We start from the raw sequence: 72,089 nt of genomic DNA on the forward strand, positions 1-72,089 counted from the left end.
TACAGGAGACATGGGACTGGGGCATATATATCACAGGAGGAGACATGGGGCTGCAGATTATACATCACAGGAGGAGACATGTGGCTGCAAATCATACATCACAGGAGGAGACATGGGGCTGCGAATTATACATCACAGGGGGAGTCCTGGGGCTGTGGATTATACATCACAGGAGGCGACACGGAGGCTGCCGCTGTGGTCTTCCGTGGTTTTGCACTAACTCCACCCACAAAGTAGGTTCTGAAGCTGACACACGCCAGGATGTATTCTTTAATTGTACCTGCTGTAGCGTTCAATAGTGTGCTCGTGCTCGGAGAGCAAGAACAAACTAAAGGGCCGGCTGCCATCAAAATGCAGCTGCTGACCCGAACACTACGGTCCCTGGGAATCTGACCGGGGGCTGGAGAGAAGGTCATCAAGGGCCGTAAATGGCCCTTGGGCCTGAGGTTCCCCACCACTGCTGTACAGACTAGAAAGACTCTAGCCGCACAACTCAAAAACACCACCTCTGTCCTGGCTCCCTAAAGGGCCATCCAGGGGTTTCTCGTACCTACAAAGGAACCAGCGAGGAGGCCGAAACACATTGCCAACAAGAGGAAAGGAAAATGTGTAGGAAGATATGAAAACTCAGGGTAAGAAAATGAAAACACATTCATATAAGGTAGAGAGGGAGAGCTAAGGAGAGTCAAAAATAAACGGAATAAGAATATCCTAAAGAGGTGAAAGGAAGAAGAACTGGAAAGGAAAACAAACCGACTTACTGCAGGAATTCAACTGGTGTTTACCATGCAACCTAAGAAGGGGGAACAAAGACAATTGGAAACATCAGCATTTGGACAGGGAGGAAAAATCCAATAGCTTAGCAAACAGAGGAACCGACCACAGAGCAACAGGTCAGCGAATCAAATCCCAAAACCAAGCCATGACAGAGAGCGCCATAAGGGAAGGCTCGTGAGGGACTGTTTGGATGTGAGGTCCTCAGTCCAAGACTTGAACCAAAGGACTTGAAGGATCGCTACAATGTTACTTGAAGTTTGAGCAGAACAGTTGGTTGCTTCATGGGAGACAGAGCAAAGATATTTACTTGCGTGGGCAATTCGATCTACAAGGTCTGCCATCTTGGACATTGGATATGATGCCTCAGTGCTGGTAATTTTCCAATAACTGCCTTGGCAACCCCGGTAGCAGTGTAAACTAGACACAAGGCCAAGCCCATTGCTTTAAATGCAGACTTGGCCATCGATTCCATTTGTCTGTCCTTGGGGTCCTTTAGAAAGGCTGTGTCAAAGAATGGTAGGGCCATGGTTCTTCATAATCTATACACCAGAGAGTCCACTGAGGGAGAGGAGTACCAAAAAGATCCGCTTGAAAAGGATGCAAAACCTTTCAGCTTGCACCCACTCCTTGTCTAGTACCTTGTTGAATTCGGAGTAGCTAGAAAAACATTTGGAGGCACGTCTGATCCTCCTGAAGGACATGGAGTTTGCAGGGGGCGAGAGAACCGCTTCCTTCACATTGAGTGATTACTTCACAACACAAACAAGACTGTCAACCATGTCTTTCAGCTTTAGAGCCTGATCAGAATCCCGATCGGTGTCTGAATAATCAGAATTGTGGTAAGATACCTGAGGTGACCGATCCTCCAGGGAGGAGGAGCAGGATGGTAAGTGTTGTCTAAAGCTATGTGCACACTGTGCGTTTTTGGTGCGTTTTTTTCTGTGCGGAAATGGGCCAAAAACACTTGGGAATCCTTGTGCCAGCTAATGCAATGACAATCCTAAAGTGAGGTGCACAAGATCAGGGATTTTCCTATCAGGATTGTCATTGCGTTTAAATCTGCAGCATGTCAATTCTTTGTGCGTTTTTCACCCATTGACTTCAATTGAGTCAGTCAAATCCGCAGCAAAAACGCAGGTATAAAAATATTTGCGGATGTGCTGCAGATTTTTGCTGCGGATTTGCCTGACTCAATTCAAGTCAATGAGTCAAAAACGCGGCAAAAACACACAATGAATTGCCAACGGGAGATTACTCCTCCCATCATCCTACGACAGTTCCCGCTGATAACAGAGGGAGCAGGTGCTGCTGACAGTAGAAGAAGTCTCTTCAGCCAGTGCCTGTGCTCTGTGTAAAAAAAAAAAAACGTTAAAATAAATTGCTATTAAAATAAAAAACACTTCATACTCACCTATCGCCATCATCATGAGTGTCCCACGGTGATCCGATCTCCTGGCAGCACTCTATACATTGACAGGAGCGCGATCGCTTCCGGCAGTGTATAGCACTGAGCTGTCGGGACGGAGGTCACTGGAGTTCAATCAGCTGATGATCAGCTGGGAGCTCCGGTGACCTCACCTACGGCACCAGTGCTGCGTGAGAACTTATGTGACCTCCATTCCGGCAGCTCAGTGCTATACACTGCTGGGAGTGATTACACTCCTGTCAGTGTATACAGTGCTGTCCTCTACAACAGTCACACCAGTGTTGCTGGTGTGGCTGCTGTAGAAGTGACCCAGATCGTCGTTGGACACTGGATTCTGTCATCACGGCAGACAGGTGAGGGATATGGTTGTTTTTTTGTTTTTTTTACAGGTGACAATGGCTTCAGCGGAATGGGCGTTAGGTGAGTATACAGTGCTTTTTATTTTTAAATAAATTATTAAAACCATGTGGAATTTTATTTAAAATAAAATACTTTATTCTGGCCGTATCTTTATTTCAAAAACTTTACTACGGTGTTAGTAATTGGGGCGTCTTATAGACGCCCTCCATTACTAACCTGGGCTTCATTTTAGCTGCCAATACAAGGCTGACATGAACCCCAACCCTATTACTCCTCTTCCCACCACACCAGGACAAGTGGGAAGAGCAAAGGCTAAGCGCCAGATTTGGCGCATCTTATGGATGCGCCGTTTCTGGGGCAGCTTATTATTAGCCTCAGATGGGGCCAGGATCCATAGCCCCTTTCCTGGCTATTAATATCAGCCTGCAGCTGTGTGCCTAGCCTTTGCTGGTTAGATTCTCTAAGGGTACCCTATGTCAATTGTTTTCTGGGGTCCCCCAGTAATCTAGCCAGTAGAGGCTAAGCAAACAGCTGTAGGTTATTATCAATAACCAGGGAACATTTTTTGCTAATGGCCCCTTCTAGTAATATCAGCCCCCAATGGTTGGCTTTTGCTCTGCTGGTTAAATGAAAATGATGTGCGAGCCCACACCTTTTTTTAAAATTTTAGGCTATGTGCCCACGATCCGGACGTAGCAGCGCTTTGGACACAGCATATTTTTACTGCGTCCAAAACGCTGTGTTCTATTAAATGCAGGTAAATCCGCATGTGTTCCCTGAACCATGGGGAGTGACCACATTCAATACATTCTAGTGGTCAAATTTCTGTTGCGGAGACTAGCGACTCCGCAAGAGAATTTGACATGCTGCGGTCCTGAAAGAGGTGCCGCATATCAGTGTCCATGGGTGATTTGCAGCCTCTGATGCACGCATAGTGGACATGAGATTTCTAGAAATCCCATCCACTATGCTGTAACATCTGGCTGCTGTGGGTTTGACGCTGCATAAAAATGTAGTGCCAAACTTGCAGGATTTCCTGATCGTGGGCACGTACCCAAGCTCACCCACAGCATGTCAATTTCTGACCAATTGACATGTCATTACATGCGGTGGATCTGCATGTACTGACAACACAAGTGCGGCATTAGGAGTAATGGGATTAGGCTTAATGGGATTAGGTGTCACTGACACCTAACCCTAGCTTTAGTAATGAAGAGGGGTCAGCCAGACACCCTCATTACTAAGTAAAGAGTTAAATAATCACACATACTTAGAATAAAACACTTTTTTTTAAATAAAACAGACACATTCTTTAATCAATTAAATTAACCAATATACTCACCACAGGTCCGACGGTAATCCAAGGGTTAAAGCGATGTTCCACGTTTCTTTTTTCAAATATCTTTATTTACAGGCCCGATGTCAGCACCTGGCACACCCGGGGGGCCCCGCTCGCCGTCGGGCACTCCGGCGCGCTATGGAACCTGTGAGCGGAGGAGAGCGGTGCCAGCGCCCGCGCCCCCCACCCCTCCCCCCTGCTTGCTCAGGGCCCCGGCACAATACTTACCTCTCCCAGTGCCTCCGTAGCAGGTCCTGTATCTTCCGCGGCTGCTGCACTGTGACGTCTCAGGTCAGAGGGCGTGATGACGTCTGCTGAGCAGTCACAGTGCAGAGCGGGAAGACGGCAGCGCGACTGAGGAGTCCAGAGCAGCGGCAGCAGGTGAGGAGAGGTGAGTATTTGATTTTTTTTATGTATGGAGGCATGGGGCATTATATGGGGCACCAGCATGGGGCATTATATGGGGCATTATATGGGGGCCCAGGAGGCATGGGGCATTATATGGGGCACCTGCATGGGGCATTATATGGGAGTCCAGGAGGCATGGGGCATTATATGGGGCACCGGCATGGGGCATTATATGGGGGCCCAGGAGGCATGGGGCATTATATGGAACTCCAGGAGGCATGGGGCATTATATGAGGGCCCAGGAGGTATGGGGCATTATATGTGGGCCCAGTCTGCATGGGGCATTATATGGGGCCCAGCCTGAATGGGGCATTACATGGGGGCCCAGTAAGCATTATATGGGGGCCAATATTCTGTATGGAGCATTATATGGGGGGCAGTATTCTGTATGGTACATTATATGGGGGCCCGTATTCTGTATGGAGCATTATATGGGGTCCATTATTCTGTATGGAGTGTTATATGGGGGCCATAATACTGTATGGAGGACTATGTGGTGCCCATAATACTGTATGGAGGAATTAGTGGTGCCCATCATACTGTATGGAGGACTATATTGTCCGGTCTGCACTGTGCGCTGCAAGGATTTGCTGGTTTCTGGACTATTGTAGAATTTACAATACATATCACTCATGTAATGTAAGAAGTGAAATCTTTGGCATTGTACTATATACAGTACAGACCAAATGTTTGGACACACTTTCTCATTTAAAGATTTTTCTGTATTTTCATGACTTTGAAAATTGTACATTCACACTGAAGGCATCAAAACTATGAATTAACACATGTGGAATTATATACTTAACAAAAAAGTGTGAAACAACTGAAAATATGTCTTATATTCTAGGTTCTTCAAAGTAGCCACCTTTTGCTTTGATGACTGCTTTGCACACTCTTGGCATTCTCTTGATGAGCTTCAAGAGGTAGTCACCGGAAATGGTTTTCACTTCACAGGTGTGCCCTGTCAGGTTTAATAAGTGGGATTTCTTGCCTTATAAATGGGGTTGGGACCATCAGTTGTGTTGTGCAGAAGTCTGGTGGATACACAGCTGATAGTCCTACTGAATAGACTGTTAGAATTTGTATTATGGCAAGAAAAAAGCAGCTAAGTAAAGAAAAACGAGTGGACATCATTACTTTAAGAAATGAAGGTCAGTCAGTGCGAAAAATTGGGCAAACTTTGAATGTGTCCCCAAGTGCAGTTGCAAAAATCATCAAGTGCTACAAAGAAACTGGCTCACATGAGGACCGCCCCAGGAAAGGAAAACCAAGAGTCACCTCTGCTTCTGAGGAGAAGTTTATCGGAGTCACTAGCCTCAGAAATCGCAGGTTAACAGCAGCTCAGATTAGAGACCAGGTCAATGTCACACAGAGTTCTAGCAGCAGACACATCTCTACAACAACTGTTAAGAGGAGACTTTGTGCAACAGGCCTTCATGGTAAAATAGCTGCTAGGAAACCACTGCTAAGGACAGGCAACAAGCAGAAGAGACTTGTTTGGGCTAAAGAACACAAGGAATGGACATTAGACCAGTGGAAATCTGTGCTTTGGTCTGATGAGTCCAAATTTGAGATCTCTGGTTCCAACCACCGTGTCTTTGTGCGACGCAGAAAAGGTGAACGGATGGACTCTACATGCCTGGTTCCCACCGTGAAGCATGGAGGAGGAGGTGTGATGGTGTGGGGGTGCTTTGCTGGTGACACTGTTGGGGATTTATTCAAAATTGAAGGCATACTGAACCAGCATGGCTACCACAGCATCTTGCAGCAGCATGCTATTCCATCCGGTTTGCGTTTAGTTGGACCATCATTTATTTTTCAACAGGACAATGACCCCAAACACACCTCCAGGCTGTGTAAGGGCTATTTGACCAAGAAGGAGAGTGATGGGGTGCTACGCCAGATGACCTGGCCTCCACAGTCCCCAGACCTGAACCCAATTGAGATGGTTTGGGGTGAGCTGGACCGCAGAGTGAAGGCAAAAGGGCCAACAAGTGCTAAGCATCTCCGGGAACTCCTTCAAGATTGTTGGAAGACCATTTCCGGTGACTACCTCTTGAAGTTCATCAAGAGAATGCCAAGAGTGTGCAAAGCAGTCATCAAAGCAAAAGGTGGCTACTTTGAAGAACCTAGAATATAAGACATATTTTCAGTTGTTTCACACTTTTTTGTTAAGTATATAATTCCACATGTGTTAATTCATAGTTTTGATGCCTTCAGTGTGAATGTACAATTTTCAAAGTCATAAAAATACAGAAAAATCTTTAAATGAGAAGGTGTGTCCAAACTTTTGGTCTGTACTGTATATATTTCTCTGCGGTATCTCTGCATCATGAATCGTGATATGTGTTAAAGGGGCCCACTGAGACTTTTTCGCCCATGGCAACAAAAACCTGGAGCCGACCCTGTTTATTTAGCTGCAAAAAGCATTCATTGCTGCACAAAAACGCATTAAAAAATGCAACAGAAAAATGCATCAAAAACACACCAAAATGTGCATTTTTGCTGCCAAGAGATGCAGAAACTTTGCAGAAATTTCTGTGATCAAATACTGAACGTGCGCACATAGCCTAAGGGTCATGGAGAGAGAAGGAGACCAAGGTGATAAACTCACAGCTAAGGCTGTGTGCCCACGAAGCATTTTCCAAGCGTTTATGCTGCGGAATTTACGCAGCGTAAACGCTTGGGAAACGCTTGGTTATCCGTCCCCCATGGTCCCCAATGACAAGCCGCAATGTCAATGCCCATGCTGCGGATTTTTCCGAACGGTATCAGTAAAAAGTTGTCTTGCCCCACAAAAAATAAACCGTCACACATCGACCAAGAAATAAAAACATTACGGGTCTCGGAAAAATTGTGACACAATCCAAATTTTTTTTCAAAATTCTGATTTTTTTTTACCACAAAAATAATAATAAAACTGGATGTTTGGTATCACCGTACTCGCACCGATGAGGAGAATCATGACACCAGCTCATTGTTACCACACAATCAACGCCGTAAAAACGACCAAAAAATGTGATTTTTACAGACTTTTTTTTAAAAAAAAATTCACCATTACAAAATATAAAAACAAATCTACACAAACTTGGTATCGCCATAGTTGTCCTGACGCGAAGAATCGCGTCTCCGGGTCATTCTTACCGCAGTGTGAACGCCGTAAAAACAAAATAAAAAAAAAACAATGGCGGAATTGCATCTCTTTCACCATTTGGATTTTTTTTTTCATGTTTTTCAGAAAAATGAACGGCGTCATTCAAAATGACAACAATTACAACAACAAAAAACAAGCCCTGGTATGGCGATGTCGACAGAAAAAATAAAACAACGGATGGCTTGTGGAAGAAAAGAATGCAAACAGAAAAAGGAAACTAGCGGCATCTTTAAGAGGTGGAAGCCAGTGTTTTATCACCAGAATTGGCGCGCGTTTATTCCGTTTTCTCCTCATAATAACGGACACAAGAACCGCATGAAAAGCGCCGCAGCAGAAGTCTCCTCAGAGCAGAGCGCCCCCTCGTGGACGGACACGCACACCGCTCGGGAACTACCCAATTACCATAGCACCGCCTCCGCTCCGTTGCCAGGAGACGCAGGCGTGGCCTGTTTATTGCGTAGTATGACGTGCAGACGCGCCGCTCGGGGTGAGAGGTCACGTGGCGTCCGTCGCTGTGTTTTTTTTTGTTTTTTTTTTTTATGCTGGACGTGCTCTGTGCTGCTCTCGGTTCCTCCTCCCGTTATATGAGATATCTTCCGGCTGCCCGGGCCTTCTCCATGCGGGCGCGGGAGCTGTGCGGGCGAGAGCATGACCCGAAGAGCAGCTAGCAGGAAGAGGAGAGCGGCGCCGGGAGCAGGCCCCGGGGAACAGGTAGGTGAGCGGCCAGCGGGAGCAGGAGGCCGGACGGAAGGGGGTGTCCGGTATAGAACCGAGGGGAGAGCAAGGACGAACGGAGACCTGGCGGGGCGGAGTATAGGTGATCGCTCACTATGGAGGCGGCACTGCTGTCACTACGGGCATACAGCATGTGTGCACAGACACCGAGCCTGCGGTATACCCCGGAGCTGCACTCACTATTCTGCTGGTGGTGTCACTGTGTACAAACATTACATTACTGATCCTGAGTTACATCCTGTATTATACCCCAGAGCTGAACTCACTATTCTGCTGGTGCAGTCACTGTGTACATGCATTACATTACTGATCCTGTACTGATCCTGAGTTACATCCTGTATTATACCCCAGAGCTGCACTCACTATTCTGCTGGTGGAGTCACTGTGTACATACATTACATTACTGATCCTGTACTGATCCTGAGTTACATCCTGTATTATACTCCAGAGCTGCACTCACTATTCTGCTGGTGCAGTCACTATATACATACATTACATTACTGATCCTGTACTGATCCTGAGTTACATCCTGTATTATACCCCAGAGCTGAACTCACTATTCTGATGGTGGAGTCACTGTGTACATGCATTACATTACTTATCCTGTACTGATCCCGAGTTACATCCTGTATTATACTCCAGAGCTGCACTCACTATTCTGCTGGTGCAGTCACTGTGTACATACATTACATTACTGATCCTGTACTGATCCTGAGTTACATCCTGTATTATACTCCAGAGCTGCACTCACTATTCTGCTGGTGCAGTCACTATATACATACATTACATTACTGATCCTGTACTGATCCTGAGTTACATCCTGTATTATACCCCAGAGCTGAACTCACTATTCTGATGGTGGAGTCACTGTGTACATGCATTACATTACTTATCCTGTACTGATCCCGAGTTACATCCTGTATTATACCCCAGAGCTGCACTCACTATTCTGCTGATGCAGTCACTGTGTACATACATTACTTATCCTGTTCTGATCCTGAGTTACATCCTGTATTATACTCCAGAGCTGCACTCACTATTCTGCTGGTGCAGTCACTATATACATACATTACATTACTGATCCTGTACTGATCCTGAGTTACATCCTGTATTATACCCCAGAGCTGCACTCACTATTCTGCTGGTGCAGTCACTGTGTACATACATTACATTACTTATCCTGTAGTGATCCAGAGTTACATCCTGTATTATACTCCAGAGCTGCACTCACTATTCTGCTGGTGCAGTCACTATATACATACATTACATTACTGATCCTGAGTTACATCCTGTATTATACTCCAGAGCTGCACTCACTATTCTGCTGGTGCAGTCACTGTGTACTACATTACATTACTTATCCTGTAGTGATCCTGAGTTACATCCTGTATTATACTCCAGAGCTGCACTCACTATTCTGCTGGTGGAGTCACTGTGTACATACATTACATTACTTATCCTGTAGTGATCCTGAGTTACATCCTGTATTATACTCCAGAGCTGCACTCACTATTCTGCTGGTGCAGTCACTGTGTACATACATTACATAACTGATCCTGAGTTACATCCTGTATTATACTCCAGAGCTGCACTCACTATTCTGCTGGTGCAGTCACTGTGTACATACATTACATTACTTATCCTGTAGTGATCCTGAATTACATCCTGTATTATACTCCAGAGCTGCACTCACTATTCTGCTGGTGCAGTCACTATATACATACATTACATTACTGATCCTGAGTTACATCCTGTATTATACCCCAGAGCTGCACTCACTATTCTGATGGTGCAGTCACTGTGTACATGCATTACATTACTGATCCTGACTTACATCCTGTGTTTTACCCCAGAGCTGCACTCACTATTCTGCTGGTGCACAGTCACTGTGTACATACATTACATTACTGATCTGTACTGATCCTGAGTTACATCCTGTATTATACTCCAGAGCTACACTCACTATTCTGCTGGTGCAGACACTGTGTACATAAATTACTTATCCTGTACTGATCCTGAGTTACATCCTGTATTATACTCCAGAGCTGCACTCACTATTATGCTGGTGGAGTCACTGTGTACATACATTACTTATACTGTGCTGATCCTGAGTTACATCATGTACAGTTATATGAAAAAGTTTGGGCACCCCTATTAATCTTAAGCTTAATGTTTTATAAAAATTGGTGTTTTTGCAACAGCTATTTCAGTTTGATATATGTAATAACTGTTGGACACGGTAATGTTTCTGCCTTGAAATGAGGTTTATTGTACTAACAGAAAATGTGCAATCTGCATTCAAACAAAATTTGACAGGTGCATAAGTATGGGCACCTCACCAGAAAAGTGACATTAATATTTAGTAGATCCTCCTTTTGCGATAACAGCCTCTAGTCGCTTCCTGTAGCTTTTAATGAGTTCCTGGATCCTGGATGAAGGTATTTTTGACCATTCCTCTTTACAAAACAATTCCAGTTCAGTTAAGTGTGATGGTCGCCGAGCATGGACAGCCCTCTTCAAATGATCCCACAGATGTTCAATGATATTCAGGTCTGGGGACTGGGATGGCCATTCCAGAACATTGTAATTGTTCCTCTGCATGAATGCCTGAGTAGATTTGGAGCGGTGTTTTGGATCATTGTCTTGCTGAAAGATCCATCCCCTGCATAACTTCAACTTTATCACTGATTCTTGAACATTATTGTCCAGCATCTGCTGATACTGAGTGGAATCCATGCGTCCCTCAACTTTAACAAGATTCCCTGTGCCGGCATTGGCCACACAGCCCCAAAGCATGATGGAACCTCCACCAAATTTTACTGTGGGTAGCAAGTGTTTTTCTTGGAATGCTGTGTTTTTTTGCCGCCATGCATAACGCCTTTTTGTATGACCAAACAACTCAATCTTGGTTTCATCAGTCCACAGGACCTTCTTCCAAAAAGAAATTGGCTTCTCCAAATGTGCTTTTGCATACCTCAGCCGACTCTGTTTGTGGCGTGCTTGCAGAAACGGCTTCTTTCGCATCACTCTCCCATACAGCTTCTCCTTGTGCAAAGTGCGTTGTATAGTTGACCGATGCACAGTGACACCATCTGCAGCAAGTTGATGCTGCAGCTCTCTGGAGGTGGTCTGAGGATTGTCCTTGACTGATCTCACCATTCTTCTTCTCTGCCTTTCTGATGTTTTTCTTGGCCTGCCACTTCTGGCCTTAACAAGAACTGTCCCTGTGTTCTTCCATTTCCTTACTATGTTCCTCACAGTGGAAACTGACAGGTTAAATCTCTGAGACAGCTTTTTGTATCCTTCCCCTGAACAACTATGTTGAATAATCCTTGTTTTCAGATCATTTGACAGTTGTTTTGAGGAGCCCATGATGCCACTCTTCAGAGGAGATTCAAACAGGAGAACAACTTGCAAGTGGCCACTTTAAGTAGCTTTTCTCATGATTGAATACACCTGGCTATGAAGTTCAAAGCTCAATGAGGTTACAAAACCAAAAAAGTGCTTTAGTAAGTCAGTAAAAAGTAGGTAGGAGTATTTAAAACAAGAAAATAAGGGTGCCCATACTTATGCACCTGTCAAATTTTGTTTAAGATTAATAGGGGTGCCCAAACTTTTTCATATAACTGTATTATACCCCAGAGCTGCACTCGCTATTCTGCTGGTGGAGTCACTGTGTACGTACATTACATTACTGATCCTGACTTACATAGTTTACATAGTTTATAAATCTATCTATGTATAGTTTACATCCTGTATTATACCCCAGAGCTGCACTCACTATTCTGCTGGTGCAGTCATTGTGTCCATACATTACATTACGGATCCTGTGTTATACCCCAGAGCTGCACTCACTATTCTGCTTGTGGAGTCACTGTGTACCATACATTACATTACTTATCCTGTACTGATCCTGAGTTATATTCTGTATTATACTCCAGAGCTGCACTCACTATTCTGCTGGTGGAGTCACTGTGTACATACATTACATTACTGATCCTGTACTGATCCTGAGTTACATCCTGTATTATACTCCAGAGCTGCACTCACTATTCTGCTGGTGCAGTCACTGTGTACATACATTACTTATCCTGCACTGATCTCGAGTTACATCCTGTATTATACTCCGGGGCTGCACTCCCTATCCTGCTGGTACAGTCACTGTGTACCTGTGTTACTTTTTGCTCTGATGCACAGTGGCTCCCTGTATACTACACTGTGGCTCTGCTCCCTTTAATGGCAGTGAGTTGATACGGCTCATGTCAATCTTCATTAAAGAAACTTCTGGCTCGTCTCCCTCCCACCTATGAATCTCTAGGTGGCTATAAATATAATGAAAGGGATTTTCCTTTTTCGAAATGTAATGCTGCAAATGCTGTACTCCATTGAAAAAAACAAACAAAAAGCAATCGTTACTTACCTGCTGCCTCTCCACTGCTGCCATGACGCTGATGTCACGAGTACAGAGCAATTACATTAGCCAGTGACTGTACTTGCAGCCTCGTGCACGACCACGAAGCCCATTGATTGTCTGCAGCAGTCACATGCTGTATTTGTGATGTCACTTCTGCAGCTGCATAAACAAAGATGGTCTGAGAGCGATGGAAAGGCCTTACTGCAAATAATGATCTTTTATTTTCATTGGGATCAAGGATTTGGGGTATTTGAAAACACAACACCCCCTTTAAGAACATGCAGTAAGATTTGCCCCTGTGCATTACTTGCAGCTTTATCAGAGATGATACTGCAGCTGAGATAATGACCTCCACCTTTGCTCTATAAAGGCCCTATTGAAAAGCAGAACTTGATACTGAACTTGATCGATGATAACCTCCAGATGCAGACTTTGGCCAGCAATTAGTCATTTTATAGGTTGTCAATAAGTGATTCATTTTTCTTTTAGTTTTTAATTTCAAGTTGAAGGATAACCAGTATGGTTGACCTCTTTAAAGGGCTAGTCCGTTAAAGTAATATGGTTTTATAGTAGGGGGTATGGTTTATCATCTGTTCCCGTCATACAGTTTGGTCTACGTGTGTTACAGTGCTGCCCTGTGACCCCAGTGGTGTCGAGCATTGCTGGGTCTTTCCTGCATTACCGTACTTATGGTGACACAGCTTTCCTTGATGATAACAGCCTTTCTCTGGGGTTTAGCCAAAAGTACCTTGATCAAGGTGGGCTTCCTTTAGAGGGGTTATCCAGGACTAAATTATTATTTTGTTTTTTTCTACAAGCCAGAAAAATCTTAACAGGCAGATAGTTGCTAACTAGATATTGACCTGGATAAGTGCTACCAGACTCCTCTGCTGGAGAGAAACTACAGGATCTTGTGTTTTAATTCAGTATCCCTGACATCTTCAGTTAGAGTATGTTAGATTGACAGCTGGTCCTATCTGAATTGGCATGTTTGGAAGACTTTTTTATTTTGCTCTATTTATGTTATTATCTGTGTGAGGATGCAAAGTTTTAGTATTCCAAGAAAAATAATTTCAGAACTTGTCCCACAATTTAATTTCACCCATAATCTGTACGATTCAATTGATAAACTAAAATCATTTTGAGGGGGTAGATAAAAATAATAAAACTAAAATAATGTGTTTTGCATCCACACAATCAGGGATGTGGTTGTGTTCATTTACATTCATGTTACATAGTAGGGAGTACACGGCTGCCATTGTTTACAGTGATTCTGATTGACCCCATGTAAAGTTTTACTACTCTAGGAGGACTTTCCTGACATTTCTTAGTTGCATTTTACAGTAAAAGCCATGGTTCATAAACAGCTGACAACACAGCAAAGGGATCTCTTTGTTGAACGTGATCAGTCAGGAGGAGGGTACAAAAAATGCATTAGCTATACCGTGGAACACTGTGAAGACCTCATCAAGAAGTAGGTTAAATTTGCTACAACAGAGACATTATCTAGAACTGAACATCTCTCAAAAATTGATGACAAGACACGAATAAAATTGGTGCTGGAGGCTACCAAGAGGTCTACAATAACATTAAAGGAGCTGCAGGAATATCTGTCAAGTGTACTGCATGTGACAACAATCTCCCGTATTCTCCATATGTCTGGCCTGTGGGGTAGGGTAGAAAGACTGAAGCCTTTTCTTACAAAGAAAAACATCCAAGCTCGGCTGTGTTTAGCCAAAATGTACATCCAGTCTGCCAAAAACGTGTGGAAAAACTTTATTATGGTCTGGTTCCAAAAGGTATGTTTGGCACAAAACCAACACACTGCATCACCGAAAGAATACCATACACACAGTGATGCAAGGTGGAGGCAGCATTATATTTTGGGGCTGTTTTACGGCAGCTGGGGCTTTAGTCAGGTTTGAGGGAATTATGAACTGTTTGAAATGTCAGTCAATTTTTGCAACAAAACCTCCAAGTCTGTTAAGAAGATTAAGATAAAGAAGAATTTCAGCAATAACCCTAAGCATACCTCCAAATCAAGCAAAGGATGGTTTCTCCAGAAGGTCAGTTTTGGAATGGCTCAGCCTTGAAGAGGGCGCTGTACACAGGAGATGCCTCCACAGTCTGACAGATGTGGAGCTACTGCAAGGAAGAGAAGCCAAAGATTGCTAATTTTAGGTGCCATGCTGCCACACTCCTACCCACAAAAATGAATGCTGTCAAAGAGGACTTAATCAAAGTATTAATTTAAGGGTATGTATATTTATGCAACCACATTTCAGTTTGTTCTTTTTCTATCCAAAAAGATTTTAGTTTTTCTCAATGGTTTTGTACAAAATATGGGTGACAATAAAGGTGGAAAAAGTTCTGAAATCATTCTTCAAGTTCGGATTTTTTATTTTTTTTTTCTACATGACAAACCTAGAATTTTATCAGGGGTGTGTAAACTTCTTATATCCACTGCAGAGACAGCTGCAAACAGCTCCCAATATTTTTAGCTTCTTGTGCTTCACTATTTTGCAGGCTAATTGGGATCATGTTGCTCAGAAGCGCAGGCGGCTTCCTCCAGAGAAGAAGTCTATGGTGTTTTATCTGAAAACGAGGGAGTTGAAGGCCCAGGATGACCCCAGTTACCACCGCCTGTTGCGTGGCTGCGCGGCTCAAGCACTACCTGGCATCCTGAAGGAGAGGGAGTTCCAGCTTGGAACCCTCAATAAAGTGTTTGCGTCGCAGTGGCTGAACCATCGTCAGGTCGTCTGCGGTACCAAATGCAACACAGTAAGTTTATTGAATTTTTGTTTTGTTTGCCTCATTGTATTATATGTTCAGTGGAGGCTGGAGTATAAGGTGCTGCTACCTTCTTTTGCAAAAAAAAATTTCTTCGCGGGTGTAAAATTTGAAAAATTCCTTTTGTGCAATAGATCATGTAGTAGGTAAATGGTCACTATCGTAAAAATTGCTCAAAGGCTATGTTCACACACAGGCTAACAGTATAGCAAAGCCAAGTGGCTAGTAATGCAGCAGTGAAGGTAAGTACTCAGATGCAATTAGAGGCCCAGTGACTTTTTTTTTTTAACCTTACTGAATGCGAGACCTACAGCATTTTACGAAATTTGCAGCATGTCAATTCTTTCAGAGTTTTTGCAGTATTTTTCACCCATAGAAAGCGATGAGAGGGCAAGAAAGGCAGCAAGCTGGTTGTTTTTTGAAATAATGCTGCAAAAAAAAACAAAGCACAGGAAACGAGAGCAAGTTTTGGCAGCAGAAATCTAAGGGTACGTTCACACGTGGCTTTTTTGCTGTGTATTTTCTTTTCATGAAGAAAAGAAGTTCGGTTTTACAGTACCAGCAAAAGCTAGATTTCAGAAATCTCATGCACACGCTTGTAAGTCCTCTTTTTCCCCAATTAATTTGAGCACTGCATCATTATTTTTTAAATCTGCAGAATGTCAATTTTTTGCACCATCTTTGTTGTGTGTGTGTGTGTTTTTTTTGGGGGGGGGGGTGAATAAAACTAGATTTAAATGTACTGTAGACAAATCACACATGTAATTTGCAGCAAAAAATGCATTTTTACTATGAAGAGAGCAGGTTTGCAGGAAAAAAAAATGCATGAGAACATAGCCTAAAGTTATGACTACTAGGTGTTGGAGCAGCTGTAAGTGCGCTCCAACACTTTGACAGCTGCCACTGATGCACTACAGATCTGGCTGTTAGTCAAAATGCTTGGGGCGTGCTTATAGCCACCACTCTCACTAGTGTAGGCATGCCTGTATGACTGCAAGCCGGCGGCTCCCTGGAGAGATCAAGTTAATTTTCTCCTAGGTGCTTCACTTTCGGTATGGTGATCGGGCACCTTCCTAACACTATTAACCTGTAAGGTAAGTTTAGATATAATGGTGTCTAGACACATCGCTCTGGTGTGCCAGCTTGATGCCATGCAGGGACATCTCAGTTGGTATCTGCTGCTGGGGCCATGAGTCGGGGGGCACAATTGCTCTGTATGCTGCTCATGACATCTGACTGTGCGCTGCTTCCATGGTGTGGACCTAAATCCAGAGGCATGCACCTCCTGATGTCATTGATAAATTGCGCTGACAATTTCATATATATTTTATAGGAGCTGATGAGATATATTGCTTTTATTGTTTGGAGTAATGAATTGTGCTAATCTTTTGTGTTAGAACACTGTTATGAATTGCAGCCATGCTGTAAATGAGGATTGTGTTTAGTACATCCTTATGTCTATTCCGTTATACATTGCATTTTTACATTTGGCTTGTGACATGGGGATGCTACTCATTGTATGAGGGTATAACAAGGGCTGTGACTTATTTGTTCACTAGTTCTTTTTAGTGCCCTTGACATATGTTATTTTGTAGGTTTTGTTACCAATAGACTATCTTTTATCGCACAATTGTTTATTAGTTGAGGTCATGGTTTGATATCTGGGTATGAGGGGAGTGGATTGTGTTTGTATTGATCTTTTCAGAAAATAAGTCTTCTGATCAATCTGCATATGTGCATTATTTTCCAAACTTTATTCCCCCTGCTTTTTTGTTTTGTTCTTTTTCCCGTTAGTTATTTGTGGTGGATGTACAGACGGGACAGATTACGAAGATCCCCATCTTAAAAGATCGTGAACCGGTCAATACGACACCTCAGAGCTGTGGGATCCATGCCATCGAGATCAACCCTTCACGGACGCTGCTGGCTACCGGGGGAGATAACCCCAACAGTCTGGCCGTGTATCGACTGCCGACCCTGGATCCCGTCTGTGTGGGAGATGTGAGCTTTCCTTTTTACTTTGCCCCCAGATATAAATAATGTGGGTTCACCACCAGTCTCCCCCAGTTCTTGTGCATTGTCATCTTGTACTCCCCGGACATGATCAGGACCCATGTTTTGGAGAAGCCCACAAAGGAGCAATGTTTGACACTGGACAGCATGACCCTTCCACATTTTGAGTGCTCAGTTATTTACTGGCTTGCTGGATTTTAAGAACTAATTTTTATTGTTGTTGCTACATTCAAGAAAAACAAACAGGTAGAATAGTTTGGAAAATAATGAGGGCATCCAGTATGGCATTGTGGCGAGGAAGGGTGGTAAAATTACTATAGCAGTTCCTTTTTTTTTCTTTTTTTTTTTTTTTTTAAATTATAAAATTCTAGCTTCCTACCGTCACCACTAGAGGGCAGCCACTGCACACTGTTGTATACATTGACAGCAATAATAGTAGAGCTTCATCTAGTGAGGGCAGCAGACAAATGAGTTTATATAGAGTAATTGAATGTGAACCTGACAGCTGATACATGTTGCCGGTGAATCGGCCACTGGCTGTATGTTTGACTCTGAAACGCTGCGACGTCTCAGAGAAAAAAAAAACATACTTTAAAAGCCGCCGAGCCGTGATGGAGACTAGTTGGGCAGGTGGGTACCCGGTGGCTTCTCGCTGCCCTGGAGTAACGGTTCTCCTCCTATACGCTCCTGTAGGGAGAGTCATTTTTCTATTAATCCTATAGTTTTGTTTTATAAAAAGAGATTCCAAGTGTTTTTATGTAAAGTGTGAGCTCTGTTGTTAACGGAGTCTGTCACCCTCCCACCCACCCCCACATTAGTGATTTTTAGAAATACTCTGTGCTGCTTAGGTCCTACTATCAGAAGCATCTATACTTCTTGTCTGTCCTGCCCTAATTATATATTTTTTTCTTTACAGCAAGGTCACAATGACTGGATCTTCTCTATTGCATGGATTAGTGACACCTTGGTTGTGTCAGGTAAGTTGTTATGCGGACAAGAGTTTCCAATTAGTTTTGTACATTTAGGCCCTGATTGATTAAGACTAGGGTTGAGCGAGTATGTTCTGTCCGAGTGTGCTCGGGCCGAGCTCCGAGTATTTACAGCTGCTCGGTGATATGGTTAAATCGCTCCCGTGTGCATGATTTGCAACTGTTTGACAGCTTTATTACATGTGAGGAATGTGTAAGAAATAGACATTCCTCACATGTAATAAAACTGTCAAACAGTTGCAAATCATGCACACGGGAGCGATTTAACCATATCACCGAGCAGCTGTAAATACTCGGAGCTCAGCCCGAGCATACTCGGCGAAAGGGTTAATAGAACATACTCGCTCAACACTAATTAAGACCAATGGTTTGTACTCCAGTCTTACTGAATGAAGCATTGGCGTATGAGGCGTGCTCCTCTTAATTAATGCCTCTGTCAGAAGTGAGAGATCTGGGGTTAATTTCTGGCATAATTCATGCCACTTTTGTAGCGTAAAATATGATGAATTTGTTGGACAGCCTTTGTCCCATCTTGCCCCAGCTCCAGACACTTTTAATTGAGCTGGTGTAAAAATCAACCATGAGTTGCAAAAGTAGATGCACAAAATTTGGCCACTTTTGAAGCAGTATTTTGACGGAATTTTAGTTGAAAACCTCAGGGTTTTAGTTCTCTGGATTAACAGATATATATTTGAATTTTTATCCTGTATATATCCAGTTATTTCAATTTTTGACCATATTGTGTATAAGTTAATGTTCCCATTCATCAGTATGAGGCCAAAAAGATGCCGTCTGTACCATTTAGTTAACTTTACAGAAAACTGCAGGAGATGCAGCAAAAGAAAAGATAATGTATCCCATGCAGGAGTGCGGACATTTCTTGGCATTCTTTTCTTGCATTATTTACACTGGAGTCTCTCATCAGAGACTGAACAGGGATTGTAGAGAAAACATAAATGCTCCCTTCTTTATAGCAGTATGTGTATAGCTACAAGCTTGCTGACTGTTTCCAGTAGTGATCAGCAGAATTGTGACTGAAGCTCTGGACTGATGACTACACAACTTAAAGGGGTTGTCCCCTTTCAGAAACAGTTACCCTACAGGCACACATCGTTATAAAACAACAAAGTGCTTTATTAATCCTCCTTGTGTCCAGTGCTATGTCTCTGCCGCTGCCCCATCCTCTGGTGTTTGGCTGCAGCAGTGACATCACGTCATCATCGCTGCAGTCAATCATGAGCTCAGCTGCTTTGCCTGTGTAGATGGCAGGAGCCACTGAGCTAATGATTGGCTGCAGTGATCTCAACATGACTTCACTGATGCAGCCAAAGGGGTATAAACGTTTTTTTTTTTCTTATTACAGAAAAAAATAACCTTTTATCCAGACTGTCCTGTGTTGGTCTGAACTCCCTCTTTCTTGTTTCAGGCTCCCGGGATGGATCAATGGCTCTCTGGGAGATTAATGACGAGGTGCTGAATAAATGCAACTTCCAGCACAGCCACTCCCGGGTGCCAGTCTATGCTCATATTTACCACAAAGCATTGAAGGACATCCCCAAAGAGAGCAGCAACTCCTCAAACTGCAAGGTCCGCGCCTTGGCCTTCAACAGCAGGAAGAAGGTAACGTGTGCCCGTACCTTGTCTGTTGCTCTGCTGATGCTGAGCTCCTGTCTTGTGCAGAAAATTCCAGGAAACATTCCCCTCGAAGCTGGACAGTTCTTCTGATTCGCTATGTCGCTTACCCCACGTGCAGGGCATTGCAGTAGCTTAATGCTCCATGGATACGACTACTCATATAGTGAGTTAGTGGTCGTATCCATGGATACCTAAGCTACTGCAATGCCTTGCACATGGGGTAAGCAACATAGCGAATCAGAAGAACTATACTGCATTTCTAATTGGAGGGATTTTCTACTATTATTATAAGTTGGGATATGATCTTGGAGATGGGAATACCCCTTTAACCCTCTACTTTTGGCTTTACAAGTAAAATAATTCTGGCTGAGGCAAAGAAAAGTTATAGAAGCAATAATAAGCAATTTTTCCGCTCAGATTTAAGAAAACCTGATGCCAGCAAAATGAATGAGAAACCTGAAGTGTCATGCACATGTTGCCCTTTTTTGACCAGATTTGGTTTTGTCTGAGGGTTTTTTCCCATTGAATTCAATGAAAAAGCACAGGCAAAAAACGCTTGTTTCCAGTACATACCTCAGGACAGCACACCAGGAGGTAGTCCTTCCTTGACCTATGACGGGACAGGATCACAGAGAGGTTAAAAGGCCTCTCCCATCTCCACCCTCCAGTGTTTTTTCCTGTCCCTTGCAAGACAGACGCAGGAGAGGAATGCGCATCAGCGTGAAGATTACCTGGGAGCTCAGGGGGATCAGAGGGGATCGATCTCTTCCCTTCCCTCTGTGAAGAGGCTCCGGGCTGATACCTCACTGGATGGGGGTCCCTCAGTCAGGTCAAGGGTGGAGGGCTCTCTGCATCAAGCTGCATGCTTTCCAAGGTGGAGCTTCATTTTACGGACACTGGGGTGGGGTGGGGGGGTGTCTCGGCCTTCCCTTCCCTCTGTCAAGCAGTCCGGGGCTGACACCTCTCTGGGCAGAGATCCAGCAGCCAGCCTGTGCAGCAGTCCAGGTGTGGCGCCGCTTCCCTCCATGATGGGCTCTCGGCATTACCCGCTCCCCCTGTTGTTCTAATGGGTGTGGAGCCAGCACAGGTAAGTGCCCGGGGCTAGACCTCTGGGCGATAACTAGCCTCATGTCTCATGCCACAGCTGGGCCTAGAGCCTCGTGTGCTAAAGTTTGACTTCAGTTTGCCGCATATCATGGCTGCACAGGGCCACATGATTGGGCTTCACAGTTTGACTTATGCCAAGCATGTTTGTCTCTCTGTATGGTGGAATAAACACATGGCTTCAATGTTGTCTGCAGACCAGTATCAGTCTAAAGGACATACGGTGTTAATTCAGCACATTATCTCTATGAAGTGTGCCCTCCAGCTGCGCCTCATTAAAGTGTCTCCTTCAGGTGGGGCTAGTCTGACAATTGAGGTGTACTACTCGCATAGGAGGTTTATTCTGGGTTCAGATTAATTACTCTCCTGACTGAAAGTCTAGTCTCTTATCTAGCGCCTTCAAACACTGCTCTAGTGTATGCTTTGTAGTGCATCGGTGCTTAATGGTAAAATCCTAGTGCCTCATTATGTTTTATGGTACAGTCATAATGATTCATTCTTACTCTGTGCCTCTGCCTCGGTGTGCCTTATGGTGTCTCATAGCACCTTAGGGTGCCTTTGTGCCTCTATGTACTTTATAGTGCCTCTGGACCCCATAGTGGCTCATTGTACTTTATAGTGCCTCTGGCTCTCATAGTACCTCATTGTACTTCATAGTTTCTCATAGTGCCTGTGGCCTTGTGCCCCTGTGGATTTGTGGCTTTGTGCCTGTGGTTCTGTGCCTACGGCTTATGCCTTGGGACGCTGGCATCGTGCCTCGTACCTTGTGTCTCCAGCCTACCTTTTCACACTTTGTCTTGATTCTGGTTATAGAATCTTCGTATTTCTGGATCCAGATCTAGGTTCCTTTGCCTCAATCTGTGCATCTGGGCTTAGCCAGAGAAACAACTAGGCTCTGATTGGCCTAGTATTCTGTTTAGGAACAGGGATCTCAATTCAGCTACTGCCTTTAAGTTCTAGGGGTTGAGGTTGAAGGGAGACACATGTCTATTGAGTTCATCCTATAACATAACATACTACTGTTCCGGGGGTAGATAAACCCATGAGATAGATGCTAATCATGTTGGGGGAAAGAATCCTTCCCGACTCCACATACGGCGATTGGTCTAGTTTCCTCGATCATTCTCCTGTTAAAAATTCTAGTCCCATAGTCTGTAATATTCTATTTATCAAGGAGGGTATCTTGACCCTCTTTGTACTTTTGTTGTGAATCAACAGTACAGCATGATATGGCAGAAGGCCCCGTACTCTCACTACTATTACAGCAGTTAGGGCGCCTACAATAAGGAATTTAAGAACCCATAGTCCCACTGCCTCACAGTAGATACTTTCTGCCCATCGCTGAGGGAGATTATCATTCCTCTAGCTATAGAGGAGGATCCCTGTCATGGGCGCAGTCCAGGGGTACAAATATCACTGAGGAGATCTCATCTTGTTCCCACATTTATTTTGGACATGGTAGTGGAATCGCCTTTTAGGCCTTTATTTTCTCCAGGCCGAGCTCAAGTTTGGTAACTGGTCCTGAATATATTAAAAATACAATTATATATAATACAAAGGTCGACATGAAATGTCTGGGCTAGTTACTTGTATAGAGGCAGTTTCTAAAGTATTCTTTCTTGTGGGAAGGGGTTCTTACCAGTCCCCGGAGTTTTACCAATGTCCTAGATTATGAGCTAGATGTGAATATGACAAATCAGTTCTTGATTTATTCGTACTCCCATGACAGCACCACAAGAGAGAGGATCCGCCCATCAAGGACAGGAACCCTACAGGTTAAAAATGGTGGCACCTCTCTCTCGCCTCAGTTTAGGTTTCCTGTCCATGATGGGAGACCTCTCAGGTTACCTGTAGGATGAAGATGGTCTCTTGCCCCAGATGGAGTCGACAGGGTGTTTGGAGTAATGAAGTCTTCCACCCTGGGTCGGTCCTGGACCTCTGGGGACGCCACGGCAGGGCTCATTGGGGCGCCTCCGTGTGCGTTGTGGCGGGCGCAACATCCCCTCACTGGAGTTAGATGTCCGCCATGTGTGGAGCCGCATGTGGGCCTCCACCCCCCCCCCCCCTATGCAATGCAAGCCGGCCGGCGGGGAACGTGACAGACGCGGCCCTGTGACGTGTTTCCGGTGTTTCGGAGACTCCACCAGAAGTGGGGGCGGAGCTCGAGCGCGCAACCCGGAAGCCACGTGCAAGCATGAAGACGCCGGGAGTACAGGGCGCTGAAGCTGCTAACAGCGGCGGTTAGCCCACCGGGGGGAGGGGGGTGGGGGTGTAACCTCCTTCCTGAGCCCCCCCCCCCCCCAAAAAAAAAAAACAGCAAAAAAAACAAACAAAACACACAGGTACCAGGTATGGGCAGTATAAAAGGTTCCTGGAAACATACCGAGGTGCTTCCCAGCCCATTGTTTTTGCCTTGGTAAACATGGGAGATACACAGGAGCAGCCATCACCTCAGCAAGAACAACTGCTGCAGGAGCAGCCCTCTGGGGAGCCCTCACAACTGGCGGTCTGGGTCCAATCGTTCGGATAGAAAGTTCACCGCAAAAAGCAGAAAAGAAGGTCCGGTTGTTCGGCGTGATCCTCCGCCGGTTAAGATGAATTCTTCTGCTTCTACGAGCAAGAAATGTTCATTTAAGTCTAAACATAAGGAATGTGCCCTATGCAGCAGTCCGCTCCCTGATGCATATGTTAAGAACTTATGCCAGCCTTGTATTGACAAATAGTGACGGAAGAAACCCCGGGATTTTCCTTGGGCCTAAAGTCTTTAATTAGAGAAGAAATAGGTAAGGCTCTGCAGGGGAAATCTGAGTCCAGTCATGTTCCTAGGGACCCTCAGCCGGGCTCAGATTCTGATATTTCAGACGTTTCTTCTTCCTCTCTCTCCTCCTCTGATGGTGAGTCGGATAGACAGTGTTTTCCTCTGCAAGAGGTTGATGCCTTGGTGAAAGCTGTCCGGACTAGCATGGGCATTATAGACACGAGGCCAGAAAAATCTGTAGAGGATGTTATGTTTGGGGGATTAGGTCAGAAGAAGAAAAGATGCTTCCCCGTAAATACGCGAGTCAAAGATCTCATTGACAGAGAGTGGCAAAAACCAGACAGGAAGGGCAGCGTTCCTCCCTCTTTTAAAAGGAGGTATCCATTTGATGATGCCTCATGTACCTCTTGGTCAAAAGCACCAAGGTTGGATGTCGCCATCGCTAAGCCATCAAAGAAGTCATCTCTCCCATTTGACGACATGGGAGCATTAAGAGACCCCCTGGACAGACGAGCCGATACCTTCCTGAAAAGTGCGTGGGAGACAGCTGCAGGACTCTGAAACCAGCAGTAGCAGCCACCTGCACATCGAGAGCCCTAATGGTTTGGCTAGAACAGTTAGACAATCTGCTGAAGGAGGGTGTCTCTAGGAAGGAGATTTTCTTCCCTTCCCCGGATCCAGGGTGCTGCTGCCTTTCTTGCTGATGCGTCTGCGGATTCGGTTAGATTGGCAGCAAAATCATCAGCTCTGTCAAATGCTGCTCGACGAGCCCTATGGATTAAATGCTGACCTGGAGATATACAGACGAAGTCTAGACTTTGTACAATCCATTGCGAAGGAGAATATCTTTTCGGCCAGACCATGGACGAACTGTTGGAAAAAGCCGGAGATCCTAAGAAGGGATTTCCATCTGTACCTCTACCCTCTTTTAAGAAATCGTTTCAGAAAAATAAATTTATCCGAAGGAGATTTTTCAGAGAACAAGAAAAATTCGAAGAAAGAGGTCGCAAAGGTAGAGGCCTACTCTTTGGTTCTTCTTCCAAAAACGAACAGAAACCAGGGAAATCACAATCTGCCCAGGTGGGAGGGAGATTGTCGTTATTCCTCCCAGCTTGGGAACGAATTTCACATAGTAATTGGATTTTGAGCCTAATTAAATTTGGTCTTAAATTTCAATTTCAAGCTCTTCCTTACAGAAGATTCTTGATTGTTCCCTCTAGTTCCTCCCCAGAACGGCAGACTGCCCTCTTATCGGAAGTTCAAATCCTAATAAAGAAAAATGTCCTGATTGAGGTTCCGGATTCAGAAGAGGGTCACGGATTCTACTCCCCGCTCTTCCTGGTCCCCAAACCAGATGGGTGTTTCAGGGCAATCATAAATTTAAGATCTTTAAATAGCTTCCTTAAAATTGACACCTTTAAAATGGAATCCTTAAAAACGATAATAAAATTGCTTTTTCCCCACTGTTATATGGTAGTTCTGGATCTTAAAGATGCTTATTACCATGTTCCCATTCATAAGGACTATCAAAAGTATCTGAGGGTGGCCATTGAAATAGGTGGAGTGGTTAAACACTTTCAGTATACTGCACTTCCCTTTGGTTTACCTATAGCACCGCAAATTTTTTCCAAGCTAGTGGCAGAGGTTATGGCCCATATAAGAGAAAGAGACATCTTAATAATCGCTTACCTTGATGATTTCCTGATAGTGGGGAACGCCTTTGTTCAATGCGAGGCCCACCTTCAGGTAACTATTTCTGTTCTGGAAGGACTAGGTTGGTTTTTAAATCTGGAAAAATCTAGATTGACTCCATATAAAGCTCAACAGTTTCTGGGGGTCATTTTAGATTCTGAAAGACAATTATGCTATTTATCAGAAGAAAAGATTGCAAAAATCCAGGGCTTGGTAAGACATTGTATGGATAGACCCTCTATGACACTCCGTAAGGCCATGTCATTATTAGGGACCTTGACCTCAAGTTTTTCCGCGGTGCGTTGGTCCCAACTTCATTCAAGGGCACTTCAATGGGAGATATTGTATAACGATTTGATCCTAGGTGGACATCTAGACCGGGAGTTTACCTTGGCACCTCGGTCCTTATAATCTCTTCGTTGGTGGTTAGTACACACTAATCTTTCTAGGGGGGTCCCTTGGGAATTTAAGCCTACTGCAGTCTTGACTACAGATGCAAGTGCTACAGGTTGGGGAGCTCATTTTGAAGGTAACTTAATTCAGGGGACCTGGTCAGAAAATGAGGTGCGGTTTTCCTCAAATGTTAAGGAACTTTTGGCGGTTGATTATGCGTTCAAAAAGTTCCTTGTATATTTACAGGGCCAGGATGTCCGTATACTCTCGGACAATAAAGTCTCAGTAGCTTATATAAATCACCAAGGGGGAACCCGTTCAAGAGACTTAATGAGAATAGCGGACAGACTTCTTCAGAATGCAGAGGATCATTGTCTCTCCCTTTCTGCTGTTCATCTAAGAGGGAAAGAAAACGTCACAGCAGATTTTCTCAGCCGTACTTCCATAAAAGGAGAATGGTTCTTGAACCCTCAGATATTCTCCAGGATTGTGGCAATGTGAGGTCTTCCAACAGTGGACTTATTTGCAACAAAATCCAATCGGAAGGTGACAACATTTTGTTCCCTAAACCCCAGGGAAAATCCCCTGGCAGTGGACGCATTCATGGTTCCCTGGGAATTCCCTCTGGCGTATGCATTTCCTCCCTTGATCCTGCTCCCATCAGTTATAAGAAAGATCAGGGCAGACAAAGCCAGAATAATTCTCATATGCCCCTTTTGGCCCAAAAGACCGTGGTTCCCTTGTCTCCGGAGAATGTCCATAACAGACCCCTGGGTTCTTCCAGAGATTCCGGGCCTTCTCACTCAGGGTCCAGTTTCCCATCCTCCAGCCTCAAATCTCCATTTAACGGCATGGAATTTGAAAGGGAGCTGTTAACCAGCAAAGGTTTTTCCACAGATGTAGTGAATATTCTCCTATGTAGCAGAAAACCCGTTACTACCCGCATTTATGCTAGGACCTGGAGAAAGTTTCTGTCCTTTTCAAAATTTAAACCAGAGGATGGGCCCCCTATTGGGAAAATACTAGAGTTTCTGCAGCGGGGTTTAGAACAGGGCCTTACCACTAGTACATTGAAGGTACAAGTTTCGGCCTTGGGAGCTTTGTTTTATTCCGATATAGCGGCTAATTATTGGGTAGCACGGTTTATAAAAGCTTCCTTTAGGTGTAGACCTATTATTAAATCTAAATCCTCTCCCTGGGATTTAAATCTAGTCCTAAATGCTTTGACTAACCCTCCCTTCGAGCCCCTGGATTTAGCCTCCCATAAAATTATTCTTCTCAAAACAGCCCTGTTAGTTGCCCTGACTTCAGCGAGGAGAGTAAGTGACATACAGGCTCTTTCTATATCCCCACCGTTTACTCAAATTCTGGATGATAGAATTATATTAAAACCTGACCCAGCCTTTCTTCTAAAGGTAGTCTCTCGGTTCCATAGGACTCAGGAGATTAGTCTTCCAACTTTTTGTTTTCCCCCTAAAAATCAAAAAGAGGAGAAACTACACACTGTGGATGTTAGGAGGTGCGTGCTTAAATACCTGGAGGTTTCACACAGTTTTAGGAAAGATAGTTCCCTATTCATATGCCATCAGGGGGCTAGGAAAGGTTATAAAGCCTCAAAATCTACAATTGCGAGATGGATTATCGCCCTCGCCTACTCTTCAGGGGATAAGGAAGTACCGGAAGGGTTGAGAGCTCATTCCACCAGAGCAGTAGCAACCTCCTGGACGGAGAAGACGGGTTTCCATTGAAGACATATGTAAGGCTGCCACCTGGTCTTCTCCCTCCACCTTCTATAGGCATTATAGATTGGATTTGGGTGTCTCTTCTGATCTCACCTTTGGGAGAAGAGTGCTTCAAGCTGTGGTCCCTCCCTAGTCTCCTTTCGTCTCTGTAATTCTCTCGTGGTGCTGTCATGGGAGTACGAATAAAGCCTAAGGCTATGTGCCCACGATGCAGAAATGAAGCAGAAAATTTCTGCAGCATTTCTGCATCTCCCTGGCAGAAAAAACGCATGCAGATTGTGCATGCGTTTTTCCTGCAGAATACATGCGGATTCACATGCATTAACGCATGTGTTTCCGCATGCGGACTGACAAGCACTTTCCAGGCAATAGCATCACTTGGAAAGTGCTTGACAACTAGGTCACACTGTATAAATCCATGCAAACGGCATGGATTTATACAGTGTGACCGTAAAAATAAAGCTATACTTACCTCCGATGCCCCGCCGCGTGAGCTGTCGCGCTCCTTCCTGGCTTGCCGGCATCTCGCGAGACAGCCTGCGGTCACATGACCGCGACGTCATCTCAGGTCCTGGAAGGAGAAGCGCTGCAGGGACCGCCGGACAGGTGAATATAAACTTTATTTATTATTTTATTCTTTTTTTTTTTTACAGGTACAATGGTACCCAGGTCTGGATGAGTCTCCTCTCCTCCAGAACTGGGTACCATCCGCACATAGAGACGCATATAATCCGCGTGTACAAATGTACAGACACGGATTATATGCGTCTCAATGCAAGTCAATGGCGGCGCTTCCGCAAAATTAATGAACATGCTGCGGATTTGAGCGCTGCAGAAACGCTGCGGAAAAATCCGCAGCATGTGCATTGACATTGCGGAATGCCATTGGGGACCATGGGGTGCGGATTACCATGCTTTTTTGATGCGTTTCCGCTGCGAAAATGCATGAAAAAACGCATCGTGTGCACGCAGCCTTAGTTACTTACCGGTAACGGGATTTTTCGGAGCCCATGACAGCACCCTTATATTCCCTCCCTGCACTGGTGTTTTCACACTCCTGTAGAATTAATTTCCTTTTTTGCACCCTCAAGGGAGGTTAGTTAAAGTATTGGTTTAAAATGAATTTGTTTTGTTGTAATTAACCTTGGCGGTCCTCTCATGCTCTGTTAACTAAACTGAGGCGAGAGAGAGGTGCCGCCCTTTTTAACCTGTAGGTTTCCTGTCCTTGATGGGCGGATCCTCTCTCTCGTGGTGCTGTCATGGGCTCCGAAAAATCCCTTTACCGGTAAGTAACTAAGGCTTTTCTTCGTGTGTGTGTGTGTGTATGTATGTATGTATGTATAGATAGATATGGCAGAACCAACAGTAAGGGCATTTATTTAAGCCACTTTCATTAATTTCAAAGCCCAGACTCCCTGTGTTGTTAACATCGACACGCTTTCCTATCAGGGGTTCTGATGAGGAGCCCAGCATTGTTAACAGCAAGGGATGTTACCTGCCAGTCTGCATGTTCATTGGTTTCAATAATATCTAGCCCCTTACTTGAGGCCTAGAGATCTAGAGAGCCAGAATAGACGTCCGTGGGCTCCTGGATGAGTAATGTATAAACATCCCAATGCTCTGCCTATCTCTCCATATAATAACTGTTATTGGTTTGATCTTCCAGCAATCCAGGGCCTCGGTCCTGCAGGACTCATCGGGCTATGGTAAGCCGGTCTGTAACCAGGGTTTAGTCGGAGCCCAGGAGGACCGGTGAAGGAACAGCCCCGTGTTATTAAGCACATGCAAGTTTATTATTTGTCTACAACAGTCCTCATTGGGTTTGTGGCAGAGGCTACCACCATACTTTTGCGGGGCTAAAAGAGATGTTTAAGATCTATTCTATGGCTGCGGTGTTATAAGTACAATCTTTCTAACAATCACAGCGGTTCATTATTGGTGTTGGGGTTCAACATGGGAGTCTCTCTGTCTCTCTCTCCTTTTGTTTCTGCCGCATAATTCATCACATTTATACTGAATGTTTGCATTATACACATATATCAGACTCTTGTTATGGTGATTTATCTTTGTAGATCTCTTTACTTGTCTATATTTCTTCTGATCGTACAGATCTTTTCTATATCTGGCCTGGTTCTTGCCCAGGACTTTGGTCCCTGGAGGCTTCTGTACCCACCCTGGTGCTATTTATTTGGTATTTCTCCATATGTGCTGTCCCGGGGGATGTACTGGAAAAAGGGAATTAGACCTACCGGTAATTCTGTTTCCAGGTAGTCCCTCAGGGCAGCACCCTTATTTCCTTCCCTTATTTTTATCTTTGGGCTTTCGCGAAATCGGTCTTCCCGCAGGTCATTCTGGTTGCCCTGGCTCTAGGTTGAGCTGAAGCTCTTAAATTTGGTTCTTGTATAGGAGTTTCTAATAGCTCGTATAGACCATTTACATCCATCCTTCGGTGGTAATTGGAAAAACACTGGAGGGTGGAGGTGGGAGAGGCCTTTTAACCTCTGTGATCCTGTCCCGTCATAGGTCAGTGAAGGACTACCTCCATGTGTGCTGTCCTGAGGGACTACCTGGAAACAGAATTACCGGTAGGTCTAATTCCCTTTTTTTTGAGGCTGCATTTTCCTGCCAAGAGAAGCAGAAATTTCTGCACACAAAGTACTCACCGTGTGAAATGCCCAACTATTTTTTCTTTTTGGAATGAGGTTATTTCACTACTATCTTCCCTAATATGTATTCCAATTCCCCATGACACATTAATTTGCTTATTTTGTGTTCTGGAGGAAGAGTGGTTGTGACATCATACTAAAATTTTCCTAAGGGAAACCCTCTTCTTAGGTTATGTGCCCACAATGCAGAAATGCTCTGGATTTTTTCGTGAGCGTTTCTGCATTTCCCTGGCAGAAAAAACGCATGCGGATTGTACATGCGTTTTTCCTGCCAGGGACATGCGGAAGTGAAGCTTTCTTCACATGTATTTCTGCATGCGGGTTGTCAAGCGCTTTCCAAGCGATTTTAGCATCACTTGGAAAGTGCTTGTCAACTTGGTCACACTATATAAATCCATGCAACCAGCATGGATTTATATAGTGTGACCGTAAAAGAATGTTAAAAAATAAATCTATACTTGCCTTCTGATGGCCCCCGCAGTCTTTATTCGCTCCGTCCTGGCTTGCCGGCAGCTCGCGGTACACCGAAGGACCTGCTGACGTCAGCGGTCGCGTGACCTGTCACATGACTAAATGACATCAGTGCAGGTCCTTCAGTCACCCACGATCTGCCGACAAGCGAAGACGAGCACACCGGGGGCCATCAGAAGGTAAGTATAATATTTATATTTTATTTTATTCTTTTTCTCACAGGTTCTATGGTACCCGGGTCCGGAGGAGAGTCTCCTGTCCTCCACACCCGGGTACCATCCGCACATTGAAACGCATGGAATGCGCATGTACAGATCCAGTGATGCAGAATCCATGCGTTCCGATGCAAGTCAATGCAGCGCTTCCGCAAAATAATTGGCAGTGCTGTGTTTTTTTCCGCAATGATAATCCGCAGCGGAAATTTCCGCAGCATGTGCACAGCACATGCTGATTATCATTGGGGAACATGGCAGGCCTTCTACCCTGCGTTTTTTAAGCGTTTCTGCGTTATGGATGCGCCATTTCTGGGACGGCTGGTGTTTCTAGCCTGGGAGGGGGCCAATATTCATGGCACCCATCCTGGGCTATTAATATCAGCCCCCAGCTGTCTGCCTAGCCTTTGCTAGCTATTAAAATAGGGGGGACCCCACGTAATTTTTTTTTGGGGGGGGGTCTCCCATTTTAATAGCTAGTAAAGACTAGGTATTCAGCTGGGGGCTGATATTAGTAGGCTGGGAAGCTCCGTGGGTATTACCCCCTTCCCCCCCTTCCCAGTCTTCAAACATCTGCCCCAGCCGTCTACTTAACCTCCGCTAGAGACTAAAATTATGGGTGATCCCACGCCAATTTTTTTTTTTAATAAATCCTTTATTTTAACACTAAATGACACTTGAGGGGTTAATAAAGATGCAGTCCCTAAATTATTATTTTTTTAATTAATTTTTCCCAAAAATTTTGACGTGGGCTTTGCCATATTTTTGTATGCCAGCCAGGTACAGCATCCAGGAACGGGCTGCTCCCAACTCCCAGCTGCCTATTTGTACCTGGCCGGACACAACAATATAGGGAAGCCCTTTTTTTTTATTATTATTTCATGAATTTCATGAAATAAGTAAACAAAAAAAAAAAAATACTTGGGGCTTCGCCCTATTTTTGTGTCCAGCCAGGTACAACTAAGCAGCTGGGGGCTGGAATCCACAGCGCTGGGTGGCCCAAGCTTTGTGGGTCCCCCTGCTGCGAACTGCAGTCTGCAGCCACCCCAGAAAATGGCGCGTTCATAGAAGCGCCATCTTCTGGCGCTGTATCCAGCTCATCCAGGGCCCTGGTGCTGTGGCTCACTGGGTAATAAAGGGTTTAGGGCCAGCTTTGTATTATCCGCTGGCCCTAAGCCCGAAATTCATGGGGTCACGCCAATATTAGACATGACCGCCATGAATTTCTAGTAAAGTATTTAAAAAAACACAACACCCAGAATAAAGTCCTTTAATTGAAATAAACACACAATTCTTTGATGTTCTAAATTAAACCATACTTACCATCACGCCCATTCCAGCTGAAGCCAACGATCTCCTGCAATAAAAGTAAAATAATAAACCAACCTCATCCTTACCTTTCCATGGTTCCCAGGACAGCTTCAGCTCTGCTACATCGAGATGACAGGCTGGATCGCAGCAGAAAGCTGCCATCCAGCCTGTCATCCCGCAGACACTGAGAAGCGCAGGCATGCTTGCGCTCCTCAGTGTCTGGCTGTGACTGCATCCCGATGAGCCGACAATGAACTCAGCTCACCTCATGCATGTCACTGACAGCGTGGTGGAATTCTCCTGAGCATGCGGTGAGCGTGAGAGACTCGGCTCATCTGGATGCCGTCACAGCCTGACACTGAGGAGCGCAAGCATGCCTGCGCTTCTCAGTGTCTGCGGGATGACAGGCTGAATGGCAGCTTTCTGCTGCGGTCCAGCCTGTCATCTCGATGTAGCAGAGCTGAAGCTGTCCTGGGAACCATGGAAAGGTAAGGATGAGGTTGGTTTATTATTTTTCTTTTATTGCAGGAGATCGTTGGCTTCAGCTGGAATGGGCGTGATGGTAAGTATGGTTTAATTTAGAACAATAAAGAATTGTGTGTTTATTTCAATTAAAGGACTTTTTTCTGGGTGTTGTTTTTTTTAAATACTTTACTAGAAATTCATGGCGGTCATGTCTAATATTGGCGTGACCCCATGAATTTCAGGCTTTGGGCCAGCTGATAATACCAAGCTGGCCCTAACCCCTTTATTACCCAGTGAGCCACCGCACCAGGGCCCTGGATGAGTTGGGTACAGCGCCAGAAGATGGCGCTTCTATGAACGCGCCATTTTCCGGGGTGGCTGCGAACTGCAATTTGCAGCGGGGGGGGGGGGGGGGCAGAAAGCTTGGGCCTCCCTGCACTGCAGATTCCAGCTGCCTAGTTGTACCTGGCTGGACACAAAAATAGGGAGAAGCCCCACGTATTTTTTTTTTTTTAATTATTTCATGAAATTCATGAAATAATTAAAAAAAAAATTGATGTGGGGCTTCGCCCTATATTTGTGTCCAGTCAGGTACAGCAGGCAGGAACGGGCTGCCCCCAACCACCAGCTGCCTATTTGTACCTGGCCGGACACAACAATATAGGGAAGCCCTTTTTTTTAAAATTATTTCATGAAATAATTAGAAAAAAAAAATAATTGGGGCTTCTCCCTATTTTTGTGTCCAGCCAGGTACAACTAGGCAACTGGGGGCTGGAATCTGCAGCGCAGGGTGGCCCAAGCTTTCTGGGCCCCACCCGCTGCAAATTGCAGTCCGCAGCCACCCCGGAAAATGGCGCGTTCATAGAAGCGCCATCTTCTAGCGCTGTACCCAACTCATCCAGGGCCCTGGTGCGGTGGCTCACTGGGTAATAAAGGGGTTAGGGCCAGCTTGGTATTATCAGCTGGCCCTAAGCCCGAAATTCATGGGGTCACGCCAATATTAGACATGACCGCCATGAATTTCTAGTAAAGTATTAAAAAAAAAAAAACACAACACCCAGAATAAAGTCCTTTAATTGAAATAAACACACAATTCTTTATTGTTCTAAATTAAACCATACTTACCATCACGCCCATTCCAGCTGAAGCCAACGATCTCCTGCAATAAAAGAAAAATAATAAACCAACCTCATCCTTACCTTTCCATGGTTCCCAGGACAGCTTCAGCTCTGCTACATCGAGATGACAGGCTGGACCGCAGCAGAAAGCTGCCATTCAGCCTGTCATCCCGCAGACACTGAGAAGCGCAGGCATGCTTGCGCTCCTCAGTGTCAGGCTGTGACGGCATCCAGATGAGCCGAGTCTCTCACGCTCACCGCATGCTCAGGAGAATTCTCCCACGCTGTCAGTGACGTGCATGAGGTGAGCGGAGTTCATTGTCGGCTCATCTGGATGCCGTCACAGCCTGACACTGAGGAGCGCAAGCATGCCTGCCCTTCTCAGTGTCTGCGGGATGACAGGCTGGATGGCAGGTTTCTGCTGCGATCCAGCCTGTCATCTCGATGTAGCAGAGCTGGTGCTGTCCTGGGAACCATCGAAAGGTAAGGATGATGTTGCTTTATTATTTTTCTTTTATTGCAGGAGATCGTTGGCTTCAGCTGGAATGGGCGTGATGGTAAGTATGGTTTAATTTAGAACAATAAAGAATTGTGTGTTTATTTCAATTAAAGGACTTTATTCTGGGTGTTTGTGTTTTTTTTTTAACTTTGACTATGGGGTTAGTAATGGGGGTGTCTTATAGATGCCTCTCCATTACTAACCTGGGCTTGATGTCAGCTGGCATTATAAGCTGACATCAACCCCAGTCCTATTACCCCACTGCCACCGCTACAGGGCAGTGGGAAGAGCGAGGCTAAGTGCCAGAATTGGTGCATCCTATAGATGCCCCATTTCTGGGGCGGCTGACGGCTGGTATTTCTAGTCTGGGAGGAGGCCAATATTCATGGCACCCTTCCTGGGCTATTAATATCAGCCCCCAGCTGTCTGCCTAGCCTTTGCTAGCTATTAAAATAGGGGGACCCCACGTCATTTTTTGGGGCGGGTCCCCCATTTTAATAGCTAGTAAAGGCTAGGTATTCAGCTGGGGGCTGATATTAGTAGCCTGGGAAGCTCCGTGGGTATTACCCTCTTCCCAGGCTTCAAACATCTGCCCCAGCCGTCTGCTTAACCTCCGCTAGAGACTAAAATTACGGGGAACCCCACGCCAATTTTTTTTTTAATAAATCCTTTATTTTAACACTAAATGACAAGTACAGTAACCAACACTATCACTGTACTTATTATATATGTGACTGACATGTTTCTATCTATCTAATCTATGTGTGATGCTCTATTCTTTCTAAGTTGTCGGGTACCTGTGAATGCCGCCGCTGAATTGCCGGCCGGCTTTTTTAAAGAGACGGTGCATGAAAACACTGTTATTTTTTTAAATAAATCCTTTACACTAAATGACAAGTACAGTAATCAACACTGTCACTGTACTTCTTATATATGTGACTGACATGTTTCTATCTATCTAATCTATGTGTGATGCTCTATTCTTTCTATTCTAAGTTGTCGGGTACCGGTGTATGCCGCTGCTGAATTGCCGGCTTTTCATGTTTCACTGTGAGCACTGTTCCCATCGATTTGGGCAACCACCTCCCCCAATACATTCTACATTATTGTTAGTTGTTTTCCTTCATGTAGAATTAACCTACAAGGAAAGAAAGGGTTTATTTTCATTCCGATGTTTCTGTCCCATTGACTTGCATTGGTTTCCGGTATCGGAATCGGCGATATCCGATACTTTTTGGGTATCGGCCCGATCCAATCCGATCCGATATTTCCTGATATCGGAAGGTATCGCTCAACACTACTTACAACATGTGAACAGGACTTAAGGAGGGTCCTGGTTCTTAAAGGAACACTAAACAATTAAACATCCACACAAAAAAAATCCAAGGTTTTCCCTTCATCTCCTTACTGTTTTTTTTTTTTATTCTTTTTGTCACTTATAAATACATATTAGTTATGACCCCCTTCACCTCACTACCATTTTAGTATGGGTTATTCATTTATTTAAAAAAATCTGTTCTTTTGCAGGAGCTGGGTGCCGTGTCTCTGGATGGTTACTTCCACTTGTGGACAGCAGAATACAGTTTAGCCAAGGTATCTGAATATTGTACTGAAGGGAGTTAGGGAAACTTGGCCAGGTAGTTGGCGAACACCTTGGGTATAATTTATTTTTTTCTTAAATGCATATATTTTGGGCAAAAATACTTTTTGCAATTGGGTTTTATTAAAAACAAAAAACTATGCCTCATTTTAACTTTTACAGACTTTGATAAACCAACATATACATCATGAGCATAAAGTAGCAAGGCCAAGAAATGCACATAGAAGTAGCAAAACCAATTGGAAATAAGTGCAAGGCGCAAAAAAAATATAAAATTACTTTTATTTAAACATAAGTTAAACAGGTATTTAAAACATGTGAGACACAAGACCCTCATAGCTGATGAGAGAGAAATGAACAGCATAGTATAGATTGCCGAAACACATGAACAAAATACAATGGAATAGAAAAAGTAGCTAGTAATATACTATACAGTGTACCATCTAAGTATTACAGACGGATACCAATGTAGAGAAGGTATCATAACATGTTCATGTATAGCGGTTCTAATCTAAATCAAGTATGATAAAGTTACAAAAATATGGGGTATAATAAGGCACCGTGGCAAAAGAAAAAGAATGTAACCAGTCCATGAAAACCGAACCCGACGCGCGTTTCACACCAAGCTTCATCAAAAGGTTAGGTCAGCAATGTCTGATCGGCCAGGGTCGGCACCCAGCACCCCTGCTGATCAGCTGTTATCAGCGGTGGCCACCGGCCGGAAGTTCTTGTTTGCCGAGCTGAGGAAGTGCTTGTTTGCCGAGTAAAAAAGCGCAGCACTATTCACAAATGTGCCTTGGATTGTAATGAACTTCTGTGTTTGCTCCTCTGTGTTCCTGCTTTTTAGCGATGGTAGAAGATGGCTGCGAGGGACCTCTCTCCTGTGCTGGTCACTTAACCGCTTCCCGACCACCCACTGTAGATAAACGTCCGCGCTGCCTGGGCTCTGTGCAGCGCGGACGTTTAAAAACGGTGGGTGGTCTCGCAGTGCTCAGGACCCCCAGGGTCCTGCAAGCACTGTGAGAGCGGTGCAGAGCGTTAGCTCTGACAGGGAACATCATCGGGACCTGATTAGATCAGGTCCCAGTGATGTTAACCCTTTGCGGTCTTCTATATGCCGCGATCTATAGTGATCGCGGCATATAGAAGACAGCAGGAGGAGAGGGGGTCGTCCACTTACCTCTCCGACGACCCCTTGATTGCTTTCAGGACCTGGCGTTGCTATGGCAGCTGGAGGTCACATGACCGCCTCCAGCTCTGCCATATATGGTGTCCTTCCTGTCTGGCTTCAGCCTGTAGCTGATGCCAGACAGGAGACTGTGAAACAGTCAGTGAAGATCTCATATAATGTAATACATGTCTATTACATTACATGAGATCAGGGATCAGAAAAATAAAAATTAATGTCCCATACAGGGACTAAGTAAAAATGTAAAAAAAAGTAAAAAAAAAAATGTTTTGAAACTGTTAAAAAAAAAAAAATACAAAATAAATAAAAATAAATAAATAAAATATTAAACCGATAAATCCATATATTTATGCAAAAATAAAAAAAGTACACATATTTGGTATTGCCGCGTCCGAAACAACCCGAGCTATAAAACTGTCACACTAATTAACTCCTTATGTGTACACTGTAATAAAAATAAATAAAAAACGGAGCAAAAAACTATGCTTTTTCCTCATATCGCCAAACAAAAAGTGGAAAAAAATGCGATCAAAAAGCAAAATGGAAATAGAAATGGTACCGCTGATAACGTCATCTTGTTCCGCAAAAATCAAGCCGCTATACAGCTCCATCAGCCAAAAAAGAAAAAAGTTATACCTCTCAGAATAAAGCAATGCAAAAAAAATATTTTTTCTGTAAAATTGTTTTATTGTGTAAAAGCGCCAAAACATAAAAAAATATACAGTAAGTGTAGTATCGCTGTAAACGTACTGACCCGAAGAATAACGCTGCCTGATCACTTTTACCACACGCAGAACGGCATAAAAAAAAACCTCAAAAAACAATTCCTGAATTGTTGGTTTTTGTTAATTTTTCCTCCCAAAAAACGGAATAGAAAGCGATCAAAAAATGTCACGTACCCAAAAATGGTACTAATAAAAATGTCAACTCGTCCCGCAAAAAACAAGCCGTCACATGACTCTGTCGGCCGAAATATGGAAAAATTATAGCTCTCAAAATATGGCGATGCAAAAACTAGATTTTGCAAAAAAAAAAGCATCTCTTAGTGTGTGACAGCTGTCAGTCATAAAAACCCGATATAAATCTGGTATCTCTGTAATCGCACCGACCCGAAGAATAAAGTAATCTAATCAGTTATATCACACTAGGAACGGCGTAAAAAAATAAATAAAACCAATTCTTCACCTGCTACTGATTTGTTTATTATGTCTCCCAAAGATCGCAGTAAGGCTCTGCCCACATTTATCCTGTGCTCTGCGCTGAGCGCTTACACCAGAGTTTCCATGTAAATCTCTGAAATATGTGATTCAGCCGGAGCCCATGACGGAAGATTCCCTGTAATGAGGCAGATATAGGCCACTGTGGATGCCGTCTGGCCTGGGATCCCATGGTGTCATTTGTTTTAGGCGTGCATAAAAGTGCGGTTCGCCACAGTTTTGTGCACTTCTGTAAAAAAGGACACCGCTAAACAGAGGCCAGACGGAGTCCAGAGTAACTCTGCTGCCTCATTACAGTGAATGGATCCCGCAGGGGTTTCATCTGAATTACATCACTTGGAAATTTAGATGGAAACCCCGATGTAAGTGCTCAGCCTAGAGCGCCGGATAAATGGTACGTAAAATGTTCCCAATAAAAGCTTCAACTCAGTCCTCAAAAAAAGCTAGTCCCCACTCAGGTCCGTCATCTGTTAAAAATATAAGGGACTTCCAAGTTACTGGTAGCAGAAAGGCTCTGGAAAAGCGAAATGGCCCTTGCCCCCCAAAAGAAATTCAGAAAATTTTGTGCTCCCAAATCCAAATGCCTATTCTACAATAATTTGTTCTCCAATTGTCAAATAGCACTCCGTCCCCCCCAGATCTCGCCGTATGGCTAAGCGGTACGATACAGCCACATATGGGGTATTGCCACTTTTAGAAGAAATTGTGTGACACATTTCGGCACCATTTTTACCCATTGCCCTGTGTGAAAATGTAAAATCTGAGGGTAAAACATTTTTTTGTGGTAAAAATATAATTATGCTTTTTTCACTGCCCAATGGTATAAATTTAAGAATTAAAAAATACTCACTACTTCCCTAGATGAATTCCTTGAGAGGTGTAGTTTACAAAATGGGGTCACTTGTGGGGGTTTCTGCTGTTTTGGCATGTCAGCGACTCTTCAAATGTGACATGGTGTCTGCTGCCTATCCCAGCCAACATAGCGCTCCTTTCTCTGCCGAACCCTGCCGTACACCAAAGCAGTGGTTTTCCCCCACATATGGGGTATCGGCGTGTTCAGGAGAAATTGTACAACAAATTTCATGGTGCAATTTATCCTATTACCCTTATGATAATACAAAATTAAGGGATGAAAAACGTTTTTGCGGGAAAAATGTGAAAATTTTATTTTTACAGCTCAATATTATAAACTTCTGTGAAGCACCTTGGGGTTCAAGGTGCTCACCACACATCTAGATATGTTCCCTAAGGGGTCTAGTTTCCAAAATGGTGTCACTTGTTGGGGGGTTTCCACTGTTTAGGCACATCAGGGGCTCCCCAAACGCAACATGGCGTCTGCTAATTATTCAGACAAATTTTACATTCAAAAAGTCTAATGGCGCTCCTTCCCTTCCAAACCCTGCCGTGCGCCCAAACAGTGGTTTTCCCTCACATATGTGGTATCAGCACGCTCAAGAGAAATTGCACAAAAAATTTTGGGGTCCATTTTTCCCTGTTACCCCTGCGAAAATAAAAAAAATTGGGTCTAAAGTAACATTTTTGTGAAAAAAGTTAAATGTTAATTTTTTTCTTCCACATTCCAAACATTCCTGTGAAGCACCTGAAGGGTTAATAAAGTTCTTGAATGTGGTTTTGAGCACCTTGAGGGGTGCAGTTTTTAGAATGGTGTCACTTTTGGGTATTTTCTGTCATAAAGACCCCTCAAAGTGACTTCAAATATGATATGGTCCCTAAAAAAATGTTTTTGTAAATTTTGTTGGAAAAATGAGAAATTTCTGGTCAACTTTTAACCCTTATAGCTCCCTAACAAAAAAAAAAATTTTGGTTCCAAAATTGTGCTGATGTAAAGTAGACATGTGGGAAATGTTATTTATTAAGTATTTTGTGTGACATATCTCTCTGATTTAAGGGCATGAAAATTCAAAGTTTGAAAATTGCTAAATTTTCGCCAAATTTCCTTTTTTTTCACAAATAAACACAAGTGATATCAAAGAAATTTTACCACTATCATGAAGTACAATATGTCACGAAAAAACAATCTCAGAATCAGGGGAATACGTTGAAGCGTTCCAGAGTAATTACCTCATAAAGTGACAGTGGTCAGAATTGAAAAAATTGGCCTGGTCAGGAAGGCAAAAACAGGCTCTGGCGCGAAGTGGTTAAGAGTGAACTATGGCTGTAGTCCAAACAGCTCACAGCCAATCCATTGGCCCATCTCCAGGCGATACAGCATTAACAATAGTTATATTATGGCTCTGTTCACATGCTACATTTTTCTGACGCAATCACTGTAAAAATGCACCATTTTAAAAAATCACGGCAAAATGCTGCTGGTTTACTGTGTTTATGGCAAAAAAAACATTGCAGCTGCAGCGTGTGAACGTGCATAACGGATATACAGATATATTTATCCATATCTCTGTATTAAACAAATTTTGGTTTCCCTATTTGCACCCTTTTTGTTCCATATTTTATTTCATTTTTATTTATTTTTTTTAAATACTGGATTTGATGGAAACTGGACATATGAGCAGAGCCTTAGCTCGGTCTGATGGGAGAGTTTCTAACGGACGTATTTTAAGATAACTTGTTCTGCAGGGAAACAAAGAGCCTGTAAAGTCCAAATGCAAAACTTGTAATGAAACTCGACTGCAAAAAACAAAAAAAAATAAAAATTTAGCCCAAAAAACAGGATTTTGCTAAAACATTACCTTATAACCTGAAGATGAATTTCTCATTTACTTTGAAGCAAGCTATGTATGGGGAGAGCTCCCCCTAGTGGTGGTTTCATTTTAATCAGAATGAATCGGATTTACTATAAAGATATATTATGCTTACCTATGGAAACTCAAGTGTTCAATAGATTTAGTTTAAACAGGAACTTCCATGGTATAACACCGGGAATTATGGTTTTACGGCTTTGTAGTATTTCTGCTTCTCTAAGGACCGGAAAAACTTAATGCTTAAACTTTTACATCCGATTTAATGTTTTTTTTTTTTTTCCTCCTTCCTTTCTGGTCTCAAGCAGCTGCTGTCTACTAAGTTACCCTATTGCAGAGAGAATGTCTGTCTTGCCTATGGCTTGGAGTGGTCCGTCTATGCTGTGGGATCACAGGCGCACGTGTCTTTCCTTGATCCTCGGCAGCCTCCTGAGAGCGCCCGGTCCGTGTACTGCAGGGAACAAGGCAGTGGTGAGTCTATGGGTCTTTGTAGTTGTAGTGTAAAAAAAAAAAAAAAAGAATTATTATTTTAGGAATTAATACATCCCTCTTAAGCCTTAGAACATATGGGAAACTGCTGCTTTGGGTTGGCTTTTTTTTTTTTTCCCCTTTTGATTTTTAACCAGTACTTCATACTAAACGAGAGTCCATATTGATTGACCCACATTCTCCCCAGCAGCAAAGTGATTGGTGCTGTAGTTTCTCATCATGTGGGCCGCCACAAGTAATATTGGAATAGACCTGGAGGTTCTAGGTCAGAAGAGGGGCTATTAACCATGTATATACTGTCCGGGGCTGCAGACGGAGAGGATACTCTATATTGGTTTGATCACATCTCATCTGTATTTGCGTGCAGGTATCCGCTCTGTGAGCTTCTATGAGCATATTATCACTGTGGGGACCGGTCAGGGCTCCCTCTTGTTTTATGATATCCGGGCGCAAAGGTTTTTGGATGATTCCACCAGTTATTTCAATGGCTCAAAATCCAAAGGAGAGCTCCTCAAACTGACGACCGGGAAAGGCTGGCTGGTGAGTACATAAGAACAAGATAAGGGCTGCTCCTGGGTTTAATAAGTAAGATGGATGGATGCTAATGTACCTTTTCATAACTGGGGAATTTTACACATTTGCATGTTTCCCTTTGGCCCCTCTTCAGAGATGCCAAAGTTGTGGTTTTCTTTTTTGTGTTTTGGGTGTTGTTTTTTTTTCTCCAGTGTGTTGCAATTTTCTGAAACACAATGGAGCAGTGTGAGCACAGCAGGTTATGGGTGCCCGGGGGTGCGATCACACTCCATAAATGTCGCTGTCAGAGAGATAGCAACATTTAAGAGGTTAATAGTGGAGATCAGAGTTGAATAACCCAGCCAGCGTCTGCCATATGTGGTGCAGGCTCCGCTCCACAACCTGCTCCTTGGACCCATCACATGTCAGGAAGGTGTTAATAAATTACTCCACCAGTAGCAAAATATTTATACTATCTGGGGAATCTTTGCTTCTGTGTCTCAGCTTGTTTCCCTCCTGCTCTTACTCCTGAACATCTCCATAGACTATTATAGGCAGTAGGTTTCATCTGAATTCTCATTGTAGACTGCTGCTTTTTCTCAATGGTTCTTATTATGTCAGGATGGTAACTTTTTGGGTTTTTCCTGTCTCGTTATAGAACCACAATGATATGTGGAGGAATTACTTCTCAGATATCGACTGCTGCCCCAACGCTGTTTACACCCACTGCTACGACTCGTCCGGAACAAAACTTTTCGTGGCTGGCGGTCCTTTGCCAACTGGACTCCATGGAAACTATGCCGGCCTGTGGAGCTAGGACAAGAGGCCCGAGAGGAGGTGGCGAAGTGTCGTTAACCCATTCTCTCCTAATGTGCAATGTATCAAAAGACCCTTTGGCAGCCACTACATTGTCTGCTGCTCTTTTTTTTATTTTATTTTTTGTCCATTTTGTTTTTATTTAGTCAAATTAGGCGCTTTCTTCAATGACCCTTCCCAGCCGATCCATCAAATATAACTTATAATTTTACACTTTTTGCTTTTTATAAGAAGTTGGGATTTTTTTTTTTTTTTTAAACTTCCCAATGTATTGTTTCCCTCCAGAAATTACAAAATAATCTGGAGAACATCATGAAGGTTAGAAGTGACCGCTCTTCTTCTAAGGGCTGCCTGAGATCCCAGCCCAAGTGTTTGTCTGACCCTTCTTTAATGCTCTTCTATATATATTTTTTTATTTTTTAAGCACTTAGTTTGTGTCTCCGCCTTCTGAAGTCGTGGATATTTTCGTGCACATTCCAGCAAGAAGACACATTTGGTGGCCACTTAAATTGCCCACTCTTGGGGTTTTGCAGGACTTCAGCTGTGATTAGCTCTGGACAGATACATGTAATATTTTGGTGGACGGTTCCAGGTTTTCTGTGAAAATCTGGGAAACTCTTATATTGTATGTGTGTGTGTGCGTGAAGGGTACTTTATTGTGTCAAGTACAAACCATTTAAGTCACTTGGAGCGAAAAACCTACGTCATTAACATCGTTTATACAAAAGAGGCTTTACCCAGTAAGTCCTGATTGCGGGACTTATTTTATCATTTTCTTTTTTTTTTTTTAGTGTAAAAGACTCTAACATCTGTATATTGAGAGAATTAAGACAATAAATTGTAACTAAACAGATTGGATGTTCATTTAGGTCATTGGCCACACAATACTGAAGATAATAAAATGTAATGCTCAAACACTGATCTTAATGGAGTATCCCAGGAACTGTAAAAAAAATAAATCTCTAAAGTAATGCACATTATTATTTTAACCACATCGGTGAATATGATGCTTCATTTTGATGAGTGGTTCTAATTTTCAAGATCCAGAGGCGGTAGTAATTTCTTATGACACCTGTCATGCAGGCTTATAGAAAAATTGCGTTATTATTCTTTCATCCTTATTGTATTGTTTATTACATCATCTATTTAGTCTATTGAGCCTTCAGTATTCTATCATCTTAGGGCAACCAATCAAAAAACACCAACTCTGCTCCAATGACATAATCCTAATTACAGTTGCATCACCTACGTTTATAAATGCTCTCTGTGTAAAGTATACAGTTTTAGGATTTCTTAGCATATTGACATGTTTGTTTTTTTCAGGTATGCTTCGTTCTTGCATTAACAAAGCGGATAGTTTTCTTATTCTACATAAGTGGAGAAGTTACTTTTGCGTCACAAATGCCAAACTTGACTACCGTGATAAGGAAAGCCTACAACCTGTATTTTGGCTGCCGAATAGGAGATCAGTCCAAGAGTTTGGCTCCACACATAAGCTACAATAGATGTGCATCACATCTTACCCAGTTGTTGCATGGGAAGAGGCAATCTATGCCTTTTGCAGTTCAAGTGATCTGGAGAGAGCCAGCAGCTCACACTGCCAATTGCTATTTATGCATGGTGCCCCCCATTAGGAAAGGAGTTTCAAGGAAGAAGTCAACTTTACTGTATCCAAACATTTCATCGACAATACCACCAGTACCACGTACTGAAGAGCTGCAGGATCCAAAAGCACCAGAAACCTTTTCAGTCGAGTCAAGTGAGGGCTCTTGGTGTCATGAAACATCTTCCTCTCACATACCAGACTTTGTCAGCAACCTCAACTGAACCACACCTTAGAACAGAAAGTGAACGATCTTGTCAGACATTTGGACCTGCCCAAGACTAAGGCTGAGCTTCTTGGGTTCCAGGCTACCTCAGTGGAATCTCTTAGCGGGCGATTTTCGAATTTCTTTGTTCCGCAACCGTAATAAAAATCTTGTCCAATACTTCTTCATGGGGAGCACTCTTGTGTCATGCAACAACATGAACAGTTTAATGGAAGCTCTGAAGATAAGTCATAATCCAGAGGAATAGAGGCGCTTTGTTTTGTCCAAAACAAGCCTAAAAGCCATCTTGCTGTATAATGGCAATGCGCTACCTTCAATTCCAGTAGGTTTTGCAGTCCACATGACCGAAACCTATGAAAACATGAAACTGTTGTTGAGGTACCTGAGCTATGACCAACATTTATGCCCCCTCTGTGGTGACTTAAAGGTGGTTGCCCTCTTACTTGGTCTCTAGGGTAGATACACAAAGTACTGCTGCTTTCTGTGTGAGTAAGATAGTCGTGCAAGAGAATATCACTACAATAAAACAGACTGGCCTCTCCGACATTCACTTCATCCAGCACTTGTTGACCCACATAAGATTTTGCTACCACGATTGCATATCAAGTTGGGCCTAGTGAAGAACTTTGTAAAGGCAATGGATAAAAATGCAAAAGCATTCAAGTATCTCGTTGATAAATTTCCAAGGCTGAGTAAAGCAAAGATGAAGGAAGGAGTCTTTATTGGACCTCAGATTCGTAAGCTTCTTCAAGAGGAGGAGTTTCTCCATTTGTTGCAGGGCAAGGAAAAGGCTGCATGGGTAGTATTCGCATTAGTGTTAACTAAATTTTTTGAATATTCGAGCAGATCACTATGAAGAATTGTTGGAAAATTTCCTCCAAAACATAAGGATATATAACTATGATGAGCTGGCCACGGACTAAAGACTAGTAGTCCAATGGACGTAGAGTCCACAGCTCTAAGGGATGCAGACTTTTTCCAGCACGGAGCACTGGTTATGTTGATCTTATTGTTGTGTTTTATTAGAGATTTGCTTGCTTGTCAGTTTAAGGTGCATAAATGTCTCCTGGAAAAAGTGTTCAGCCTCAGGAATCGATGTTTCCATTCAGTGACAGTAAGCAGAAGAAGACTTGCTGGCTGGATCTTATGTATGCATAAAGCCAGACACGAGATTGGTAATCAGGTAAAGCAATCATTTCATTACTCTCCTTAGTGTTTCAGGGACCTCAGTTCTCGCAGCCACTAGTCTCATTATGCCGATCGGTATAGTAGACCCAGTGGAGCCGTCACCTCAGGGGATCTCGCATGCAGTCCTAGGTGCTGGGCTCAGCCTCAGGAAAATGCCTCCACCAATGCACAGTTAACTTTGAGCTAAGGGGGTGTTTCCCGAGGGCCGGGCTCAATTCTGGGGGGCTTCTTGGTGTATTTTGGACACTGACGAGGGAATGGGGGGTTGTTGCCGGCTAGAGCTGGATACACGTGCAACGATCATGGTATCCGTCTTCTTGAGGAGCATAGGCTATAACTGCAGGCTATAGCGGCGGGAGATACAAAGGCTGTGGGCCAACCAAAAGTTGGGACACCTTGGGTATCGCCTGGTACGGGGGCTGCGGAACTACTGGTCCAGGGTTGGGATATTGTGGACTGGGGGCATCACATTGTGGCCATTGACCTGGAGTTGGTTTAAGACTGTGGACGGAAGAAATAAAACTAATTGCATCATTCACTTGCCTAGGTGATTATTACAACCTCAGATCTTCACTAGTGGTGGCAGTGGTGGGATCACATTTATCTGGACCGCTTACCAGGGAAAGTTACTGAGCAATGATTTGGCACAAGAGGTGGCATACTCGCCAAGAGGCTCAAAAAGATGGAGCCGAGTGTCCATTGCTCTGGGAGAGAGCTAGAGTGGTTGCTGGAGGACAGCCGGGCGCCCTTAAGACCAACGTTTAGCCTAATGGAACCATGAACACTCACAGGAGGAGGTCAGTTCAGACGTGGAGGAGGGCAGTTCCGTGGAGGGACCACAGCACAGGGCTATCATACAGATGGCGGCGGATCGACCAACTGAGTTGAGGCGGATGCTGGCCGCGCTAGGAGAGTGGGCCAGGGAGATAAAGCGGGCGGCAGTGGTAAACAAATATCTGGGTGTGCATGTACCAGTACCCCTCACCAGATCTAGCGCCGATGACAGTGGATAACGAGAGAGGGGCCCGCATCTTTAAGGTACCGGGACATGCCACAGTTCAATGAAGACACCTTGGATATTGATGAACATCCGGTTATTTGAGAACCGCTGCATGAGGTGTCAGTCTGTGATTGGCCCAGATTTTTGAGCGTTTCCTTAACAATAAAAGCTTCTCTTGCTTTTTCAAACTTTCTTCTGGGCATCAGAGATATTATTTATTTCTCAATACGCCTTCCACGACAGCATTGGAGGATGTTGTCCACGCCCTATTGGAGGACAGGAACATAGAGAGTTTAAAAGCCCCTCCCCACCGTCAATCCCCAGTGTTTTCCTGTCCCCCTTGGGGCATGGAGAGATCCTGCAGTGCTGTCGGGTCGGCAGGGCAGCACTGTATTTTTACCTGTGTTGGCCGGGCAGTGGTCGGTCGGGGTGCTCCCTCCTCCTACCATGCTGCTCCCTTTTGGGACCATCCTGGCTTCCTGTTCCCCACAGAGGGTAAAGCAAGCCAGGGGATCATTTATGCCAGAAGCCGCTCCTGCTCTCCGGCATCTCCTCTTTCCTGGCGGCCTGGGGAGCGCGGACTTCGCCGCGCGCGCACTGGAAGTGCGTCACCATGGCGGCCTGAGCGTTCCACGCTGAGATGTGTGGTGGGACACTCGTGAGCCGACTGGTGGTTTGGCCGAGTGACGTCACTGCGGTCCCATCGCTCCGGTCGGGGCGTTCCACGTGGGACGCTGAATGTTTGATCCAGGGAGGCACGGTTTTTTATTTAAAACCCGACTGAAGACACCAAAAGGTAAGGCTATTCCCACCATGGAAGGTGACAGGTCCAGTACCCCTGCATCTGCAGAGCCCAGCATGCCCTCGGCTACAGTAAGTAGTACCTGGGTGGTCACTATAGGGTTATCTCGGCCTCCTTTTTTAGACGACACTAGATCTCCCCTCCTTCTAGTTACATGGGTTCCTTTCTCTTCCCCTTTCTTAGGAAGACAAGGCCCCCGCTTCTAAGAAGGATAAAGACCAGCCCTGTAGATGTGTCATCTGTACAAAAAAGCTGTCCTCACCCTATAACAAGTTGTGTCAGCCCTGTACGGATAAAATAGAGAGAACCCCTCACTGATCGAGGAGCTCAGATCACTCGTTAAACAGGAGGTCCAGGTTGTTAGACAGGAGGTCCAAGCTTATTTTGCTGCCCTGCCTGTCTATTCCTCCTCCAGGGCCTCTGCCCCCCCCCCCCCCCCCCCCCCCCAAGAAGAAGAAAATTCAAGACTTAGATTCAGATGTGGTCTCTATGGACGCTAGTAGCTCATCCTCTGATGATTTTGAGGCATTGGCATCCGTAGGGCCTGCCAAAAAAGTAGAATCCGGTAGATATTATTTTTCCTCGCACAACTTAGAGGAACTACTGGATGCAGTTAGAGGCACTATGGGGCTGGAGGAAGTGGAGGTTCCCTGTTCTGTTCAGGACGAGATGTTTAGGGGCCTTAAATAAAAAAAGCAGACTGGTTTTCCAGTCCATGAGGTAATTAGAGATCTCATCCGACATGAATGGGAATCCCCGGAACATAGTCTCACCACCCCTTCGGAATTAAAACATAGGTTTCCGCTAGAGCAGGGTTCCCCAACTCCAGTCCTCAAGGCCCAACAACAGGTCATGTTTTCAGGATTTCCTTAGTATTGCACAGGTGATGGAATTATTGCCTGTGCAGGTGATGCAATTATCACCTGTGTAATACTAAGGAAATCCTGAAAACATGACCTGTTGGTGGGCCTTGAGGACTGGAGTTGGGGAACCCTGCGCTAGAGGGTGAAGGATTTGAGTGGGAAGTCCCTAAGGTGGACATCCAGGTGGCTAGGGTAGTGAGGAAAACCTCGCTTCCCTTTTGAGGACTTGTCCCAATTAAAGGATCCTTTGGACCACAAAATGGAAAGCGTCCTTAAAAAATCATGGGAAACCTCCTCTGCCTCTCTCAAAGTCAATATTTCCTCGACTTGTGTGGCCAGATCCCTCTTCAAATGGCTGACCCAACTGGAGGAACATCTGTCTCGGGGCACGTCCAGGGAAGACCTGCTTGACTCCATCCCTCTCCTTCAAAAAGCCACAGTTTTCTTAGCGGACGCCTCGGCTGAGTCAGTCCGGATCGCGGACAGAGCAGCTGTCTTGTCCAATACTGCTCGCCGTGCTCTATGGCACAAAACATGGAGTGGGGACGTCACCTCTAAAGTTGAGCTCTGTTACATATTTTCCTTGGAATGGAATGAATTTGGTCCAGCCCTGGATGAAATCCTGGAAAAGGCCTTGAACAGGAAGAAAACCCTTCCCGAACAGAAACAGGCTAAGAAACGTTCCTTTCGGCTTTCCCAAAGTCACCCCTCACAGTATAGAGGAAAGGGAAAATCTTGGCACTGGAGCTATCCTAAAGGTGGCAAGGGCCGCAACATCCTTGTACCCCAGCAACACCACCAGCAGCAGGACAGGCAATGACTTGGTCCGTGTAGGTGGGCGTCTCTCAAATTTCTTTCCCCAGTGGCGGACAATATCTTCCTGCCAGTGGATCCTCAATACCATCGAGGAGGGTCTTCTATTGGAATTCGAGAGTCACCCCCCCTCAGATCCTGAGGGTCACGTCCCTTCCTTCTCGGGGGGCTCAGGAACTCCTATCGGTCGCCCTAGAAAACCTTCTGAATTCGGGAGTGGTGTCTCTGGTCCCTCCTGGCCGGGAGGGGACGGGTCACTACTCAAAAATATTCCTTATACGGAAACCATCAGGGACTCCGCATCATAATCAACCTGAAGTCCCTAAACCATCACATCAAATACAGATGATTCAATATGGAGTCTATAAAATCAACTATTCCCCTAATAGGGAAAGACTTCGTCATGGCGACCATAGATTTAAAAGATGCGGATTACCATGTGCCGATTCATCCGTCCCACAGGAAGTTCCTGCGGTTTGCAGTCCTCAGGGACAAAATAACAGTTCACTACCAGTACAACTTACTGCCCTTTGGCATCTCTTCAGCACCCCGGGTGTTTACGAAGATTATGGCAGAAGTCATTGCACTCATCCAGAAACAGGGCGTCTGCATAATTCCATACTTGGACGACATGTCGATTGTCGCTCCTTCAGTGGCGGCTCTCAATCTTCACGTCTCTATAACCTTAAAAACCCTTCGGTCATTAGGTTGGGTTCCAAACCTAAAAAAGTCGGAACTCTTCCCTTCATCAAGGAGGAAATTCCTTGGTGTCTTACTGGACTCCAACAAACAGATGTCCTTTCTACCATTGGAGCATCAGACAGCTCTCAGATCCAAAATCTCAAATTTCAGACACCAAGAGAATCCAACGTTGAGAGCGACAATGTCTGTATTGGGGTCTATGACAGCTTGTATCCAGTCGGTGTCGTGGGCCCAGGCCCACTCAAGGCCCCTCCAGAATCATATCTTAAGGTCCTGGAACAGACAAAGCGACTCACTAAACAAATGGTTCAGGACCCCCGGTCGGATGAAAACTTCTCTTTCTTGGTGGCTAAGCTCCCGAAATCTTCAGAGGGGGATTTCTTGGACCCAGGACCCTCTAATTACAGTGACTACCGACACCAGTTTACGAGGCTGGGGAGCCATGGTGGCCCAGATTCCCTTTCAAGGCAGATGGAGTCCCGAGATCAGTGCTAGATCTTCCAACTTCAGGGAGCTAATGGCGGTAGAAAAAACACTCAGAGCGGCAGTCAACCTAATCCAGGGTTCTCACATCAAGATTCTCTCGGACAACGTGACTACAGTTGCCTTCCTTCGTCATCAAGGAGGTGCAAAGGTACACAGCCTAAGACGGATTGCAGGCCGAATATTTTTTTGGGCAGAGCAACATCTATCACTTTCAGCAATCCACCTGAAAGGCTCAAACAACGTTCAAGCAGACTTTCTAAGCAGGAAAGATATCCAGCCAGGAGAATGGAGCCTGAATCCTCAGATTGTCCAGTCGCTGGTAGCAAAATGGGGTCTCCCCAAGGTAGATCTCTTTGCCAGTCGGTTAAACGCAAAACTTCCCCTCTTCTTTTCATTAGACGAGACAATGCCATGAATTTGGAGGCACTAGCCCATCCCTGGCATTTCAAGCTGGTCTATGCATTTCCTCCAATACCGCTGATCGCAAGAACCATCCAGAAAGTCAGGTTAGAGAGAGTGGCAACAATTCTGGTGGCCCCTCTGTGGCTCAAAAGGCCTTGGTTCGGGGCCATCACAGAACTCTGCCTAGAGGGTCCGGTGGTACGGCCGTAGGCCAACAACCTTCTCTCTCAAGGCCACCTGTTCCTTCCCATCCTCAGTGGCTAAACCTGGCAGCCTGGTTACTGAAACCGAGATCTTAAGATCCAAAGGTCTCTCGGAAGAAGTTATAAAAACTCTTCAACAGAGTAGGAAACCAGTAACCAATGCGATATACGGCAAAATATGGAAAAAATTCCTATCATGGTACGCCCCAGATATTCCTGATATCTCACATCCAAACATTGCTCGGATCCTTGATTTTCTACAGAGTGGATTGGAGTTGGGTCTCAAACCCAGCACTCTCAAGGTGCGGATTTCAGCCCTAAGTTCCATATTCAACCAAGATTTGGCCTCTCATAGGTGGATCAAGAGATTCATAACTTTAGCACTCAGACTTCACCCAAGAATTCAGTCTCAGGTCCCATCCTGGGATCTAAATGTGGTATTCAAGGGTTTGAGCCTCTATCCTCTAGCACAATACAGACTCTCTCATAAGACTGCCTTCTTAGTAGCCATCACTTCAGCACGGAGAGAAGAACTACAGGCCCTTTCTATCAGAGAACCTTACATGAATGTGACCGAAGATAGGAAGGGTCCAGGCGAAGCGTAATTTTCTCTCAAAGGTAGTTACGGATTTCCATCGTTCCCAGGAAATCATCCTTCCCTTCTTCTGCCAGAAACCTTCAAATTCAAAGGAAGCAGAATTCAACCTCCTAGATGTCAGCAGAGCTGTCCTTTATTATCTTCAACAAACTGAGTCTTGGAGATTGGATGGGAACCTATTTATACAGCACTCAGGGCAGAACAGAGGAAGGAAGGCAGCAAAATCCACTATAGCAAACTGGATCAAAAAGGCAATTGGGGAAGCCTATAACAACCAACAGATGAATCCACTGATTGCCTTAAAGGCTCATTCTACCAGATCCACATCGACTTCAAAAGAACGGAGAGTGGTGGTCATGGGGGATTCCCTGTTAAGAGGAACAGAGGCCGCTATCTGCAGACCAGACATAACCTCGAGAGAAATGTGCTGTCTTCCAGGAGCAAAAATTAAAGATGTGTCTGACAGGATATCAAGACTCTTCAGACCTACAGATCACTACCCATTCCTGCTAATACATGTGGGGACAAATGACACCGCAAGAAAGGACCTGGAAACCATCTGCAGTGACTTTGAAGACTTAGGCAAGAAAGTGAAAGAATTGGGAGCGCAGGTGGTCTTCTCATCCATCCTCCCAGTGGATGGCCATGGAACAATGAGGTGGAATAAGATTCTACAGGTGAACAACTGGCTACGTCGATGGTGCCGTCAACAAGGATTTGGATTTCTGGATCACGGAATGAATTACCTATACGATGGACTACTTGCTAGAGATGGGGTGCACCTTACGAAGACTGGAAAACATGTATTTGGAAGTCGCCTTGCTACACTCATCAGAAGAGCTTTAAACTAGAACAATGTGGGAAGGGAAGCAAAAGGCCAGAAAAAGCCATACAGCTGACAAATACTATTGAGATCTCTGCTACTGGAAGTGGAAAAGAAGAACAAAGACAAAAAAATCTAAATAATAAAAATATGGGAGGAAGAGAAACCAATCACAAACTAAAATGTTTTTATACAAATGCAGAAAGCATGGGCAACAAACAAGGAGAATTGGAACTACTAATGCAGGAAAAGGAATATGATGTCATTGGAATCACTGAAACTTGGTGGGACGATACACATGATTGGAATAAAAGGCTAAAAGGATACAACTTATTTGCAAGAAACAGACTTGATAAACGAGGAGGAGGTGTTGCATTGTATGTTAGAAAAGCGTATATCTGCACAGAGATTGAAGCTTCAGAGACTGGGAGTTCTGTGGAAACTGTGTAAGAATACAAGGAGAGAACAACGGAAAGGACACCATTGTAGGCATTTACTACAGGCCACCTGGGCAAGCTGAAGATATGGATGAACTCTTTATGTATCAAATGACCAAGTTCTCCAAAAAATATGACGTAGTGGTCATGGGAGATTTCAACTATCCAGACATTTGTTGGGAATCTCTCTCAAGTTAAAACTAACAGGTCAAGCAAATTCTTATCCTCTCTTGCTGACAACTTTATCTTCCAAAAGGTAGGGGAGAAAACAAGGGGATCTGCTACTTTGGATCTAATCCTTATAAACAGGGAGGAAATGGTTGAGGAGGTAAAGGTGGCTGGGACCCTAGGAGGCAGCGATCATGCTATTATAGAATTTTGGATAACTAGAGGAGGAAGACATGTGAAGACTCAAACTTCAAGGTTAGATTTTAGAAAGGCAGATTTTAAGAGACTCAGAAAGAGAATAGGAGGGATCCAATGGCTGGATGTCCTTAAGGACAAAAATGTCCAGGAAGGATGGGAAATTTTTAAAAATGAGATTCTCAAAGCACAATCGTTAACAATCCCGAAAAGTAGGAAGAATGGGAAGCATTTAAGGAAACCAGGATGGATGAACACAGAACTTAAACACATGCTAAAAAGAAAGAAAGAAATGTTTATTAAATGGAAAGAGGGAGGCATATCTAAAGAAGATTATAATGCAGTCTGCAGATCCTGCAGGGCACGTATCAGGTTAGCTAAAGCTGACAATGAATTAAGGCTTGCAAGAGATGTCAAAAGCAATAAAAAAGGACTTTGGGGGTATGTCAAAAGTAAAAGAAAAGTCAAAGATGCTATAGGATTTTTACAGGATGAAAATGGAGAAATGGTAAGAGAGGATGTTGAGAAGGCCGAACTTTTTAATTCCTATTTTGCATCTGTTTTCTCTCAGAAAGAAAATGTAACATCAACTGATCTTCACTGTCCTTTTAAAGGAATAGAGGAATCCAAGTTATCAGTAAACAGAAAGATTGTGAGGGAATATTTAGCCAACATAAATGAGTTCAAGTCTCCAGGTCCAGATGAATTACACCCCAGAGTACTGAAGGAGATTGTAGAAGAAATTTTAGAACCACTCTCCATAATCTTTGAAAATTCTTGGAGAACAGGAGAAGTCCCAGAAGACTGGAGAAGAGCAAATGTTGTTCCTATCTTCAAAAAGGGGAAGAAGGTGGACCCAGGGAACTATAGGCCGGTGAGTCTGACTTCTATACCAGGAAAGATCTTTGAACAAATTATTAAACAACATGTATGTAAGTACATGGATAAGAATGAAGTGATTAACCAGAGTCAGCATGGGTTTGTAACTAACAAGTCATGTCAGACTAACTTAATTTCCTTCTATGACAGAATCACTGACTGGGTGGATCAGGGAAATGCTGTAGATATAGTATATCTTGACTTCAGCAAAGCATTTGACAAAGTATCTCACATCATCCTTATTGAAAAAATGACCAAGTATGCAATGGACCAGGCAACTGTTAGGTGGATTCATAACTGGCTTAGTGATCGGACTCAAAGGGTGGTTGTAAATGGCTTCACATCCAGCTGGATGAATGTCTCAAGTGGGGTACCACAGGGCTCCGTCCTGGGACCTGTATTGTTCAACATCTTTATCAATGATTTAGATGAAGGAATTGAGGGTAAACTGATTAAATTTGCTGATGACACAAAGCTAGGAGGGATAGCTAATACTAGAGAAGAGAGAGAGAGGATTCAAAAAGACCTAAATAAACTGGAGCAGTGGGCAGCAACCAACAGAATGGTTTTTAACAGGGAAAAATGCAAAGTACTACATCTGGGCAATAAAAATGAAAAAAGCATATACAGAATGGGAGGAATAGAGCTAAGCAACAGTACATGTGAAAAAGACTTAGGTATACTAATAGATCATAGACTGAACATGAGTCAACAGTGTGATGCAGCAGCAAAAAAGGCAAATACAATTCTGGGATGTATTAACAGAAGCATACAGTCTAGATCACGTGAAGTCATTATCGGTCTTTACTCCTCTTTGGTCAGATCTCATCTGGAATACTGTGTACAGTTTTGGGCACCACATTTTAAAAAAGACATCGACAAACTGGAGCAAGTTCAGAGAAGAGCGACCAGAATGGGGACTGGTCTGCAAACCATGTCCTATGAGGAACGGTTGCAGGATTTGGGAATGTTTAGCTTGCAAAAAAGAAGACTGAGAGGAGACTCAATAGCTGTCTACAAATATGTCAAGGGCTGTCACATTGTAGAAGGATCATCTTTATTCTCATTTGCACAAGGAAAGACTAGAAGCAATGGGATGAAACTAAATGGCAGGAGACACAGATTAGATATTAGAAAAAACTTTTTGACAGTTAGGGTGATTAATGAGTGGAACAGGCTGCCACGAGAGGTGGTGAGTTCCCCTTCAATGGACGTCTTCAAACAGAGGCTGGACAGACATCTGTCTGAGATGATCTAGTGAATCCTGCTTTGAGCAGGGGGTTGGACCAGATGACCCAGGAGGTCCCTTCTAACTCTACCATTCTATGATTCTATGATTCATGGGCCGAAAGAGCGGGCGCTTCTACTGAGCAGATTTGCAGGGCAGCTACATGGTCTTCCCTTCATACGTTTTCTAAACATTATAGATTAGACTTGTCATCCACTAGGGATTTAGCCTTTGGTAGGAAAGTCCTACAAGCTATTGTCCCTCCCTAATAAAATATCGTTGGTATTCCTCCAATGCTGTCGTGGAAGGCGTGTTGAGAAAATAGAATTAGTCCTTACCGGTAATTCGGTTTCTAGAAGCCTTCCACGACAGCACGAATTTCCCTCCATATGGATTCCATATAACTGTCAGGTAACCATTTTCCAGGTGATCTTGGTAAACACTGGGGATTGACGGTGGGGAGGGGCTTTTAAACTCTCTATGTTCATGTCCTTCAATAGGGCGTGGACCACATCCTCCAATGCTGTCGTGGAAGGCTTCTAGAAACCGAATTACTGGTAAGGACTAATTCTATTTATTTTATAGCACCATTTATTCCCTGGTGCTGTACATGAAAATGGGTTACATAGAAAATACAGATATCACTTACATTAAACAAACTAGCAATGATAGACTGGTACAGAGAGAAGAGGACCCTGCCCTTGCAGGTTTACATTCTACAAGATGATTGGGAAGGAGACCGTAGGTTGGAGGGATTGCCGTAGCTCCGGTGGTGTTGAGGTGGCAGCATGGTCATTGCAGGTTGTAGGCTTTCTTGAAGAGATGGATTTTCGGGTTCCGTCTGAAGGATCTGAATGTGGTGGCTAATCGGATGTGTTGAGGCACAGAATTCCAGAGGATGAAGGATATTTGAGGGAAGGCGATTGGGTGAGGAACTAAGTGTGCAGGAGAGAAGAAGGTCTTGGAAGGACCCGAGATTATGTGAGGGAAGATATTGGGATATTAGTTCGGAGATGTACAGAGGAGAAAGGTCAGTGTTAGTAGTTTGAACTGGATACGCTGGGGCATTGGGAGTCAATGAAGGAATTTGCAAAGGGTGGAAGCAGAGGAGTAGCGAAGAGAGCGATGAACTAGTCAGGCAGCAGAGTTAAGGATGGACTGGAGAAGTGCGAGAATGTTAGTAGGTAGGCCACAGAGGAGGATGTTGCAGTAGTCGAGGCAGGAGATGATGAGGGAATGCACAAGCATTTTAGTTAATTGAGGGTTTAGGAAAGGACAGATTCTGGAAATATTTTTACGCTGTAGGCGACAGGAGTTGGCGAGAGCTTTAATGTGCGGTTTGAAGGATAGGGCAGAGTCGAGGGTTACTCCGAGCCAGCGGATTTCCGGTACAGGAGAAAGCGTGGTGTCGTTTATGGTTATAGATCGATCAGGTGGGGAAGATACATGAGATGGAGGAAAGATAACAAGTTCAGATTTGTTCACATTGAGCATTAGGAAGCGAGAAGAAAAGGAAGATATGGTTGATAGACACTCCGGGATTCTGGACAGCAGAGAGGTGACGTCTGAGCCAGAGAGGTAGATCTGAGTGTTATCAGCGTACAGATGGTACTGGAAGCCATGGGACTTTGAGTTGTCCTAGGCCAAGGGTATAGATGGGGAAGAGTAGGGGTCCTAGGATGGAGCCAACAGAGAGAGGGCAGGATAAGGAGGTAACATGAGAGACGCTTAATGTGTTGTTGGAAAGGTATGAGGAGATCCGGGAGAGGGCAAGGTCTTTGACGCCAAAGGAAGAGAGGATCTGTAGTAGGAGGCAGTGGTCAACCGTGTCGAAGGCAGAGGACAGGTCAAGAAGGAGGAGTATAGAGAATTGTCGGTTAGCTTTGTCTGTAAGTAAGTCATTAGTAATTTTGGTCGGCAGTTTCAGTGGAATGGTGGGGACGAATGGGAGCAGTGATATGGGGCGATAGCTGGACATAGCGGTTGGGTCGAATGATGGCTTTTTGAGGATAGGCGTGATTGTGACATGTTTGAAAGCAGAGGGGAAGGTACCAGAAGTTAGTGATAGGTTGAAGAGATGAGTTGGGGATGGGATAAGTGTGGTGGTGAGGTAGGGGAAGAGATGGGATGGGGTCAAGTGCACAAGTGGTGAGGTGTGATTTGGAGAGGAGAAGAGTAAGCTCTCCTGTGATGTTGAACAAGGTTATGGGTTAAAGGCATTGGTCTGGTATACAAAGGGGTTGTGGTGGTCCAACAATAAAGACTTGTTTTGTTTGGTCGATCTTATTTTTGAAGTGTATAAGTGTGTGGCAAAGTCCTCAGCAGAGATTAAGGAGGTTGGAGGGGGCAGTGGTGGATGGAGGAGAGAGTTAAGTGTTGAATAACTGTTTGGGGTTGTAGGATCAGTAAGATACGAGGGATATAAAGTAGGCCTGTTCAGCAGAGGTGAGGGCTCATTTGAATGGGCGTATTGGTTGTTTGTTTGAATGCAGACGAGATGTCTTGCGAATGCGTTTTCTTCTAACGCCGCTCCGCAACCCTGGACACTTGCCGAAGCTTTTTAGTGAGGTTATTGTGCTAGGGTTATCAATTGATTCGTCGCACTCTGCCAGGGATGAGAGGGGTGACCGGGTCAATAGCTGATGCGAGAGTGGTGTTGTAGAAAGCAGTGGCGCTGTCTGTTTTGTGGAGTGAAGATATGTTTGCCAGTGGTAGACTAGAGCCAGAAAGTGTGTGTGTGTGTGTGTGTGTGTGTGTGTGTGTGTGTGTGTGTGTGTCTAGATGTGCGAGGTAGCTGGACATGGGTTGCAGTTAATGTTAAAGTTAAGGACCGAGATGAGAACGTGAGTAGATGGTGGTCAGATAAGGGGAGAGGAGAGTTTGTGAGGTTACTCTGCCGTTTGCATGCACATTACTAGAGCAGTATGCCGTCACACCTGAAACCTACTGGAGGAAGTTGCGGGAGACTGAGAAGCTCAGTGCACAGACGCATCGGGAGTTTGCCACCACATTACTTATGGTCTGCACTCTGTGGATAGAAGGACTGGGGGCTTGGGAAGCAGAACATGTTTTGGATATATTTATGCTGGAACAATTTATGTCCAAGCTCCCAGGAAACTTAAAAGAATGGGTGGCGGATAGAAAACCACTGTTTGGATGAGGCTGCAAGACTGGCTGATGATTGGTCTGCCAGTCAACCAGGGCTACATGGAAGGAAAGCCCCAGCTGGTCGGGAACAGGGGTTTACAGGGAGGCAAGAGAGACCCATGGACTGGCGTGAAGAGGAACTGCTGGGATTTTTGACTTTGCAATAGGGGAGGTTTCCCAAGCCCTCCAGTATGGCCTATGTCGGAGCGAGGGGAGTTAAGCTGCCATAACTGTGGCAGCATGGGACACTTTGCTAGGGAAAACAAGGAACTTTCCAGCCCACATCATCCGCGTCCCCAACTGGTGAACACTGTGCTGCAATGGGAAGAGACATATGTGCTACAAGGATAAGTGTCCCGGACTGGAAGGGACATCTCAACGACCATGAACCAGCATCTGAAGCCGGTCTGGGTATAGGGTGTGGAGGCTGTGGGGCTTCGTGACGCTGGAGCCTCGGTTACATTGATCAAGGACCATATAGTACCGGACCAATTTATTCTTCCCGCCAGCCGCATGTTAGTCAACGTAGCCAGAGGAGAATCTCTGAACATTTGGAGGGCCGGCTACTTTTAAACTGGGGTCACAGTCATGGAATGGTGGATGTAGCAGTAGTGTGGCACCTATCAGTTGATGTGTTGATGGGGAAACCACCTATGAGCAGGGTTGGTGTGCCACTGGACCAATGTTGTAACCCGAAGCCAAGGACCAGTTCCCACTGCATCAGCCGAGAGAGAACAGAGCGATCTCAACAGGCTGACTACCCCTTCCCCCGCCAGTGGTGAGTAATGCACAAAATACAATGCCTGTTGCCATGAAGAAACGTGACCTGAGGGAGGTAAATGACATTAGGGAGCAAGTACAGGGAGATCTATCGCTAGGGGGGTTGAGTAGTGAAGCAGCCACAGAAGGGTCTGAGGAAGAGGGGTTCAGCATTAGGCTACGGCCCCACTATTAGTATTTGGTCAGTATTCGGTCAGTATTTTTTCTCAGGAGTGGGTGATTAATGTAGAATTGGTGCACTTATTTCTATTATACCTTTTCTGATTGTTCCTCACCTGGTTTTGGCTCCCACTCCTGAGAAAAAATACTGACCAAATACTGATAGTGGAGCCGTGGCCTTATATGGTAAATGGGATGATGTATCAGGTGACAAGGTCCATTAGGGAGACATCTGGAACTGAGGCAGACCCAACGCAGGGTTATGAGCAGGTTCTTCTGGCCCGGGGTTACACTTGAAATCAACACACTTCTAAGCTCCTGTGATAGCTGCCAATGGGTGGGAGGCGGGTGGGAGGCCCTCCCCCGCACAGAGCCCCTTTACGACCCATGTTGTTAATAGCAGAACCTTTTCAATAGGTGGAGGTGGATTTTATAGGCCCTGTGCCCTGACTCTGTCGCTCAGTTAAGATACTAACGGTTGTGGATTTGCCACCTGATACCCTGATGTGGTAGCTCTCCGAGGAATAGATGCAAGGAGGGTGGCCCACGCATTAGTCGAGATAATTAGCCTGGTGGGTTTTCCCAAAAAGGTTGTGTCAGATCAGGGAACGCAAATTCACGGGGGAGGTATTGCGTGCCCAGTAGAGCCTGTCCGGGGTCCGACTAGTGTTCAACGCCGCATACCACCCACAGATAAATGGAACCTGCGAGCGGTTCATTGGGACCTTGAAACTGTTGATCTGTGCCTGCTTAGAGGCGAAGGGGGGGGATTGGGAAGAGGTTCTGCCACAGCTCCTGTTTGCCCACAGAGAGGTGTCACAGGTTTCTACCGTTTTTTCCCCATTCAAACTTATACAGCAGGCAGACTCTGGGCCTGCTAGACTTGGTGCAAGAACATTTGGAAGACCGGTCCAATTCTGGGGGGTACCAGTGCTCCGCTACGTGAGGCAGTTGCGAGCGGATACATCATCTTGAGCGGCTTGCACAGGTACACTTAGAGGAGGTACAAGGGCAACAGAAAACCTACTATGATGTGGGCACCCAGCCCCGAGCGTTCACCGTGGGCTAGCAAGTGCTGGTACTAACTCCCACCATGACAAGCTAATCGGCCAACTGGGAGGGTCCCCCACCACATAGTCGACTAAAAAGGGGCAGTCACCTACCAGGTAGCGTTTGAGCCCCACCTTACCCAAACGAAGAGGATTTATATTAACCGATTAAAAGCGTACCAGGCCAGAGATACATGTGTGGTAGCTATACACCGTTCCCCTCCAGATGCCTCAGAACCTGATCTGCTTCGGGACTTGTCACAGCACACCAAAGAAAAGAGAGGGGTGGAGCAAATCACCTTAGGGGATCACCTCACCGCAGCCCAATACAATCAATTATGGGGGTTATTAGACCAGTATCGTGGGCTCTTCTCTGATCAGCCTAGCTGAACCACTCTGCGAGAGCATCGGGTGAACCTTGGGACAGCAAGGCCAATAAGACACCGAGTGGCACTCGAGGTTCAGCAGATGATTCTGAAGGAAGTGGTTGAATTAAGAGTTGGGAGTTGTGGTCTCAGTCCCTGGGCGGCCAGCACAGTCCTTGCGGAAGAAATAAAACTAATTACATTGTTAACCTGCCTAGGTGATTATTACAACCCACAACTTCAGATATTCACAATAACCTATAAGGATATATAACGTATAAGTCCTTAAAGATGAATTTCTTACATTAGCATCTAGACTTTTTTCCACCAAACTACGGAGCGACGAGCACAGTGAGAGATTTCACCAAGATATTGAGGCTATGGAGAAAAGATATCAAGTAAAATGGAATCCATCAATGCTTGCAGATTACTGTTGGACAATTGTAAGAGATGATCTGATGCTGGAGTACAATACACAAGCAAAAAAGAGTAGTCACTGAATGAGAACCACATATTGTAGTGCAATTTCTGTAAGCTTATAATTTGCAATAGTGTTTAGACATGTTTTAGTTATTTGAATTGTTGCGAAGTTTCCTCTAAATATCAGAAAATTTGCATAACAAAATATTCTGCATCTTTATGTTTGCAAAAATAATGTTTAAAAGTGCTGAAACTTTTATTCATTAATTATATGTAGCAGTAAAAGGAAAACTCTTTGAAATAGAAACAACAGCCAACAAAATTTTTTGTCAGATTTGGATTCAGGAGGTGAAAATCATTAAGAAATGGCTGATTTCATAACTGAACCTGACAACTTTTGAAATTATGTAGAACAGTTTTCTGTCTCCCTCTTATCCCTCTTGTTTCATCTACTGCATATACTCAATTTCTCCTCCCTTTACCACATATGCTGACATACGGTCTCAATAAAGCGGCTAAAATTTAAGATTGACCAAAATATCTCTCTACATAAAATCGGAAGGTGCTACAGCAGATGATATTGCCTTGTAAATACAATACCGCACACTATTTTTAACTCCTTCCTAACATCTGTTAAAGACAGGGCAGGTGCTAGATATGTTATACAGCAAAAGGCAGCCGCTAACTACAGCGACCAGAGCAAGCTCCAGTTGCTCCTGTTTAACCCCCACCTTAACCCCTTCACCCTTAGCCTGTTTTCACCTTCCTGACCAGGGAAATATTTTCAATTCTGACCAGTGTCCCTTGGAGTTTATAACTCTGGAACTCTTCAATATATCCCAGTGATTCTGAGTTTTGTTTTTTCGTGACACGTTGTACTTCATATTAGTGGTAAATGTTGGTCGATATAATTTCCTTTTATTATGAAAATATCAAAAACTTGACAAATTTGAAAATTTAGCAATTTTGAAATTGTTATACCACTCAAAATAGTTAATAAATAACATTTACCACATGTCTACTTCACATCAGAATAATTTTTGAAAAGTTTATTAACAATTTCTTATTTTGCCAACAAAATTTTAAACTTTTTTTTTTTTAAGGTACCACATCTCATTTGAAGTGGGCCTTTGAGAGGCCTATGTGACAGAAAACACCCAAAAGTGACACCATTCAAAAAACACCTCTCAAAGTGCTCAAAACCACATTCAAGTTTATTAAGTTAGAGGATTCACTGGAATTGAAGCAATGTGGAAGGAAAAATCTGAAAATTTTACCTTTTCCCACAAAAAATATTGCATTAGCCAAAAATTTTAAAATTTAGAATTTTTAACCGCTTCCCGACCACCCACTGTACATAAACGTCGGCGCTTGCTGGGCTCTGTGCAGCGCCGACGTTTATAAACTGTCGGTGGTCCCGCAGCCCTCAGGACCCCCAGGGTCCTGCAAGTGCTGCAGGTGCGGTGCAGAACGACAGCTCTGACAGGGGACATCATCGGGACCTGATTGGATCAGGTCCCAATGATGTTAACCCTTTGCTAACTTCTATATGCCGCGATCTATAGTGATCGCGGCATTTAGAAGATAGTGAGAGGAGAGGGGGTCGTCCACTTACCTCTCCGACGGCCCCCTGATGTCTGACAGGACCTGCCGTTGTCATGGCAGCCGGAGGTCACATGACCGCCTCTGGGTCTGCCATGTACGATGTCCTGCTAGACTTCAGCCTGCAGCTGAAGTCTAGCAGGAGACACAGACAGTGTAAAACTGTCAGCAGAGCTCTCATGCAATGCAATACATGTCTATTACATTGTATGAGAACAGTGATTAGAAAAATAAAAATGGATGCCGCATACAGGGACTACGTAAAAATGTAAAAAAAAAAAAAGTCTAAAAAATGTTTCAAACTGTTTAAAAAAATCATAAAATAAATAAATAAAATATTAATCCAATAAATCTGTATATTTATACAAAAACAAAAAAAGTACACATATTTGGTATCGCCGCGTCCGAAACAACCCAATCTATAAAACTCACACTTATTAACTCCTTCTGTGCACACTGTAATAAAAATAAATAAAAAACGGAGCAAAAAACTATGCTTTTTCATCATATCGCCGGAAAAAAAGCGATCAAAAAGCAAAATGGAAATAAAAATGGTACCGCTGAAAACGTCATCTTGTTCCGCAAAAAAAAAGCCACCATACAGCTCCATCAGCCGAAAAATAAAAAAGTTATAGCTCTCAGAATAAAGCGATGCAAAAAAAATATTTTTTCTATAAAATTGTTTTATTGTGTAAAAGCGCCAAAACATAAAAAAAATATACGGTAAGTGTAGTATCGCTGTAAACGTACTGACCTGAAGAATAATACTGCCTTATCACTTTTACCACACGCAGAACGGCATAAAAAAAACCCTCAAAAAACAGTTCCTGAATTGTTGGTTTTTGTTAATTTTACCTCCCAAAAAAAACTGAATAGAAAGCGATCAAAAAATGTCACGTACCCAAAAATGGTACCAATAAAAATGTCAACTCGTCCCGCTAAAAACAAGCCGTCACATGACTCTGTCGGCCAACATATGGAAAAATTATAGCTCTCAAAATATGGCGATGCAAATACTAGAATTTGCAAAAAAAAGCGTCTTTTAGTGTGTGACAGCTGTCAATCATAAAAACCCGATACCAGATTTATATCTCTGTAATCGCACCGACCCGAAGAATAAAGTAATCTCATCACTTATACCGCACGAGGAACGGCGTAAAAAATAAAACCAATTCTTCACCTGCTACTGATTTGTTTATTATGTCTCCCAAAGATCGCAGTATGGCTCTGCTCACATTTATCCTGCGCTCTGCGCTGAGCACTTACACCAGAGTTTCCGTGTAAATCTCTGAAATACGTGATTCAGACGGAACCCATGACTGAAGATTCCCTGTAATGAGGCTGATATAGGCCACTGTGGATGCCGTCTGGCCTGTGATCCCACGGTGTCATTTGTTTTAGGCGTGCATAAAAGTGCGGTTGGCCACAGTTTTGTGCACTTCTGAAAAAAAGGACACCGCTAAACAGAGGCCAGACGGAGTCCAGAGTAACTCTGCTGCCTCATTACAGTGAATGGATCCCGCAGGGGTTTCATCTGAATTACATCACTTGGAAATTTAGATGGAAACCCCAATGTAAGTGCTCAGCCTAGAGTGCCAGATAAATGTTATGTAAAATGTTCCCAATAAAAGCTTCAACTCAGTCCTCAAAAAAAGCTAGTCCCCACTCAGGTCCGTCATCTGTTAAAAATATAAGGGACTTCCAAGTTACTGGTAGCAGAAAGGCTCTGGAAAAGCGAAATGGCCCTTGTCCCCCAAAAGAAATTCAGAAAATTTTGTGCTCCCATATCCAAATGCCTATTCTACAATAATTTGTTCTCCAATTGTCAAATAGCGCTCCGTCCCTCCCAGATCTCGCCGTATGGCTAAGCGGTACGATACAGCCACATATGGGGTATTGCCACTTTTAGAAGAAATTGTGTGACACATTTCGGCACCATTTTTACCCATTGCCCTGTGTGAAAATGTAAAATCTGAGGGTAAAACATTTTTTTGTGGTAAAAATATAATTATGCTTTTTTCACTGCCCAATGGTATAAATTTAAAAATTAAAAAATACTCACTACTTCCCTAGATGAATTCCTTGAGAGGTGTAGTTTACAAAATGGGGTCACTTGTGAGGGTTGCTGACATGTCGAAACAGCAGACTCTTCAAATGTGACATGGTGTCTGCAACCTATCCCAGCCAACATAGCGCTCCTTTCTCTTCCGAACCCTGCCATACACCAAAGCAGTGGTTTTCCCCCACATATGGGGTATCGGCCTGCAACAAATTTCATGGTGCAATTTATCCTATTACCCTTATGATAATGCAAAATTAAGGGATGAAAAACATTTTTTGTGGGAAAAATGTGAAAATTTTATTTTTACGGCTCAATATTATAAACTTCTGTGAAGCACCTGGGGGTGCAAGGTGCTCACCACACATCTAGATAAGTTCCCTAAGGGGTCTAGTTTCCAAAATGGTGTCACTTGTGGGGGGTTTCCACTGTTTAGGCACATCAGGAGCTCTCCAAACGCAACATGGCGTCTGCTAATTATTCAAACAAATTTTACATTCAAAAAGTCTAATGGCGCTCCTTCCCTTCCGAACCCTGCTGTGCGCCCAAACAGTGGTTTTCCCTCACATATGGGGTATCAGCGCACTCATGAGAAATTGCACTACAAATTGTGTAGTCCATTTTTTCCTGTTACCCTTGTGAAAATAAAAAAATTGGATCTAAAGTAACATTTTTGTGAAAAAAAGTTAAATGTTCATTGTTTTCTTCCACATTCCAAAAATTCCCGTGAAACACCTGAAGGGTTAATAAACTTCTTGAATGTGGTTTTGAGCACCTTGGGGGTGCAGTTTTTAGAATGGTGTCACTTTTGGGTATTTTCTGTCATAAAGGCCCCTCAAAGTCACGTCAAATAAGATGTGGTACCTAAAAAAAATGTTTTTGTAAATTTTGTTGGAAAAATGAGAAATCGCTGGTCAACTTTTAACCCTTATAGCTCCCTAACAAAAAAAAATGTTGGTTACAAAATTGTGCTGATGTAAAGTAGACATGTGGGAAATGTTATTTATTAACTATTTTGTGTGATATATCTCTCTGATTTAAGGGCATGAAAATTCAAAGTTTGAAAATTGCAAAATTTTCAAAATCTTCGCCAAATTTCCGATTTTTTTTTTCACAAATAAACGCAAGTGATATCGAAGAAATTTTACCATTATCATGAATTACAATATGTCACGAAAAAACAATCTCAGAATCGGGGGAATCCGTTGAAGCGTTCCAGAGTAATTACTTCATAAAGTGACAGAATTGAAAAAATTGGCCCGGTCACTAAGGCAAAAACAGGCTCTGGCGCGAAGTGGTTAAAACAGTAACAGGAGAAAATGGACCATACAATTTTTTGTGCAGTTTCTCCTGAGTTAACCGATACTCCATATGTGGTGTAAAACTACCGTTTGGGTTCACAGCAAGGTTTGGAAGAGAAGAAGCACCATTCAACTTTTGGAGCGCAAAATTGGCTGGAATAGATAGTGGGTGCCATGTCACATTTGCAAAGTCCCTGATATGCCTAAATAGTGGAAACCCCCCCACAACTGACCCCAGTTTGGAAACAACACCCTCAAGGAACTTATCTAGATGTGTGGTGATCACCTTGAACCTCCACAGAATTTTAAAACATTGAGCCATGAAAATATAAACACATTTTTTCCAGTAAAAATGTTGCTTCAGCCCCAAATTTTTCCCTTTCACAAGAGTATATAGTTTAAACACCCGCTAATATTAGCAAGTTCTAATCTCTCAGGATTCAAGTACTCTACGGTGTAGAAAGATTCCTTAAGTTATAACATAACTTTTAATACTAATAATAAAACTCAAAACCACAAACCCTGGTCAGATAAGTTAAGAGCTTTGGCCCACAATAGGGCCTACTCAATCCTATTCAGGAATTAATAGGACAAAACAGGTTCAATGTGTCATAGTGCACTGCATAAACAAGTGAATAAAAAGTATGGATCTCACCCATTTGAGTCTTAGGGACCTCACATCCAAAGGGATTTCATTGGTAGCCTTGAGCAGTTGGTCCAGTGTATCTGCCCTACTACTACCACTGTTCCGTGGTGTCCTTCTTTTCAGAAGTGCACAAAACTGTGGTGAACCGTGCTTTTGTGCGTGCCTAAAAAGACGGACACTGCCGGATCATAGGCTAGACAACGCCAAAGTATCTCCATCTGCCTCAATATAGGAAATCTTCCGCCGGGTGTTCCGTCTGAATCACATATTTCAGAGATTTACATGAAAACCCGGGTGTAAGCGTTCAGTGCAGAGTGCAGGATAAATGTGAGCCAAGCCTTACCGCAATCTTTGAGAGGCAGAATGAACAAATTAACAGCAGGTGAAGAATTGGTTTTATTTTTATTTTTACGCGTTCCTCTTGCGGTATAATTGATTATACGACTTTATTCTTCTGGTCGGTGTGATTACAGCTATACCAGATTTATATCTCATTTTTATATTTGGCAGCTGTCACACACTAAAAGACCCTTTTTTTTTTTTTTTTTTGCAAAAACTATATCTTGCATCGCCATATTTTGAGTTTGAGAGCTACAATTTTTTCATATTTTGGCCGACAGAGTTATGTGAGGACTTGTTTTTTGGGGGACGAGTTGATGTTTTTATTGGTACCGTTTTCAGTCACAACGTTTTTTGATTGCTTTCTATTCCGATTTTGGGGAGGCAGAATGAGCAAAAACCAGCAATTCAGGAATTGTTTTTTTGGGGGGGGTTTTATGCCGTTTTCTCTGTGGTAAAAGTGATAAGGCAGCTTTTTCTTCAGGTCAGTATGATTACAGCAATACCACATTTATATCATTTTTTTTATTTTTATTCTGAGAGCTATAATTTTTTTACTTTTCCGCTGATGGAGCTGTGTGGCGGCTTGTTTTTTGCGGGACTTTTTTTTCTTAGTTCCTTTATGGGACTTCAACTTTTAGCAGTTTGATCGCTGGTATAAGCATTGCAATGCTTTATACCTGTCAGTGCTGCACTGACAGAAGCCTCTTAGACCATTCTCAGAGCATGGTCTAAGAGGCTTTCCATAGCCTGGTGACCTGGATGTTGTCATGACTACCTCGGGTCACTATGGCAACGTTCAGGCCCTTGCGATGACGTCACGGGGGCGCCGATCAGAGGGGAGAGGGAGCATCCTCCTTTTCCCTGCTTTCTAAATGCATCTGGTCAAGGCCGAAAGACGCTGCTGCTCATCGACACCACCGCCTCTGCTCTCCGGCACCGCTGCTGCTGCAGCTTCTTCTCCGGCAGGTAAGTCTTATTTCCGACTGCGCAACAACAAGTGGGGGAGGGAGGGAAGGAGAGAGGGAGGCTGCACAGAGAGGCGCAGGCCGCGGCCTCCGCTCTGAGCGCTGAGCTGGGTCCAAGCCTCGCAGCAGTGGCTGGATAGCGAGGAAGTGCAAATCCCACTGCGCCACCTCTGTACTAGGGAATTGCATAACTAGCAATTCCTGACATGACCGGCTCCATTGTGATACCTGACAGCAAGTACAGACCTCTTTAGTGACCTGTGCAGAGTACAGGTTTGCAGAGGTCACAGGGTACAGGCTGCCACCATGCCTGCCTGATGGGCACAACTATCAAGCATTGTAAAATTAAATATTTTAGAAACGTGCGCTTTCTCTTTTCTTTCTTTTCCATTTAACCAGACTGAGCCACAGGATTCCGTGGCCGGGTGTAGCGTCGGCGTCTCTGCCTCCTGATGGGCAGAGACGCCGTTCCCCTCACTGCCGCAGTCTCGGTCCGGCGTCCTCCAGCTCCCCTGCTGTTGCTGTTGCGCGCACCGTGCGCAGCTTCCCGAGCACTGTGCTTAGGGCGCGCGCACGCTCCCTCCCTATTAAAGGAAGCGTGCGCGCTGTCCTAAAGAGTCCCTGGCCAATGGCCAGAGGACCACTCCTATTTAAAGCACCTCCTCCAAAATGTGCAAGATTGTTGTTTGTGTGCTAACACTCTCTTCAGCCCTCAGGTTCCAGTGCCTGCCTGCCTGTCTATCGGCCGTGCCCGCCAGCCTGGCTACCGGCCGTGCCCGCCGGCTTGCCTACCCGGATCACCTGTCTGGCTACCTGCCGTGCCCACCTGCTTGACTACCCGGATCACCCGTCAGGCTACCTGCCGTGCTCATCCACTGTACCTGTCAGCCTCAGCCATCTGACCCGTGGGAGTCGCCTGCTCTCACACAAGGTTGGTCCCTGGTTCACCTGCCCGGTCCCTCCTTGGTTCACGGAGTAGACTAAGCTGCCGTGTGGCCAGGGTTGGTCCAAGTTGGCACTTAGTTACACCCCTCTGTTCCCTCCTTGCATCGCAGCACAGAGGTTCCACCACCCGGATCCGTAACAGTTTGCACAGGCCATGGAACCTGGTGGCTCCCAGGCTCCTTCGCTCTCAGACCTGTACCAAGAGGTCTCTAGCCAGAGATCCCAACAGGATACTATCCTGTCCTGTCTGCGAACAGTCAACTCCCGCTTGGACGCGCTGTCCACCCCGACTGTGTCCGCCTCTAACCGAGCGGCACCCGCTCCGGCGGCACCTCAACCCAGTGGTGCTGTGGCACCCAGCTTTGGACGCCGGCTTTCTGCACCTCCATGTTTTGGTGACTCTGTCCTATGTTGGGACTTCATAAATCAGTGCACGCTGCACTTTGAGCTCCTGGCACACCAGTTCACCTCCGACCGGGCCAAGGTGGCATTCATCATGTCTCACCTCACCAGAGAGACGTTGGCGTGGCTTAACCCTCTGTGGGAGAGAGGGGTTCCTCTGGTGTCCGATCTCCAGGCTTTCCTCGTAGCTTTCCGAAAGGTGTTCGATGAGCCCGGACGAAAATCTTCTACTGCCTCCTCACTATTCCAACTCCGCCAAGGGAGTCTGTCTGTGGGCCAGTATGCCGTGCGTTTCCGAACCCTCGCATCTGAACTTGCCTGGAACAATGAGGCCCTGGTATCCACCTTTTGGGAGGGATTTTCCGGACGGATCAAGGATGAGCTAGCCGGTCGTGACATACCTACCTCCCTGGACGACCTGGTGTCATTAGCTACCCAGATTGACATCCGTTTTCTGGAACACGCTAAGGAGATGACCCGTGAGAGGAAACCTCCGCGCCTCGCTCCCGTTTTCCAAAGTCCAGTCTCGCAACCTGCACTCCCCGGGTGTCTTCTCCAGAGCCTATGCAAATTGATCAAGTTAAGATGGTCAAGTCTTGCCAGGAGACCCGTCGTGCTGAGGGGAGTTGCTTCTATTGTGGCAATATAGAGCATCAGATCCACTCTTACCCGGTGAGACCGGGAAACTCCAGTGTCTAGGACCGCTCGGAGAGGTCGTCCTAGGCAAGAGTTCTTCCTCTCCGCCCTTGACTCTGTCCGTTTCCGTTACCAGTGGTGAGACCCGCTTCTTCGAGACTGCCCATATGGATTACGGAGCCGCTTGGAATCTCATCCAACAGGCCGTTGTGGAGCGTTTTCAGATTCCTACCATACGTTTGGCGGATCCTTTAGCAGTTTCCTCTGTGGATGGAAAGCTTCTTCCTGAACCATCTTGTTGGTTACTGAGCCGGTAACTCTTCAGGTGGGAATGCTGCACTCGGAGAAGATCTCCTTTTACGTACTGTCCGGTCTCTCTCAATCCCTCTTGCTTGGCCTTCCTTGGTTACAGAGACATGAGCCTGTCCTGAATTGGAGCTCGGGTGAGGTGCTCCGTTAGGGTCAGGAATGCCATAAGACCTGTCTGGTTGCGGTTCGCCTTGCTCGACCCCCGTCTACTCCGGCTAACCTACCTGGCCTGCCAGCACCCTACTGGTCCTATGCGGACATCTTTGATAAAAAGGAGGCAGAGATACTACCACCTCATAGGTCGTATGATTGCCCCATCGACCTAATACATGGTGCTTCACCTCCTCGCGGGCGAATCTACCCCTTGTTGCTGGCCGAGACCCGTGCCATGTCTGAATAGATAGAAGAAAATCTTGCTAGGGAATTTATCCAGAAATCCTCCTCTCTGGCTGGAGCAGGATTCTTCTTAGTCAAGAAGACGGCTCTCTTTGTCCTTGTATCGACTATAGGGGCCTAAACCAGATTATCATCAAGAATAAGTACCCCCTGCCTCTCATCTCGCAGCTGTTTGACCGCCTAAAAGACGATAAGATCTTCACTAAGCTCGACCTGCGTGGGGTGTACAATCTGGTCCGGATTCGCCAGGGAGACGAGTGGAAGACTGCATTCAACACTCGGGATGGTCACTACGAGTACCTCGTAATGCCCTTCGGTCTCTGTAATGCTCCAGCCGTCTTCCAGGAGTTAGTAAACAATATCTTTTGAGATCTCCTGTATTCCTGTGTAGTGGTGTACCTGGACGATATCTTGGTGTTCTCCCCTGATCTGCCCTCTCACCAGAGGGATGTTTGTCAGGTCCTGCTGAGGCTCCGGAAGAATCGCCTGTATGCTAAGTTCGAGAAATGTCTCTTTGAGCAGACCTCCCTGCCGTTTCTGGGGTATATCATCTCTGAAACCGGTCTGCGGATGGATCCCGAGAAGGTGTCTGCCATCTTAAAGTGGCCCCGACCGGAGGGCTTGAAGGCTATTCAGTGGTTTCTGGGATTCGTTAACTATTACCTCTTCTTCATTCCTCATTTCTCCTCCTGGACAGCTCCCATCTCTGCTCTTACCCATAAGGGAGCAAACCCCAGGGAGTGGCTTCCCGAGGCAGAGAATGCCTTTATCTCTCTTAAACAAGCCTTCTCCTCCTCTCCTGTGCTACACCGTCTGGATTGCAATAAACAGTTCTTCCTGGAGGCTGATGCCTCTTCCTCTGGAGCTGGAGCAGTGCTTACCCAGAAATCCTCGTCCGGGCGAATGGTGACCTGCGGCTTCTTTTCCAAACTCTT

General features: G+C 44.6%; 1 protein-coding gene across 2 annotated transcripts; it reads left to right on the top strand.

Moving 5' to 3' along the window:
• The first annotated feature begins 7,899 nt into the window (after positions 1-7,899).
• On the top strand, positions 7,900-44,015 carry DCAF12 (DDB1 and CUL4 associated factor 12). 2 transcript variants are annotated; one of them, XM_073680403.1, is made up of 9 exons: positions 7,900-8,175; positions 15,140-15,394; positions 17,198-17,404; positions 18,333-18,393; positions 19,832-20,025; positions 35,999-36,064; positions 41,503-41,668; positions 42,054-42,226; positions 42,858-44,015. In XM_073680403.1, the coding sequence occupies exons 1-9, from the start codon at positions 8,113-8,115 to the stop codon at positions 43,014-43,016; spliced, it is 1,344 nt and encodes a 447-aa protein (XP_073536504.1). In that variant the 5' UTR covers positions 7,900-8,112; the 3' UTR covers positions 43,017-44,015. The 2 variants fall into 2 exon arrangements, with proteins under 2 accessions (XP_073536504.1, XP_073536505.1); XM_073680404.1 differs by having other exon boundaries at positions 41,506-41,668; positions 42,858-44,009.
• Positions 44,016-72,089: the final 28,074 nt, after the last annotated feature.

This window comes from Phyllobates terribilis, unplaced genomic scaffold, assembly GCF_046119375.1.
Source record: "Phyllobates terribilis strain yellow unplaced genomic scaffold, ASM4611937v1 Scaffold_1__5_contigs__length_1240528914, whole genome shotgun sequence".
In the NCBI taxonomy this organism is placed as follows: Eukaryota; Metazoa; Chordata; class Amphibia; order Anura; family Dendrobatidae; genus Phyllobates; species Phyllobates terribilis.

What these genes read in the sequence shown, in the direction of transcription:
- DCAF12 (XM_073680403.1), top strand. Translation starts at nt 8,113, where the DNA reads ATGACCCGAAGAGCAGCTAGCAGGAAGAGGAGAGCGGCGCCGGGAGCA. An exon ending in CAGAATACAGTTTAGCCAAG is followed by an intron (nt 36,065 to 41,502) that starts GTATCTGAATAT and finishes TCTGGTCTCAAG; the next exon opens with CAGCTGCTGTCTACTAAGTT. An exon ending in CGACCGGGAAAGGCTGGCTG is followed by an intron (nt 42,227 to 42,857) that starts GTGAGTACATAA and finishes GTCTCGTTATAG; the next exon opens with AACCACAATGATATGTGGAG.